The sequence below is a fragment of the Ochotona princeps genome, chromosome 2 (genome assembly GCF_030435755.1).
Source record: "Ochotona princeps isolate mOchPri1 chromosome 2, mOchPri1.hap1, whole genome shotgun sequence".
In the NCBI taxonomy this organism is placed as follows: domain Eukaryota; kingdom Metazoa; phylum Chordata; class Mammalia; order Lagomorpha; family Ochotonidae; genus Ochotona; species Ochotona princeps.
In genome coordinates, this window is record NC_080833.1 from 95,450,067 (window position 1) to 95,521,628 (window position 71,562).

Consider the following 71,562-nt stretch of genomic DNA (forward strand, 5'->3'; position numbering starts at 1 on the left):
ACTGCTGGAGGTGACACCTACCCCTGGGTTACCTCTTCTGGAATTTTCTGTCTGCACGACTTCTAGGGATTTTCCATCTGCTGTTCCTGTTAGGCCTCGCCCTCTGGCTCCCATGGGGAGTGGCCTGTGAGGTCCCATCAGGTGATTCAAGGCGGACAGGACTTGGGGTGTGTGGGGGGTCTCCCTGAGCCCTCTGAAGGCCCCACCCATGGGCATTCCCCAGGGGCCAGTGAAGTTCCACCAGCGTTGGCCGCCCCTTCTCAGGAAGAGAGACGGAACGCACCACAGCAGGCTTCGGGCCCTCAGGAAGAACTGCCAAACTGCCCCAGCGTAGAGGGACAAAAACATTTTGAGTCACACATCCCGTCTCGGAGCCCACCTCTGCCTCCCACTAGCCCTGACAGCTCATCCCAGCTCAGGCTCTGTGACCTCACCAGTGTAAAGGGGCCGCCGTGAGGAGTCAAAGCCATATTGTGCCTGCTACGGAGTATACCTTCAGTCATAGGTTAGCGTTGTGATGGCTTACAGCCACTGTGTGACCATGGACGAGATGCTTGACATCTTTGGAACCTGTTTTCTCTCCTGAAAACTTAGCAGCAGTTAATAATCATCTCTCAGGATGGTTGCCAAGTAGCAGGCAGTCAACTTTGTCTGTCCCAGCACCACCCACCTGGGAAGACAATTTGGAGGCTTCCTCACAGCCAAGCTGGCCCCAACAATTGAGTCAAAACCAAAAGAGGCTGTTCCCACTGCCGGTTCTGGAAAGCACCTACCTGCTGGGCTCTCAGATCACACAGCCCATAAAAGGAAAACCCTGCGTTGGCCATCAGGCAGGAGGAGGGTCTCCCAAGGGACGCCAGGGACGGAGGTGGGCAGCTGCAGCACCCACCGCTCACCACTAGAGGGAGCAACAGGCTTGGAAACCGCGTGGGGCCACACCCTAAATCTCTGCGCGCGTCCCCGGCGCCCGAGTCAGGATTGCGCAGTGCCGAGAGGAGGAGGAGGAGGACGTTTGAGGACTACATATTTACAAGAATCTTTGCTGGGAGTAAAGGCCGAAAATTCACCCTTCCCTGAGCTTCAGCTTGATCCCTTTCTGGCTTCTGAACTGTGGGCGCCGATCCGGGCGGGGAAGGGGATGGCGTGGAGAAAGAGCGAAGAAAGGAAGGCTGTGCCTTGTAGGTCCCCCGCTGTTCTCATCCCATCCCAGCTAGCCCACCAGGGCGAGAAGCCCCGGTCTCGTGGGCAGGCTGGAGTCCAGACAGGAGAGAGAATGGGGACGGGAGCTGCTGCTGGGTTCCAAGAATCCCTCATAACCGCGCTCCCACGTTCTGCTGCCTTGGACAGCCGCAAGCCCCGGTGTTCTAGGCCTCAACTGCGACCACATTTCAGATCACATTTCACCTCGGGCTTTCCTGCAGACAGCTCCCTGCACTGATACTCAGCTCCACCAACCCAGAGAGGCCTGCTGCGGGTCCCATTTTCCTCACCCAGCTAGCCAATGGGGCCCTGACAGCACATCAGTCATTAGGGTGCCCTGTGGAATCAGATCTGAGCATGGAGTCTGTGTTTATCACTTAGGAATCCCATAACCATGGACCTCTTGGGTGCCTTGATTTCCAAATATGTCACATGGTTGTAGTGGCATCTGGCACTCCTTTTAGGAAATAGAACTTAAGAGGCCAAAGAGATGCACTGTGTAAATTACACAGCACCCAGCACATAGTTTAGCTTGAGAAGGATGACTCACTTAGATAATGTACAGTCATGGGCTGCCATGGCTTTGCTGTCCTTTACCAAGGAGGTTCACTGGGGTTCATGGGAGAGCTGACTGCCAAGGAAGACCATGCTCTGGGTAGAATGTGGTCCCCTCAAAACCCATATCCAGCTGGAGCTCAGGCCGTGAGCTGAACTGGAGAGAGCGTCTGTGGAGACTTGAGTTTAGATGAGATCATAAATTAGTGTGGGCTCTAAATCCATTATGACAGGTGTCCTTCCAGGGAAAGGAGAGGACGTATGGATGCAGTGAGACAGAGCAGGACGGCCGTGGAATGCAGTGACAGCCACAGGATGCTGGGAACCCCGGGAGCTGGGCAGAAACCTACGAATCAGCACCCTGCCTGGCCTTAGGGGCCACCGCCACCACCTACAGCCGGCATGCCCTATAAATGCCACTTCAAATCCCAGCTGCTCCACTTCCAATCCAGTTCCCTCACAAAGCATAGCCAAAGATGGCCCAAGTGCTTGGGCCCCTGCCAACGGGATGAGACCCAGTTGGAGTTCAAGGCTCCTGGCTTCAGCCTGGCCAAACCCCATCCCATCCCACAGCAGCCATTTGGGGAGTGAACCAACAGGTGGAAGATCTGTATGTGTGTCCCTCTCCCCATAACTCTTTGAACTAGTAAGTCATTTACAAAAAGAAACTGCCATGACCTTGGGCCTCTGGCGAATGAGGGAGAACACATTTCTGTTATCGGGAGCCACTCCGTGTGTGGCAACCCCAGAGAAGCAATACCGCCCAGCACAGAGCAAGGGCCACACACAGTCTGGCGATCTCACTTCCAGGCCAGTCCTCTTTTCACACCCTAGTTCCCTTCCCCACCCTCTGACACACGCTTCCTCCACTTCCTCCATGAGCTGTTGTCTGCCACATAGTAGGTACTGGATCAATATTTACCCACAAGTCAATAACGTAGAATGTTCTGCTGGCCTACAAAGTTGAGCTATGACTCTAAGCTCCTTCGCCACACCTCTACAGACACCTTTGCACCCATCTCTAAATCCATCTACAGATTGGATAGATTGAAAAGTCACCAAACAGCACCAGAACAGTCTCTCACGGCTGTAGCCTGTGTGAGGTTCACTGGCCTACCTCCAGGGCAGGGCAACTTCAAAGCAGAGCAAATGGAACAACCTTAGGACTCCACATCCTACTAGCCAGGGATGACCTCATTCTTGCTGAGTCCTCTGGCACTTGCTCGGGGCTGGGTGGGAGAGAACCTGAGGGAGCCCAGGCAGCTGCCACCTGCTATAATGAAGTAGGTCGTAGGGCGCTGCTTCCAGCTGGGCAGGCTTGAAAAACATAAGATGCATAGGAAGTCCTTGAGAATGTGTGATACGACAAAAACTATGCAAAGATTTTTTTTCTTTTTTAATATGTTCTTATACCCAAATAAACATCTCCATGAATTCCATTGTCCCACGAGCTACATGACCAGGGTGGTGGCGTGTTAACAGCTACACAGAGGGAGGAGCTGATTCATGAACACAGCTTGGAGTGACTCAGAACCAGCAGAAAACAGCCTGTTCTCCCACATCTGCCTCATTGTCGGGCGGTGAGGCACTTCCTCCTGGCACACCCAGAGGCAGAGCAAAGGGAGGGGGAGGAAAAAGGAGTTTTTTCAAGTTGTGTGGACCTATTCCAGCAAGGAGCACTGTGCTCTTAACCACCTTAGCGTGTGCCAAGCCAGGATTTAGAAAGCACCGCTGATGTCTCTGAGGCTCCCTGGTGCCTCTCAGGTGGCAGCCTTCTGAACACAAAGCATGGCACCTTTCTGTAGCTCTGTTCCCTACGACACTACACATGCGGAGGCAGGGAGCTCGACACTGGCTTGACAGGAAGTCATGCCCATTGTCTCCACCGGTCCTCCATGTAAGGGGGGCGCGGCAGGACACAGAACATAGCATAGGTTTGGGGTTACATATCCTTGTCAGAAGCTCATTAAAAAGAAAATCTCAATCTGAAAGAGTTACAGAGAGACAGAATAAGATCTCGCTCTGCTGGTTCACTCCCCCAAATGGCAGGAACAGCAAGGGTCGGGTCCAGTTGACACCAGCAGCTAGGAACTCTATCAGGGTCTCTCTCCTACATGGCTGCTTTCCCAGGTGGATCTGACCGGAAGTGGAGCCACCTTGACCCAAACTGGCACTCACAAGGGATGTGGGCATCACAGGCAGCAGCTTAACCCACAACACCAGCCCCGGAAGTTCTTCACCATTTACCAGCTCTCAAACCTTACTTGAGACTCTATTTTCCCCTCTGTAAATTGGACACAATGGCTTCTGTCTTACAGAATAGACAGACTTATCCAGTGCTAATGATTAAATTTGAGGAACAGCACTAAGCCTTAGCATGTAATCCTGAGCACCAGCATCCCATGTGGGGTTGCCTTGAGTCGCTGCTGCTCCACTTTCCGATCCAGCTCCCTGCTAATGCACCTGGAAAAGCATCTGAGGAAGATCCAAGCGCTTGGGCCCCGTACCCACGTGGGAGACCCAGAAGAAGCTCCTGGCTGCTGACTTCCTACTGGCCCAGCTCCGGGCATAACAGCCGGTTGGTGAGTGAACAGTGGACAGAAAAATCTAACTCTGCTTTCAAATAAAATTCATCTCTAAAATATACTGCTGTGATGAGCCCAGTGACGTGGCCTAGCGGCTAAAGTCCTAGCCTTGACCGCGCTGGGATCCCATATGGGCGCTGGTTCTAATCCTGGCAGCTCCACTTCCCATCCAGCTCCCTGCTTGTGGCCTGGGAAAGCAGTTGAGGATGGCCCAAAGCTTAGGGACCCTGCACCCATGTGGGAGACCCAGAAGGGGTTCCTGGTTCCTGGCTTCGGATTGGTGCAGTAACCGTTGTGGCTCACTTGGGGAGTGAATCATTGGAAGGAAGATCTTCCTCTCTGTCTCTCCTCCTCTCAGTATATCTGACTTTGTAATAAAAATAAACAAATCTTGGGCCCGGCGGCGTAGCCTAGCGGCTAAAGTCCTCGCCTTGAACGCCCCGGGATCCCATATGGGCGCCGGTTCTAATCCCGGCAGCTCCACTTCCCATCCAGCTCCCTGCTTGTGGCCTGGGAAAGCAGTTGAGGACGGCCCAATGCATTGGGACCCTGCACCCGCGTGGGAGACCCGGAGGAGGTTCCAGGTTCCTGGCTTCGGATCGGCATAGCATCGGCCCGTTGCGGCTCACTTGGGGAGTGAATCATCGGGCGAAAGATCTTCCTCTCTGTGTCTCCTCCTCTGTGTATATAATAAAATGAATAAATCTTTAAAAAAAATAAATCTTTTAAAAAAATAAAATATACTGATGTGAAAGGCACGGCGCAGTGAGGACATGACACACACCCCCACCTCCAGACGCGTTCATCTGTCTGTCTTGTAGGCTGGACGCTGCCCCCAGGCAGCCGGCGTCCGTCTGCAGCATGGTGTCCGCTGGGGGCCACCAGGTCCCCCAGACTCTAGTGTCTGGCATCACCAGTATCTGTGTGGGAAGTACTTGTGACGCGGTGCTGAACATGCGTCGTTACCATTCGTTCATCCAACTGGACCCTCCGTGAGCTCAGGACAAAGCCCACTGTGACCTCAGAGTGATGCCGAGTCCTGCTTAGGGCTTGCTGCCACGGAAGACCTGCGTTCCTCCGTCCACAGGACAGACGGCCTGGCTTCCTCCATGCGGGCCTTTGTTTCAGCTTCACCACAGACGCCCCACAAGGGACCAAGAACACAAAGCGGCTCGTCCCCTGGCAAGCGCGCACGGGGATGCCCGGCACACACCCCCGCCACTGCTGGGTTTCTGTCTGCCGGAAGGCAGGTTAGGTGCTGGTCCCCAGGTCTCCGCCTCAGGGGTCCCAGGGCGGCCGGCACCACACCCGGCTGCATCCGGGGCAGAGGGAGAGCCAGGAAGCCACCTTCCCACCTCCCGGTTCGAAAGCCGACCACACAGCTCTTTATTCAGGAGCACTCTGGATAAAACCCCAATTCATTAGAGCATCCTGAACTTCCCGTGCAGTCAGGGTGAAGAATCTAGTCCTGGTGCTCCCAGCAACCGCACACAAGGTGGGAGAGCAGCCCCAGCCCACCCTGCCGCCCCGACCGGAGAAGGGGCGCTTCCTCCCGGAAGTGACGCCACCGCAATCCCAGCCCGGCTCTCTCCAAACAAAAGGGATCCTGGGGGCTCCCAGGGAGGAGCCTGGAATGACACTGGAGAAGCTCCTCCTCCTGCCGGCGCCGATTGGCTCCGGCACGGCAGGAGCGACGCAGCGATTGGTCCCGGAGAATGCCAGTGGCCCCGCCGGCGGTTGGGGAGGCGGGACCTCAGGGGCTGTGGATGGGGAGCGGGTGGCGGAGGCGGCGGGGCGCGGATCCCGGAGCGCCGCGGGAAGGTAGGAGCCGCCGGGTCGGGGCGTGGTGGTGGCTGGGGTGGGGGGCCGGCGTCTCCGGGGTAGATGCCGGGGTGGGAGCGCCAGGAGCCCCGGCCCCGCCGCCATCCCTGCGGCCCAGCCCCTGAGGGGGCGGCGCCCGTCGCCTCCCCGGCTCGCTGCTCCCGGAGGAGGCGTCTCCTCCTGCCCTGAGGGTCCTGGCTGCCGGGGCCGCCTTCCCAGCTCCTGCGCAAGGCCTGCCCTCGGGACACCCTCGCCCCGGCGCGGGACGCACAGGCTCCCAATTCCTGTAAGGTTTGGGGGCGGAGTGGAATGGGGTGGGGGCGCAGTCCCCATGGTGCGCTACACCTGTCCCTGCTCGCTGGGGTAGGACCCGAGCTGGCGTCCTCCGCAAGGTGCAGACCCATTTTCCAAAAAGGAAGAATAGGGCGAAGGGGAGAAAAAAGGACCGCCAGCTGCATGCTGCTCCCCATCCCCCATCCTCGGACCCCCAGCTCTCCGTCGGGGAGTGCACAGCTTCCTTGTGCCTGGACCACGGTCGCCAGCACCCTCTCTGCCTTTGCTCTCCCTGCCCCGCTTCCCAGGGTGTTCTTAGGTTTAGGCTGCATTTTTTTTTTTTTTTGGGCTCTCCACCCCCATTTCCTTCCCCGCGACTGGATGGAAAAGCAGCCTGTGTGTTTCCCAGCGAGGTGGGCGTGTGAGAATCTCCGCCGTGTTGGCTTTGCGTGGGCAGGAATACAGGGTGTATTGTTTGACAATGAGCAAGCGGCGTGTTTTCACATGGGACAGTACAGATCAGTAGGTGAGGAAAGGGGATTCTCCCCACCTTGGGTGGGCTGCCGCTGCATTGGTCAGGGAGGAGGCAGTTAACCTTGACTGCGCTGCACCACAGGTTGAAACAAAAGGCAGGAAGTGTTGGAAGAAAATTCAGGGTCCGCGGTCCAGGTTTATGATTAATCTGATCCGGTGGTTTGGTTACTCTCGTTAGCCCCTCTTTGATGGTTTCTTCCCCACCACCCCCTCTCCAGGGAAGCAAACACTTATAGGACGTTATTGATTGTTTTATAATTCCATTATCTTCTACCAAAATTTACAATCTCAGCGGTACATTTTGTATCTCTGAGATAAGGGCAAATAAAGGCATGGGACAGGTTAGCTGTTATCACACGTCCCTGTAGCCCTTGTGAAGGGTCTGGCAGGTTGGAGTGCATCTCAGCCGATGCAGCCTCGATGGTTTCTGCCTGACACTGCTGTCATTGCCTCCTCGGGAACCCTCTATGCTTAGCGTTTCTGTCTATTAAAATCTGCCTTATTTTTAGCTCTCCCCCCCCCCTTCCCTCTCCTGCTGTTACATATAGCCAAAGCGCTGAGATGCAAGAAGTTGCTGTCCCAGAGGGTGATGGTGCCTTCATGAAGGGAACAGTGTCTGGGGGGTGAGGTTCCAAGCTTCAGAGCTGAGCTCGCTCTCGGGGGCTCAGGGTTCTGCCACCTGATTGTTTCCAGATCTCCAGGAAGAGAGCACAAAGAAGAGACTGTGTGGAGGGTCTCCCCAGCAAACGCAACTGCCCTGCTGCCGCCGCAGGGGGAAGCAGGGCCCCCTGGCCAGAGCAGCAGAGAAAACCCAGAATAGCAAATCCCAAATAAATGTGAGATGTGTGTATGTATCCTATGACCTGAACAGAGGACAGAAAGCAAGCTGGGGTCAGAGACTGAGGAAACCAAGTCAGTGGCGATTGCCAAGACCTTGACAAAATGGGAGGGAAAAGCTGAGCATTCTCTGATTTGGCACAGTAAGCAAGCCCTGTTTGATACACCTTTGCATCTTGGAAATCTTTCCTCTAACTTTGTCAGCATCTGTTTGGCACGTTCAGTGCAGGAAAACATTGTATGCACATGAAGTCCATGAGGGCAGACAGAGCTTTCTTTTTCCTTTTATTCTTATAGTGCCTGGTGTGTGTGTGTGTGTGTGTGTGTGTGTGTGTGTGTGTGTGTGTGTGTGTGGAGAGAGAGAGAGATAGGTGTGTCCATACGCACACACACACAATGTGACTTAATGCTTAATGAGTGTTTGAGCCAGGAAAAAAGGAAAACTAAGTTTGAAGCTGTCGCCTTTACTGGAAAGATAGTATCCTGATAAAATATGGGACTTCTTGTCAGTATCTGCAGTATGCTTTTTTTGTCTTGGTTGAACATGATTTTTTTTCCCTGAGGTATTACAGAACTCCACTATCATAAGAAAACAGCTGCTGGTTAGGTAGCAGAATTTTGGTGTCATGAAATATGAACCAGACTTAGGCCTAAGCGCTGCCTTTGCATTGTAGGATTTTATTTTTTGGTGGGGATTTTTGTTGAGGGATAGTTTCCGTGTATTTGATTTTGACAAGTTACTGATTTACTTTGGAATTTTTTAAAATGGAGTTTAGTTGATTTTGTGCGCTTCAGTTAACACAAACTACAAACAGCACAGGGCAGAATGGGCCCTTCTGTATAAGCCTCCAGACCAATTCTGAAGAGTGGGCTGACGTCTTGGCCGGTTCGGGGTTGTGGGGCTGCCCATTAAACTGTGCACCTTGAGTTGAATGCTCCCCGTTTGAAGTGGAACAAACTGGAGTTTCTGGGGGGAGGGTGGGGGAAGCTATTGAACTGCTGTTTGCTGAGACAGGAACAGCAGGGGTTTATCTCCAGGAGAAATTTGTCTAGTCTGTGGTGAGTGACCTCTCTGGTGGCTTACCTGCCTGTTTCTAAGCAGGCCATTTCATTGTCCTGAATGTTCGCTGTAGTACTTGAAGTCAAGTCTTCCAAGTTGTGGTTCTCTCTTGTATCAGGTGAGAAGAAGGCTTTTTTTTTTTTTTTAAGTGGTGATCCCATAGAGAGTGATTGTTTACAACACAGACTTCTGAGGCAAACCAGGGTTCAAATCCCAACTCTGCTACCACTGAATGATGTGACCCAGGACAGGAGCAGAGTTTCTGTCTCCAGAGTACATCAGTTACCTCAGCTGTAAGACAGAAAAGTTACTGGGGCCTGTGTGCCAGAAGCACTTACTACTTGATAGGTCTTATTATTATTATTAGCACATGGCATGTGAATGAAAAAATAACGTTAACTATTCTTTAGCTTTTGTTTTAAAATCATGTTTTCGCATGATTTTCCTTATTGCTTGATTTGTTTACATATTTTTCAGTGTATCACTCAGATGCCTAAGTAGAGGGAAGCAAAGTTTGCATATGTTATTATCTTAGAAGTCTGAGCTTTTAGGAGTGTTTTTATCTCTTTGGAAGTATGTGTGTCTAATAATGTTGCTATGCAAGTTTTCTTTTGAACTTTTTAGCCTGAGGACAAAGAAAGGCAAGGGACCCAGCCAGCTGATGACCTCATTCGGAATTACCAGTTGCTGAGCTCCAACCAGCACTGACTTGAGTACCACCATCCTCACTGGCAAGTGGTTCCTAGACAGCTTCTGTCTTCTGTGAGACTTCAGGGACTTTCAATGACAATTTCGATTAAATGTGACTTTTATCTTACTTGTGACTTTCCTCCCCCACACCCTCAAACTTAGAAGTGATTTTAAAACCAACCAAAACTACTGCAAGAAGTTGTTAGAGGAACAACCAAAACTGGGGTGAGAACACACAGATTAGGGGCAGAGAGACTGAGGGAAGGAGAGAGTGAAGATACGGAAGTCAGGTCCTGAAATCAAGGATGCAGTGATGTGGCTGTCCCTCTCAGGTATTTCCAAACTGCATTTCATGGACAAAGCCAAAGCTTTCACTCTAAATACATCCTTTGCTCTTGAATGACACCTTTCTGACTTCTAGCCAAGCATAATTTAAAGAAGACAACCCATCATTGAGAGTGTAATAGGAACTCGATGAGGAGAGCAAGGGACCAGCAGCCAGTTGTGGTGCAGCGGGTGAAGACACTCCTTGTAACAATGTCATCTCAGAGTTTGAGTTCTAGTTTCAGCTATTCTGCTTCCAGTCCAGCTTCCTGCTAATGTGCCTTGGAGGCAGTGGAAGCCGGTCCAAGTGCTTGGGCCCCTGTCACCCACATGGATGGAGTTCCTGTCTCCTGGCTTCCACTTGATCCAGACCTGGCTTTTGCTGCCATTCGAGGAGTGAGCCAGTTGATGAAAGAGTTTGCTCTTTCTCTCTGCCTTTCAGATAACTAAATCTTTTAAAAAAGAAAATGAAAATGGGAGAGAACAGGATGGGGGTTTATTGAAAAGATTCCTGCCCCTGAGTGCTTTAGGGGCATCTGCATAATCCTTAGTGCAAGGTGCTGGGAGGGAGTGTGCTCTGGCTTTGCTCATAGGTGAGAACCAGCGAAGGAAAGCCAAAAGGTCGTAATTATGAGATAAGAACTGCATTATGAAGCAGAAAGGGAGGGAAGATAGCTGAGGGATCAGTTGTAGAAAAAAAAAAAAGAAAGAAAAACACTAACTTTGGAATTACGAGTGGGTGGAAAGAGGATGGCTTGACTTGTGCTAACTGGTCCTTCCTGGTGCTAGAAGAGTAGCAGAGGCAGACTGGTTCTTCACTGTCAGAATGTGAAACTGCTCTGCTTTGGGCTGCCCTAAGGCTTCTCCACTGGTAAGCCCTGGGCACTCACCGCCCTCGCTGGCTCCTCGCACGGTCCCTGTGGGGTCTGACTGCTCCTCAGTCGGTATGTCTCATAGTGCAATCATCATTTCTCTCTAAAATCAGTTCCTTTTCTAACATCCCTGTTTCTGTCAATGGCATCATCATTCTTGTCACCCAGCCTCAAAACCTCAGCGGATCTGCGATTATTTCCCCTCTTTGCTTCCTGAAATAGAACCAGTCACCAAGTTGCTATAAGTTCTCTTTAGCATCCCTTTGTCAGTCTTTTCCATCCTTAATATTATTTTCCCAGGTCAGATGTTTTTATCTCATCCCTATGCTGGTAAGTTTTGCTTCCAACTACTCTGTCTGCTTCCAAATTTTTTGTCAAGTATAGTCTGTACCTTAAGCCTTTACCCTCCTAAAACTACACTTTCCTCATTCACCGAGTTAAAAATGGCTTCTCATTTCCTAAAAGATGAAGTCTAGTTGTGTTGACTGGGATTCAGGAATACTGAACAGCATTCTTCCAGTTACCCTTTGTGGTTTTGTTTGTTTGTTTGTTTTTAAGATGTATTTATTTTTATTTGAAAGACAGAGGTGCAGTTATAGAGAGAAGGAAAAACAGAGAGATTTTCCATCTACTGATTCACTTACCAAGTGCCTGCAATGGCCAGAGCTGAGCTGATCTGAAGCTAGAAGCCATGAGCGTCTCCCTGGTCTCCCGTGTGGGTACAGGGACTCAAGGTTTTGGGCCATCTTCCACTGATTTCCCAGGCAGGGAACTGGTTGGAGAAGTGGAGCAACCAGAACATGAACTGGCACCCATAGGGGATTCCAGTGCCACAGGCAGAGGCCTAGCCTACTGCACCACGGCGCTGGCCCTTCTTCTAGTAACTCATTGGACCAGATATTTATATGTGCTAGATTTCATCAAATTGAATAGGAAGAGAAGTTGTCTAGTAAAAAGCAAAGCCTTGTGGGGCATTAAGACAGATCTGTGTAAGCAATTGAGTTGATGTAGTAAGCAATTGAGTTGATGTAGTAGTAGAGAGTACCTCCTTCTGAGTTGTGAATGTAGATATTTACCCACCCACCATGTATTTAATTTAATGTAAAAAGCTGCATTTCACAGTCATTACAGAATAAGATTGTGACTTGATTAAAAGCAATAAAAAGGCATGCTGCTTAGCACCCATGTCCTAAGAGCACAGAGAGCCCATTCAAGCAGAAGAATGTGCTTGGTTGGCCTGGAAATGGGTTCCAAATGTGCATCCCTCAACTGAGTTTCCAAGGAGCTGGCCATGCTGTCTCTTTCTTGTAGCAGATCAACCTGCCAGCTCAGAGGAAGTAAGCTTGCTTTGATCTGTAAGTTAGACACTGGACAGATAGACAATGCTAAGCCATTGGGAAAAGCCAAACTTAATTGTCCTTGCAGGTGGAACCAAGTGAATGCTCCTCCAGGAAAAGCAGTGAGAGAATAGGCCAGTCACTAACTGACTTAAGCCGTGAAGCCACCTGTTAAGCACACATTAGTATGCTCGTTTTACAGATGAAGAACTAAAGTTCAGTGAGTCAAGCGCAAAGCCATGAGACTCTCAAATCCTGCCCTTTCCACTGTGTAATACACCGCCCCCAGGAGAATCATTGTCCCAGCACTAACCAGTGCTTGGTTTGTTTTGTGTGATATTCAGTGGCTTGCCAAATGTTAAGCTTTAAGAGAAAAAAAAAGTCTGTGATCTACAAAACACTATTGCTGGTTAGATTTTTGTCAGGTTTGGGTGAAGTTCTTTGCAGTTCAGGGAGAGTCAGATTATAGGCCTGGCTCAGGTACAAGGACTTCAGCTGCTTTATGGTTTGTCCTCCAATATCATATTCCATATGGAGTTTCTCCCAGCTTGGAATCGTAATGCAGTCCATGACTTCAGCTTACAATTAGCATTCAAAGGGTTTTTGCATTCCAGGCTGCCTGTAGAATTGTAGCCCATAAATTGCTTGATGGAAATAAATCAGTCTACACGTAACCATTCTATTCTTGTGATGGTTTTATTTTAAAGGAGCAAAAATTAAGGAGGCTAGTAGATAGATGCTATAGGCAGAAATTTGCTTGAAATGTTGTCATTTCATTTAAATTAGGTTAAAGCCAACTACTAAATGCTGTGGAAGTGGTTCAAATTTCCAATAATAGTCTAATCTTAAAAGATGTATGTTTTTGCAAAAAAGGTTTTTATTAATGTTTAAAACTATTATTCATCTTCACTGATACACACTGCAGCAGTTTAGCTGGTGTAGTTCTTCTGGTGTAGTTTTTGCTCACAGAAGAATACTTGAAAGGGTGTAAGCAGATACCCAGGTAGACGGACCTGTTTTAGCGGCTTTGTGCTGATGTCTTTGGTTGAGGGGTAGACATGTCTAATTGTTTATGATCACAAGACTTCCTCCTGCTTTTCTTCCATAAATATACAAATCTGGTTGGCATCATGTAAGCACACACGCACAAAGTATGAGACGCGTGAGCAAAATGACAGAGCAAAACTTTGCTATCTGTCGCAGTAGCCCAGAAAGTAGCTTACACAAGATCTAAGCAGACCTGCATGCTAACCTACTTCTACTGACATTCCTGTAACAGCTCTGGTCTCGGTGCTCATCTGTAAGAGACAGATGCACAAGATTGTTTGAGAGGTCCATTCCCTGTTTGTGAACCACCACCAGATTCCTAAGGCTGATTAAAGTTCTGATGTGAACTGTGGTCACCAAGTAGAAGTGGTTGCCAAGAAAGCCTCTGTAGTCAAGTTCCCTGTGTTCAGATGCCATCTCTGCTGCATACCATCTGGGTGAGGCTTTGAGCCAGTGATTTTGTCTCTGCCTCTGCTTTGCCATCTATTAAATTGGGGGGGGGGGGGTGATGATGAACTGCTTGGTGGATGTAGCTGTCACCTGAAGGTGTCACAAGGATCAGTTGAGTTCACACACGTCAACGACTTAGCACGGTCTGGCACATGCCATTAATATCAGCTCAATATATGTCTTTTTTCATTCACTATTATTACTTGGGTTCTTTAAAAATGATGCTGTGGAATCATGAAATTGTGATTTTGTACAATATCATTATTAACTAAATTCTGTAGTAAGCACATATTCAGAAAACATGGTATTCTAGATTCTGCTACAAACATTGTGTATTTGAATGGAGTACTACTACAGTGCTGAAGTGCTGGCTTTATAAAGAGTTTTAGCTTAATCACAGAGCTGGCCTTTTGAGAACTACACATGTCTGTGCTGACAGTGTTGGTCCCATAGCACGAGTGTCGTTTCTTTGTTAAGTGTGATATTTTAGGATAACTCAAAGCACTTTCCTTTCAGAGGGCCTCTAAAAGTGCTCTAAAGCCATTCTGTTGTAAAGGTTGCCATCTGTAGCATGGCTAGGGAGAAGGCTGATAAAGCAAGACAGTCTGAGAAATAATATACCAGGGCACAATGAACACTAAAAGATGTGTGTGTGTGCAAAACTTTTTAAAGCCCATATATAGTTTCATACCACACATTTTCTGTGAACTTTTTCACAACCGCTCTCATGGTGCTCTGCTGCGGAGGAAAAGACCATTTGGTGTAATGGTCTTTAAAACTAGAAAATAATTAGTGTGTTGGATTAGTTTGCTGGGGCTGCCAAAATAGAGCGTCACAGACCCCAGGTGGCTTTAATTAAGTGCAATTTAGTTTCCATAATTTAAGGATGGGAGTCCAAGACCCAAGGGTCGGCGAGGCTGGTTTCTTCTTGGCTTGGACAGTCTGTCTTCTCCCTGTGTTTTCACATCTTACCTCCCTCTTATCTGTCCATATCCAAAGTTGCCCTTCTTGCTTAAGATACCAGTCATACTGGATTCTGGCCTACTCGAAAGGCCTCATTTAACTTAATTATCCCTTTAAAGCCCTTGTCTCCAAATACAGTCACATTCTGAGGTGGTGGGAGTGAGGGCTTCAGCATGCAGCTTTTAAGGGAGCACAGCTCCGCCTGCTAACATGTTGTTTGCGGATCCAGGTAGTTCAGTAAGAGAGAAGCTTCCCTTGAGATATTGATGATCAGACTTAATACTGCTTAATATAAAAAGCAAACTGAATAAAACGAGATTTTTTTGCCTTGATTTTAGAATTTCTGTAAATAATAAAAGCAAAAATGATCTTCTTTAACAAATGTATGAAAGATCTACTTTCTTGGTTAGGAAATGATTTTCTTAGAGCATGCAGATGTTTTTTTCTTTCCTAGACCGACCCTAAAATGCCAAGAGAGGTGAGGGCTCTTTTGGAATGTGTCACTCTCTTAGCCCAAATGCCTAAATAACCCTTTTGAAAACCAGATATGCCAGATGCTGGGGAACCTTGCAGCTTTTGCGATATCAAGGTAACATGTCAACACTTCCCACCCCTCGCCTAAGAGGTTGCCTTGGATAGGTTTTTAAAAATAGCAGTACATTTTTGTCTGTAGTTAGATTTAGTCTTTATAGATGTGACAGATTTCATTCATTGTTATTTCACGTGTACTAGGTTTTAAAGGAAGTATGACACCCTATGGGGAGCTGTGAAAACACCCTTTTTATAACTTAAGAACAATCATGTTATTTGGTTGTTTTCATTTTATTTGAGGAGTAAGAAGAGAGAGGGGAGAGCTCTCAGCCACCAGGTCACTCTCCACTGCCAGCCATGGCCACGGCAGGGTCAGCACCAAACTGGGAACCACAACTCAGTCCCACCTAAGTTTCCTTCGTGGGTGTCAGGAGCTCTGTTATTTAAACCCTCACCATGGCTTCCTAGGACCCATGTTGGCAGGCAGCTGGAGCCAGGAGCCAGAGGCAGGCATCAAACCCAGGGAGTTCTGATAAGGGATACAGGTGTCTTCATCTCTAGGCCAGACACCCACTCCTAGCTCTTTGAGTTTCAAGGCTTAACTGGTCTCTTATATTCTTGTTTCTTTATATGTACATGAAAGAATATAACTGGAACAAGGTGTTTTATATCTTTATTATATCTGATCATTAATACTAAAAACCTATTGATGGCCTATGAGTCAGTTGTAGTCTAAGTTGCTTAAATTTGGTATCTGAGTATATGATAAAGAAGTCATTTTTATCCAACTTTGCAGGAGTTACATCTCCTAAGTAAAATAACTGACATTTAAAAATATAAGAGCTGATTTTTAAAAACATATAGGTGTAGATTTTTCCTTGTCTTTTCATTTCTTTTCTTTTTTAAAGATATTTCCTTGTCAAGAACTACCTAAAGTTCATCTAAAAATGTTTTCCTTCTGTGTCCCTTATCACTTGAGAAGGAAAAGAGCCTTCAGTCTCACATAAAGATATGTTCACACCCAGATACTAGACAGACAAACATCTCATACTCCACCCTGCCAAACATCTCACACTCCACCCTGCCCTGCCCTCCGTCTCACACAGCTATGGAAGCTGTTCCTGGTGTTTCTTTTCTGTGTCAGCCTGTGTGTGGTGAAAGGGCCACAATGCCTGCTCTCCTGTAGAGGTAACTCCGAGTTGCAGAGTGGAGCTTGGTCACCCAGAGAGGGGCTGGGTGAGAACAGTGGGCAGAGCTGAACCACACTACGACCACCCATGCAGCTGAGGAAGCAGCAGGGAGGGAGGGTGCCCTCTTGGACGGCCGTGACTCCTGGACTGACACATCAGAGTTCATCTAGAGCAGACACATTGACGCTGACTTGGTGGGAACCAGTGAATACACCAAATGGTGCAGGACAAGCTGAGTTAAAATCAGTTTGTGAAAACAGAAGCTTTATACTTAAACCCTTCATGGGCTTATTTCTTCTGGGCATGGAGATTTAGAGAGCTTCAGCTGTTTTAATTGTATATATTTGTATGAGTTTTTTTCCTGAGAAAACTGTAAAGCATAATATAGCTATTGCTGGCTCTATCATGGGTATGATAATGTATCCAGTTTGTCCACAAGTGGTTTTTATTTCAAATTCATAGGCTGCGGCATTCCTTAGACAGAAAGATCTATTTCTAAGCCCGAAGGAAGGTTGAGTCTTGGAGGAAGCAATGCGCTGAACATCTGGTTGAAATGAGCTTGTCTTTCAAAGTCACTTAACGCTTGTTGACAATACAAGCAACAGTTCATTTAGAAAATGAGGGGAATGAGTCTGTAGACTAAAGTGGCATGCCAAAAATCTGGCAGTCATCTTTCTGGTTAATAAATGTAGGATTAGAACTGTCTTTTTCTGAAAATTCTGAGCTGTCTCGTTCTCCCCAACTATTGAGCAGAAACGGCTGGGATAGCTCACTTAGTGGTTTGCCACCATGTTGCTAACTCCATATTGTTGACAGCATAAAACACCCACACTTCTCTCCTAAATTGAGAGAGTCTTAATTAGTTTAATGACTGATTTTTGGTTGACTAAAACAACAAGTATTGCTGGCTTATTTCTTCCTTTGACACTGTCCTTATTTGATTTGTTAGGTTTCAACAAATCAAGTAGATTTTCAGATTTGATTTCTTAAAATGCAAGACAAAAATTACATTTTATCAAAGTAAATGGAAAGCCCATTATTTTTTTTTAAACACTGACTGGGCTTCATACATATAGATATATATGAAACATATAAAAAATTTGGATATAAATTAGCACTTACTGTTTGGAAACAGAAGGGAAAGTAGAGGCTGAACCTGTGTAGTTGCTGTGTAACCTGTGTCAGAGTTGAGATGGAGACCCATTGACTCGTTTGTTTATGGGATTGGCAGGAGGTAAGGAGATTGAAATTTCCCACATGTAAACCTGGCAGTTTGGACATTTCAGTTGTGAGTTTGATATTTTTCTGAGTTGGCTGTACAAATTCGTGGTGAGTCAAGCAAATGCATTAATTCAGGGAGAGAAGAATGGTCATTCTCTTCTAGTGGCATTCAGAAGTTAGTCTGAATGACTGACAGTGCACAGAGGACATTTTAAAGTTAAAAAAAGTTGAAAGGCCCACCTGTCTGAATTGTAATTGTAAAAGGTAAGTCAGATTCCTGGTACTTTTTAAAATATATTATTTAGCTTCAAGAACTGGTGTTTTCTTCCTTTTTGGTATCTGCCTACAGCTCAGGCTTTATCTACCATAATGACAGCTGATATAACAGGAATTAACAAGTTTATCAATATATTTTTTATTTTGCAGCACTGGACACTATTCTACCACGCTGATGGCATTTTAACTATAGTTGTCAATTTTCCCAAATTTTAACTGAAGAAAACCCTAAGAAATTTATACTTGAGGACAAAAGTGTAACTCCACCAATTAACAGGTCAGTATCACCCCATCCCCACCATCCTAAAACAGTTTTACTGTCGTTCGCTTATATTTCAGGCAAAAAATTATAATTCCATATATTGCCGTTAGCTTCAAGTAACTAGGAACTGCTACACTTGAGTGCTAATAAAGATCATTAAAGTATGCAAAAACATTAATGCTCGAGTTACACAGCTGTGGCCCTCCTTTTTCCTTCTGTGTAATACATTTTCTTAATGTTTATTTTTGTTTATTTTCATCTATTTGAAAGAGTAACAAGGAAAGAGAGAGAGCTCTTTCATACATTTGTTCAGTCCCCTACCTAATGCCAGGATCTCAGAACTCCATCTAGTCTTTCATGTGGGTGGCAGGGGTCCAAGCAATTGGTCAGTCCGTGGCCTCCCATTTTGCATTAGCAGGAAACTGAATTGGAAGGGGAGTGACCAGAATTCCAACTGACACCCCACATTAGATGTAGGAATTGTAAATGGCAGCTTAACTTGCAGCACAACACCAACTGCTTCCTTATGTTTATGTTGTAGCCACTTCATGCTGGCACTATGCTAAAGTTGACACAAGTTGGTAAAATGTTCAAGATAATAAAATTTGTATGCAGAAGTGATTTATAGAGATCACAAGTAAGAAATTATTCATGCCAATGACAACTTTTGTTCTTGCCTAAGCTGGATTACTTTATAATTAAAGTGACTCTGAAGATTTAAATCTTCTGTCAGAGGATACAGATATATACACAGTGCTAGCCTTGAGAATATATATCACAACATTGTACATACTTTGATTTAGATACAATTTGGTTTAGTTCTTTATATATTTTACCTCTTCATTTTTACTAACAACTAAACCTTGATTTTTTTTTATTAATCTGGAATGTTAGACTGGAACCAAGAAAGACTTTAGAGACTAACTAATCTTTTATTTTACCTGTTCAAAAATGGTATAATTTCCTCAAGGCTATGTAACTGGTCAGTGACAGAGCTGAGACTAAATTTCTGTGCTCCTCAGTTTCAGCCTATTTTATTTTACTTATCTATACTTCCTATGTATTACAGACACAGTTTGGGGTCTCTAATACATAAAGAATGTTCAAGGTCTGTGCAGATATTGAGAAGAGAGTCCTGTGTGGACACTGTCACTTTTAGCTCTGTTCCTAAGCTCAGTTGATTTACCGTGTGTTGCTGTTATTTATAGAACCCTTTACCACATGCTCATTATCTGCTTTACATAATGGAAGGGGAGAACATTAAATGATAGGATATTTCCTCCACCTTATAATCTCCCTGAGGGAAATAAAAACATGAAACCATGAGGAATGGGGGTCTTATCTAAGAAAACAGTGGATTCACTCCTGGACGTGCCACATTTTTCAGGTACAGTTCCCATCTACAAAAGGGCAGGGGAAGATATTTCTGATGCTGTTGATATGGGCTACTCTGAATGCTACTAATGTCTTTCTTAACATTCTTTGAAAAGTCAAAGAAGATAATAACTATTAGTAATTAAACCAGAGTGGGCTTCTGGTGCAGTAGCTAAGATACCATTTTGTATGCCCACATCCCATGTTCAGGTGCCTGGTTAAACTCCTGGCTCCAGTGCTGATTCCAGCTTCTTAATATACATCCTGGGAAGCAGCAGGCCTCGAGTATTTGGTCTGGATTGAATTCCTGGCTCTTGGCTCCTGCCTCTGTCTGGCCCAACTCAGGCTGTTTATGATGGAAAAGTGAATCTCCCTTTCCTCCCTTTCATTAAATAAGTAAAAACATTTTAATAGAGTTATCCAGTTATTTAGCTGGTATCTTGGATTTGATAAGATAGTCTGCATTTATTAACGCAGTCTTCACAGTAACCTGTGAGTTAGATCCCATCTTTGTCCCTGAGAATTAGAAAACTTGTCCTGTCACACAGCTTAGCACAAAGCCTTGTGCACTTTCCAACAGGCCATCGTCCATTCTATGTAATGTTATTAGCTTGATGGAATTTTTGTTTTATTTGATTTTCTTTTAAAAAAATAATTGTTATTGTCGGAATCAAGATGACAGAATAGAGTAAGCACACATTTAAACAGATGGAGAAACATTAGCTAGTGTGAAGCAGAGAGGGCACATTCCAGGAAATAAGATAGGACAGAACAACAGCAGAAGGATACTGGAGACTGACAGACACAGGAAAGCAGCAAAAACGACAGTGTGGTTGGTGATGCAGTGACCAATACCCAGTGGCATTCAGCAAGTGACAATGTGAAATGCTGCAGCAGCCAGAACTCCACCAGAACAAAATGAAAAGGAACATTCACCAGGAGCTCAGGAGGTGAACCCAGACAAAGAACTGCCCATCCTGCTGATCTGTTTGAATTGACCAGGAACAGAGACAGAGCAGCAGGCCCCAGACAGGCAGTGTGGGAACAAAATGGATTTCACAGCCCAGTCAACCCCCTAGATCTGAATCGAGTGCCATTTTGTTTAAGGAGGCAAAGGCTATGGGGGCAGGACTGCACATGCACTGAGCTGGGAGTTAACTCATTTCTGGATCAGTGAAGTACAGTGTGACATCCTATAGGTTCCACCCAAGATGATAGGTCCAGGTAGCCCTCAGACCTGATGTCCAGAAGATCAAGAACTCTAATAATGGCACATCAGGCACCATTTTGTACAGTGTGGCAAAAGCTGTAAGACTGCAGGGACAACAGTGAGCTGTGCATGCACTGAACTGGGAGTGAACTCACTGAGCTCAGTGCATTGCATTGGTCCCACAGGGAAAATAATACGACTTTGGCATCATATGGGTCGAAATAGGACTAAGTGGCTCTGAGACCTAATGGTCAACAGGTTCTGACAAGATCAGCACCACCAACAATCTAGTTATATAGGATTCCTGGTGTCTCCCTAATCCTGGGAACTGCTTGAACTGGAACTGGGAGAAAGGTTGTACAGACAACAGTACAGCCTCAGCATGGTATCACAGGAGGAACAGACTGGCAAGCCAGGAGCTGGGGCTCCTAAGACCATGGTGGAAATCCAACATAAGAAGCCAGACCTGGAACTCATTGGAGGGAGTAGCACGAGTGACTGCAAACAAAGAACCGTGCACCACTACAATAAGCAAAATAGAATTGTAGACCTGTGGGTGACAAAGCTTAGAAACCTGCCCCCAAGGAGAAGAATCTGGTAACGAGAAGTACAATGACCAAGAGCAAAAGCAGAGACAGAGGCACAATGTATATTACTGAAAACCCTGCTGCAAAGAAGCAAAAGCCTTTGCCAGCCTCAGAGTTAACTGAGGAATACATAGAGAAAATGGGGGATACAGAATTCACAACACTTGTTATAAAGCGTCTTATCAGCAATGAGAAACACGTAAAGCAGAAGTTCAAACAATTTAAGAAATATGTCACACAGGAAATGAATCAAGTGAAAGCTGATATATCAGAAATTAAGAATGCAGTGGAGCAAATTAAAAGTACGGTGGAGTCACCAAAATAGAATGAATGAAGCAGAAGAAAGAATCTCAGAATTGGAAGATATTTCCTATCACCAGGAAACAAATAAAAAGCTGGAAGCAGAGCTGGGTCAAGCTAAAAAAAAAAGTATTCAAGAATTGAGAGACACTATTAAAAGGCCAAATATAAGAGTTACGGGAGTCCCAGAAGGTGCAGAAAGAGAAACTGGGATTAAAAGTGTATTCAATGAAATAATAAGGGAAAACGTCCCTAATCTAGAGAAATAATTGGGAAACAGCATCTAGGAGGGGCACAGAACTCTCAACAGGGTTGTCCAAAAGCAATCTTCACCACAACACATGATAATCATCTCTCTTCAATCCAAGATAAGGAAAAGATCCTTAAATGTGCACGTGAAAAAAATCAGTTGACATATAAAGGCAGTTAAGTACACAGGAGACCTCTCAGAGGAAACTACAGAACGGAGTGACATATTCCAGGTTCTAAAAGCTAAAAATCGTCAACCCAGGATAATGTACTCAGCAAAGTTTTCGTTTAAAAATGAAATAAAATTCTTCCATAGTAAAGAAAAGTTAAAGGAATATGCCTCTTCCAACTACGCCGTACAAATGAACTTAAAGATGTTCTCTTGACAGAGAAAAGGAATAGTGGCCACCAAAACCAGACAAATCTGAAGAACATTCCAGTAAAATAACAAAAGAAGAGTAAATCAATGAACAACCCATTCCTAAAATGACAAAACCAAATTATCACCCATTCATATTAACCCTGAATGTAAGGGGCTTAAATGCATCAATCAAACATTATAGATTAGAAGACTGGATTAAAAAACAAAACCCATCTATTTGTTGCCAACGGGAGACACATATCACCAGCAAAGATCAGCAGAAACTATAGATCATGGATTTTGATTTTTTTTGTTTCACTTCTTCAAAAACTCTTTCTCATTAAATTTTTCAGTGACTCATAGATCATACAGTAGCATCATTTTCTTCAAGAAGGTTCTTGATTTTCTTTTTAATTTCAGCGACACATTAGTCATTCAGTAGCATGTTATTTAACTTCATGGCATTGCTAATTTCTTTTTTCTTCCTGTTATTGATTTTTTTTTGTGGCTTTTTAGTTAAGGGGATGTATAGTAACTATGTAATGGAGACTGTTATATCCAGATGTGAACATACAATGCAATATGTGTCTCTGTTTCCAGATCAAAGATGGAACTGTTAACTATATCTTGACAATAGAATGCTGGACTCTCTGCCATTGTCCATACCTGCAATGATGGACATATGATTGCTTATAAAGAACCATGCTACAGTAATAATATAGGGAAACTCAATGGGAGGGAAGGGAATTGGGGAGGGGATAGGGAAATCTCAAGGCCTTTGGGCCTGTATCATAATGTGATAATAAGAAGTAAATAATAATAATAATAATAATTGTTATGAGGCACTCCTCAAATACCAAAGTGAGAATCACTTGCTAGTTAAGAGACTTCACTAGTCAGAAAGTTAACAGTTAAAACTGATGTCACACTGAGGCTATTTTACTGTATGATAAAAAATCTAGTGTGTCACGTCCTGAAACAGTGAAAGTAGTGAAGCGTACATTCTGTTCATGTTCTCTTTATGTAAAGGCAGTGGCTCTGGAAGAATCAGAAAGCCTTTGTGTGCCTCCACAACTTGGTAAGGAGTAGTTCCAGAAGGTGTGTAAATTTGTCATGTTGTCACTCACTTTCAGGGGAACTATGTGAGAATGGCAATGTGGAAGTAGAAAGTGGGTGAGGGGAAATACCAGTTGCACTACTTTGCAGATGGTGAAATGTGTCTGCCCACACACTGATCTGAAGGCCCTGAGATTTATTGCAGGTATGAGTGTGTGTGTGTGGCCTACGAGAGATTAATCTATAGAAAAGAGTGAGTTTGTGTCAATTTGCCAGTTAGCAGTTATTTCAAAAGATGGTTGGTAGAAATGCAAACTTAATTAAGTTGAATTCAGTTTGTAATTGCCTTGCCAATGAAGATGTTTAAACAAAAGTATTTTAAGAAGTTTTTTGTAAGAATAGACTTGTATGTTATTGTATTCAAGTCTGTTTTACTATGCAGAATACAAATATTGTGATTGCTGCTGTGAAAATAGACAGTTAAAAAGAAAATTTTCTCCTTTGTTCCCACCAATCTTCATCTCAGACAGCATTTCCAATTTCATTTCAACCAATTAAAGTGGGATGTCAGAATGTTTTGTACACTGCTTTGGAATTTCCTTGTCTGAAATTGGGAGACCTTTTCATGATCTCACAATTTTTCAGTTAAATGGCTGGTATTCATTGTAACACTATTACATGAACTTCTGGTGAACGAAATGCATGACCAGTTCTTTCAGAGACCTTGAGTGTTCATTAGTAAATGTGCCCAAATAAAGACAACCAAGGTTGTGCTTTGTGAGTGGTGAGGAGGTCAGTAACCCAACTGAGTTTTATTTTCTCTTACTGTTCAGTTTATGATGAACCATAGAAAGTTACTATGTTATAGCTCTTCCTACAGTAATCCAGACTGCAATCATTGCTCTTGCTAGTCTCCTTTTTTTCCTTTGGTTTTATCAGATCAACCCTGTCTTCTGTAGATTATCTGATGATTGTCTTTGTTTCAGGCTGACAGAATGAATCTGGAAAAACTCAGCAAGCCTGAACTCCTGACACTATTCAGTATTCTTGAAGGAGAGCTTGAAGCAAGGGACCTTGTGATAGAAGCTTTAAAGGTATGTCCCCATTTCATGAGTGATCATTTGCTCTACTAAGGTGTTGTAGTAGCCCCCACTGTAGGGGAAGGGGACACCTAGTGATGTTTCCTGGAGCCAGCCACCCCTGTGCTGTAACTCGGGGACCCTGGTGAAGCCTTTCTACCCGTACAATACTTCCTGTTCTCTCTTTGTGAAGTCTAGACCTGAAACCCCATTCTTTCAGTTTAGCAAGCCTCAGCGGTTTTTTATGTTGGCTCCTGTCAGAGCTTCCCGAAAACTCTAAGATAAATGCACCCATGTTTACCCAATCAGGATACAATGCCTGACAGATCAAGGACCCCAAGAAAGTATCCGTGGAATCTCCAGACACCAGATTAAGAACTCTTCCTTTTGTTGAAGTGTTTGATGTTCGTTAGAGTGCAGGGGTGGGGGACATTGGTTGTGTGTCGAGGCAAAAGTGGGGAGGAAGAATATGAAAACTCTAAGGTCTGAGTGAAGGGATACAGGAGTGTGTAAATCTTTTCTAGTGTCATGAATCCTTTCTGCTTAGACAAGTGATTCTCCCAGTCTGCCCTGAGAGCATATTTGGGTAAGAAAGAAAAGACTTTAAGGGTAACTGTGTGTATGATGGGAATATGATCTTCCCAAAGGGAAAGGAGAGCTGAGCAAAGAAGTGAGACGTAAGTGTGCCGGAAAGAGTCGCTCCTGCAAGGTGCAACTAAGTAAACCCAGTAGATCTTAAAGTTCATTTAATGAAAGGTTTCTGAAGTGCTTTTCACACTGCAAAATTTTCCTAGCTCCTTATTGAATAGAAGGGACACATATATTCATAGGAAGTCATTTTGTTGAAGATTCTTTTGTAGCAACAAAGAACATTTTCTCACTGTTATTCTTGGGGACCTTAGGAAATCGTTAAGGTAGTCAATAATTGAGTCCATAAAAAAGCTGTATCTTTTATATATATTTTTTTTATTTTGAATTTTTGAATTATGTGGTACGATTTCGTATACACTGGGATTCCCCCCGCAGACTCCCACCCCCTGACAGATTTTTCCCCATTTTACTACAATGGTATACTCCTTCATAAGGAATCATAATTCCATCAGTCTAAAAGCTGTATCTTTAGTTTTCTTCTTTTTTTTATTTTTCCATTTCCACACTGATTTAGGTTATGTCCGTTCATTTAGTTGTATCTCTGTAATCTTTTATTGGATTACTCTGAGATGATAATTGTAATCAAAATAAAATTTCAATTTATTGAAACTATTTATAGTAAAACATTGTGTTTTTTAAAGCCAACTGGAAAAAGCTGACATTTTTATCTGATATGTCTTGGGGTAACTACTGCTTTTTTTGTTTTCTCTGGCTGTGTTTTCGTGCATAGTAAGTACTGTCCAGTGGTTCTGATCTTCCAGAGTCTGTGAGGCAGTTCCTTTCTAACATGGAAACATAGAAGCTGCCTTATGGCTTTCTTGGGGACCACACATGGATGGCCTTGACAGGTGTCTAGTTGTATATATGCCAGTTCTCTGCTCAGTTTTGCTCATCATGCCTCATACATAACTGTTCTTCATCCAGTTACTCAGCCTGTCTAGAACATAACCTTGTCTTCATTGAGAATACATTATTTTTTTTGTAAGAATTCTTTTTTTTTCAAGATTTACTTACTTTTATTGGAAAGTCAGATATACAGAGAGGAAAAGACACAGAGGAAGATCCTCCATCCTCCAGTTCACTCCCCAAATGACTGCAACAACCGGAGTTGAGCCAGTCCAAAGCCAGAAGCCAGGAACTTTTTCCAAATCTCCCACACGGGTGCAGGGTCCCAAGGCTTTGAGCCGTCCTCGACTGCTTTCCCAGGCCACAAGCAGGGAGCTGGATGGGAAGTGGGGCTGCTGGGACACGAACCAACACACATGTGGAATCCCAGCGCACATATGGAATCCCAGGGAGTGCAAGACAAGGACTTTAGCCACTAGGCTGCTACACCGGGCCCAAGGATACATTGTTAATACACATTTATACAAAACACTTTCTAATTTGCATAACATTGCAAATTCTATGGCGGGGTAGGATTCACTTATTTTTATCCTGTCAGCATTATGTTACATACTGCATATCTAACAAGCACTTAGTGGTTGCTTGCTGTTTGATGGATGTCTCTGATGTGTTCTGAGCAATGCCTAGGTTTTTGATGATCTGCCTGTCAACGTGTATAAAAGTAAACAGCAACTGGTTTTTAGCCACTTTCATGTGCCTTTCCTCTGTCACTCTTAGAGGTTTCTTTATCCTTGCTTGTAAATTCATGAAAATCCTATTCAATTTCTCATAATCCAGTTCCATTAGTATTACCAGTAGGCTTGACCTTAACTCAGGATACCCTTCCATTACTTAGTCCGTCTTTATTTGAATTGGGTATAGATTGAGCTGTGCCTAAGCTTCACCCTCTAGTGCCTGTTGTAGTTCTCATTTTTTTTATCCTACTTCCCATCTGCCTCAGTGCCTTCATGGTTGGCATGGGGAGGGAAAATGGCTGCTTGTATAGAAAAGTGAGAGGATGACATTGCTGTCTCTTTTATGGTTCTATCAGGATGATCGCCACTTTTCAGCCATAGAAATTGTATGGACCAAGAGCACCCAGTCATTCCATGATCAGCACTCAGCATAATCCCTGTCAGACCGATATTCAATAAGTGTTTATGGAACAGATGAAATGGCTGCCGTTGCACGTGTTGCTCTAAACCACTGACTTCAGAGCGGGACTTGTGCAGCCTGATCTTACCTGCTGTGTGACATGCCGCCTCCTGGTTTTCGTGTTGGCAGGTGCTGCAGAGATGTTTATTGCACGTGTTTTCCTGAGATCTGCTTTTTTCTGCATGAATCCAATTCTAGTGAGTGTAGTCAGCTTCTAACCAGCTGAAGGAGCAGCTTGAGATGTGAAGAGCTGTAATTAAGGGAGCATTTTGATGGAAGATGCCATTCTGAAGCAGGCACAAGTGTTACATAGTTTGCATACAGTCTGCAGATAATAGAGGTAAACTGATGCTTACACTCTGCAGTTTTGGTGAAATGAATAGCGACACCCAAAGTGACACACCTTTAATCTGTCCCCGATGAAATTGGTGGCAGCTGCATTTGAGGACAGCAACTGCCATATTGGATTCCTTAAGCTAAGGTGATCTGGAGGACTACTTTTTTGCTTGGTTGGTTGGTTCTGAAACATATCAAGACTTTACTGAATCACATAGCTTTTGCTTAGCAACAGACACCTGTTGAACTGTTTGGTCTAATGTGGAAACTTTTTTTCCCTTTTTTCCTTTTAGTATTCATTTGTTAAGTCATGCTTTTAGAGAAGGTTTTGGGCTTTGTTTGATCTATCAATGACTGGTTTTCTCTTTCTGTTTTGTTTTCATTTTAAAAAGCTTTTCTTGTTCTTTTTCTCTTTACTGTCAAAATAGATTTCCTGGATATAAAATCTGTTCTTCAGTTTGTATCTGAACAAAACCATGTGGTTCGTTGCCTCTTTTCAATGAGTAATAGGTCACACAAAGAAGGTTAGATTTCTTTAGTGACATACTATAAAGTCCCCCTAGTTTGTAAGTGGATCCTGCCTATTAAGTTAGAATTGTGAAGAAAAAGAAAGTTTGATTCATCTTTCCAGAATTTCTGCCAAGAACAGATTTGCAGCTGTACCCTTGTAAGGTTCTCATAGTCATGTTCTCTTTTTACTCCAAAGCCACCTCTGCTGCAGCCAAGGGATGTTTGGCACAGACCCAGGGAAGCCAGTAGGAAATAATCAAATATTATTTCTGTTGTTTTTGAAGTCTGTTTGTCACAGAGACCATTTATATTGTGTTTGGTCACCATTAAACTTGATATGGCATGTTTTTCTGTTTTAGAAGGATCATGTCAGAGAAAAGGTCTTTATAAAAGTGTGTCCCTTCAGCTACTTTCTGAATGAGAGTATGATAAAAATCCCCTCTTTAGTGAAAGCAAATTACATTGTTGGTGACTATGTGGGAGCAGCCAGAGAAGAGGGGGAGAACCACACAGTTCGGTGAGAGAGCCAGGAGAGTCTAGGGAATGGTTTGTGACCACCCCAGAAGAGAATGAGGGAACCTTAATCAACAGCCATTTTAAAATTCTGGGAATAGATTTTCCTGCTAATAAAACTGAGGTTAAAGTTTTCTTTTGAATCTTTCACACTGGGTATTTTATAGCTGCATGTCTTAGACACTTTAGAATCTGTCATACAATTATGGCATCAATTTTTTAAAAAGATTTGTTTATTTATAAGGCAGAGTGACAGAAAAAAGAGGCAGGAAGAAATTACCCATCCACTAGTTCCCTTTCCAACTGGCCATAACAATTGGGACTGAGCCAGACCGGAGCCAGGAGCTTCCTCTAGGTCTCCCACATGGGTGCAAAGCCCCAAACACCTGGACCCATGTTCCACTGCTTTCCCGGGTCCATCAGCAGTGAGCTGAATGAAAAGTGGAGCAGGTGGAACTCAAACTGGCACTCCAGTATGGGACGCTGGATGATGGCATTGCAAGCAGTGACTTAACATTGTATCACAGTACCAGCCCTGTGTGATCGTTTTATATAAAAGCATTCTTAAATTGCTCATACAATAACAAATGATAAATAATTACAACTTGCATGTAAAATTAGCTTAAAGAGTCTTGAATTCCTTTCCACGTATGCCTCAATCATAGAACAGGTAAAACTCTTTTGAAGCCTAGGATAGAACTATAGTTTTGGGCCAAAGACCATTGCAAAACTTCCTAAGGAAGAAAATTTGCAGGCAGAAATGTTATAGACATGACCAAGTAGAAATATATTTGGAGCACTAGATAATGTAATATGTCACCCCATAGGTTTAACTAGTGAGGATGTTTTTCAGCAATCGGGGTTGCTTAATGTATGGTGCCACAACACAGTGTGGCACAGTGTGTTTTTAATAAGTGAGGTGATTGGTATTTTTTATTCCTGTTCTTTATTAAATAAAGTCCATACATGAAACGCTATATTTTCAGGAAAAAGCCATAAAGATAATTACAAAACTATTTATAAGAACATTCAGTTATAAGGACAGAAGCTCTGCACTTAATTGTGGTAGATTTCAGACAAATCAATTTACCCTGTAAGCTTTATCTGCAAAATGTTTTGTCTATTATCAGAGCTAAATGAGAAGCAAATACTAATTGAGGTACTTGCTCACATTTACTGTTCGTTATTGCTATTAGAACACAAGTTTTAAAGTCCATTCATCTAGAGATAGAAGATGGGTGTTCTTACTTTCCCATTAAGTGTTAGTTGTTACTAGTGATACTTTTATGCCTTTAGGGAATTGGTGGTTTTGAATTGCTCAAGCCTCACCCCCATAACCAAAAGCATGTATTTATTTTCATACAGCTGAAGGGTTACAGGTGTACACTGGGGAATGGGCAGATATTACATTAATAATTCTATCTGTCTCTCTGAGATTTGTTTATTTGAAAGGCAGAGGTATAGAGAAAGGAGACTGAGAGACACAGGTCTTCCATGTGCTGATTCATTCTCCAAATCGCTACAACTGTCTGGGCTGGGTCAGATCGAAACCACAAGCCAGGAGTTTCATCTAAGCTCCCTATGTGGTTGCAGGGGCCAGATGCATGGGCCATCTTCTGCCATTTTTCCAGGTGCGTTAGCAGAAGCTGGATGGGAAGTGGAACAGCTGAACCTTGGAGCAGTACCCAAAGGGCAGCACCTCAGCTGGTGCATTTTCGTGCTGTACCACCACACTGGCTCCAGTCCCCTCTAGTAGAACCATGAAAACAGACAGTGTAGCCATACCGGGGAAGTCTTTTTTGCAGAATTGGGTTTTGGGCTCTTTTTTTTTTTTTTTTTTTCTTTTTTTTTTTTTTTGTCGGTTTAATTGTTTATTCCTCTGTTGCTAGATTTGGCATATTGTTAACTTTTTGGTTTTTAAAAGCATCTTCATCAAGTATGATTGATATGCAGTAAACTGCCTGTTTGATTTATATAAATCGATAGGTTTGGGTATACAAATTCCTCTGTGAAACCATTGTTTCAGTTAAGGCAAAAAGTGTATTCATTGCTCTGGAGTGTGCCTTGTGCACCTCTGTAACCCATGCTGCCTTTCTCCAGGCCCTGCTCCCTGCTGCCAGACAGTTGACCTGTTCTCAGGCACTGGAGATTAGCTCACATCTCACAGAATTTTGTTATTTTATTTTTGCCTGAATTTTTCATTCAGCATAATTGATACTCATCATGTTGTATGTATTGATGGCTCATTTCTTTTTAGTATTTAACAGTTCCTCTGTTGACAGACATTGACTTACGCTCTTCTTCATTTTAGTCTATTACAAATAAAGCTGCCATGAACACTCATAAATAAGATTTTTTTATGAACACTCTTATTTCTTTGGGATAAATATCTAGGAATGGAATTACTCTTTTATAGTAGGTGTGTTTTCCAACATGCTTGTACCATTCCAGTTATTCTATGTCTTTATCAACATTTGGTATGACCAGTCTTTTTAATTTTTAATAGTTGTATAATAACTCACTGTGATTTTAATTTGCATTTCCCTACTGACTAATTATGGTGATATCTTTTTATGTATTTATTTGCCATTTGTATTTTTTTCTTTGGCGAAATATCTGTTGGAATTTTCTGCTCACATTTTTTTAATTGAATTGTTTGTCATCTCATTATTGAGTTCTAGACGCAAGTTTATCAGATAAGTGCCCTGCAAATGTTTTCTCCCAATATGGTGTGGCTTATTTCATTCTATTGTTATTATTATTATTATTATTTCATTCTCTTCTAACTAGTCTTTTTACAGTTAAGATGGTTAACTGTTATATTAACTGTACAGTCAGTTATTTGTATACTCCAAAAATCATTGTTTGTCTTTCAACCATTAAAAAAAACCTTACTATGTGAGATAATGCATATATTAATTAGATTTGACCATTCCATGATATATATCTATTTGAAGGCATCATTTGTTGTATCTCATTGATTTTAGAATCAACTTATCCGTTCCTCTAAAATTCCTGTATGGATTTAGGTTGGAATTGCGTTGAATGTGTAGATCACATTGAGGAGAATGACATCAGTCTTCCTTATTCGTGACCGTGGTGTAACTCGGCATTTATGTCTTCTTTAATATCTGTCAGCAGAGCTTTTAGTTTTCAGTGTACAAATCTTTGCACATCTTCTGCCAGAATTATCCCCAAGTTCCTGATTCCAGCTTCCTGGCTGGGGCGACCCAGGTGGCTGTGGCAGACCTGAACTGAGCCCCCGCTCCTGGCTTTGACTCCAGGCTCTGCCCTGGCGTGTTCAGCTACATAAGCTCTCTCTCTCCTCTCTCTGATAAATTTTTTAAGGACAGGAAAACTATGAATTTAGGGGAAAATAAACACTTATTTTATGCATACTCTAATATGAAGATACTAGAGGGGGTTTTTTTGTTTGTTTTTTTGTTTTTGTAATTCCAAATAGTATGTTAGGTAAACCGTGCTCAGCTAAGTGAACAAAAAGATCTGACCATAAAAAGGTAAAATACATACTCCTCTATGGACCGCACCAGGAAGGTGAAGAGAATCCCACATTTCATACATTTTTAACTCTATTTTAAAATCTGTTTTTGAAAGAGCTACTCATTTATTTAAAAGGCAGAGCTGCAGATAAAGGGAGAAGGAAGGACAGAGCACGCTCTCTCATATGCTGTTTCACACCCCTGAATGGCTACCATGGTTGGTGCCTGGGCCAGGAACTCCATCTCCACCTCCCACAAGGGTGACAGTCTTCCACGGTTTTCCCAGATACTTTAACAAGGAGCTGGAGCAGGAGTGGAACAACTGGGACTCAAAGCAGCACTCCAATATGGGATGTGTCGCAGGCAGCGGCTTGACTTTATGCCACAATGCCGGCCCTGGCACTAAATTTAAAAACACTATGTATGTTCTTAGACCTATGCAATGGAGTTTATGTGCAAGGATATTTGTTACACATTATTCACAGAAACAATGCTAGGAGCAGCCTTAGTGTCTATTAGTACAGATCTGTTAAAGTAAATTGTGAAATGATTATGGAATAAAATGTTAAAGAGAATGAGAATAGATCTTTATGTATAACACAGAACAGTCTCCCACAGGTAAGTGGAAGAAATAAGTTATAGAACAGTTTGCATAGGGGAGAAAAACAGATGAAGTTGGCACTGGCGAAGCCAGAAATACATCTCACAAAGGCCCTTCCTTCCTTCCTCTTGGCATGGTTCCTTTGAGAGTGGTATGCCCTGGAGGGAGCATGAGCTTAGCGAAAGAAAAGTCTCCAGGTCAGCAGTGGCCACTCCACCAGAAAAGAGCCCAAAGAAGCAGGTGCTGCTCTTCATATAGACAGACAGACAGACAGGCATGTATATATACGGTACTTCTTAAATTGAGGCTTTATGAACGGAAGACTGCATTCTTAAGTGATTAAGCGTCTTTTTTCTATTGAGAAAAGCATTGAACCCCATATGTAACAACTAGTTCATAAAAATAGTTCTTTGGTATCACCTATTTGCTGTCTAACTTTTTGTCACATCTTAACCATCGTGAACATTTTCAAAATTAGCGTTTTGGGGTTTTGAAAGTGAAGGTGCCAGATGAAAAATCACATTTCTTGTTTAACTGACTTCTTCCTGGGGACTTTTAAGTGGAGGGGAGTTACACCTTTTGGGGGAAAAAAGGTGGGCAACTCAGCTTATAAAATGAGAACGCACAGTTCTCCAGCAGCCGGAGATTTTAGAAAAGATTTACAGCCGCATTTATTCAGCCTGAAACTAAAACAAATAAAAAAGGGAAGCAGCTTATTCCTGTTACTTTGAGTTCCGCTTATTCTGTCTCCCTTGTATATGTTGGCCCTGTGATTTGGAGTTAATCAGAGGATATTTCTAGATTCCCCTGGAAAGAGAAGCAAAAGAAAACATAGACCTTGCATTTAAAACTAAAACTGTGATCCCTACTTAATGTTTCAGTTCAGCTAGTTACAAGAATATTTTGGAAGAAAGGAGGAAACCCTCTTGTGTTGCTTACTGAAAATCTTTATAGAAAGAAAGCGTTTTTTTAGATTGAATTGGGAATTTCATTACATGAGAGGTTATTTCTTTAGAAACCATGCTGTAATAGTATTCTGTTCTTTGAAGCTATTCTAATATGTGCACAAGGCTGTTCATCACTGGGGCAGCGCTGTTTGTTACCCAGTAGGTAAAGCCACCTGCAGTGCCGGCATCCTGTATGGGCACTGATTTGAGTCGAAGCTACTCCACTTCCAATCCAGCTACCTTGTAAAGGTCTGGGAAAGCAGCAGAAGGCCCACATTTGGGCCCTCCCACCCACATGGGAGACCCAGATGCAACTCCTGGCCCTTGGCTTTGGCCTGGCTCAATCCCGGCCTTTGAAGCCATTTGGGGAGTGAATCAGCAGATGAAAGAAAACTGCCAATAAACTAAATGTCTATCAATAAAGTCTGGTTAAAGAAACATCATTGATATGTAATATTATCTGTCTTTAATGAAAAGAAAAGCTATATATTGACTCAGAAAGCACTCTAAGACCATAAATGAAAGCAAAATGGTTTTACAGGGTATTCATATATAATCACACACATATATATGCTTAGAAATGGCGCAGACGCGTACCCAAATCACTAAGACCTTTTAGAGAGGAAAGAGCATTGGTTTATGGTCAGAAAGGACTTCAGTACTTTATAGTTAAGATTTTTATAAGAAAATATTCACTTAGTAATGATGAAGCTAAAGTTATTGTGAGAGATATGGTATTAAGCTAGGAGCTGGGGAAAAGCTTTACTGTCATATAAGAAGTTTATACTTTTCATATAAATCTGTATTTTTTAAATTTATTTGAAAGGCAGAGATATGTATCTGCCATGTTCTGATCGCACTTCCCAAATGCCCACACAGCCAGGATCGGGCCAGGTTAAGGCAACAGGCCCAAACTCAATCCAGGTTTCCCACATGAATGGCAGAAACCTCAGCATTTGGGCTGTCACCTGCTGCCTCCAGGTGCATATTAGCATGAAGCTATAATAGGAGCGGGAGCCAGTACCCGAACCCAGACATTCCAGTGTCAGCACCCTAACTTCAGTGCAAAATGTCCACCTCAGATCTCTGTTAATTTTAGAATATACTTAGTGAGTGTAGCGTAAAGTACCAGGAGAAGGCATGGACTTACTGCTTCCGTATCCTGAAATTTTTTTTCCCGAAAGAACAAATTTTTACTTCTCAAATTCTGCTTTTGTATGGACTATTTAAAATGTTATTCTTCTGAAGCAGATTCCTTTACAGACTAATAAAGCAGACAACATAAGCATGATCAACTACATTATCAAAATTTCAAGTGATTTTGGTGTTACCACAGAAAACCTACAACCTTTGAAGTATTGTTCCACCTGAAGTTTTGTATGTGTGGTTCTTAATATTCCATCGCTTCCCAGAAGTGGGAACTCGAGCTGCACTTGGCGAGTTCTGAGATATGCATTGCTCAAAAAATACTCAGTTTAATCTAGTACCTAGAGCGCTCCGCTTGCCTGTCTGTCGCCTGGACCACCCACCCTTGAGTCCTGATCCGAACCACAGCAATTAAAGGTCTATTTAGTGTGAAAAAAAAAATCTAGTACCTAACATACAGTTTGCTTATCAAAAAACTGAATTTGTTGGTAGAAATGAGTACTGGGGTTGTGTTGCTATTATTAAACTTTGAAGACTCTTACTGATTGGAAAGTTCTGGAGTTCTAATAAGACCTTCTTTCCCTGTATTACCCTATTCCAGGAGTAGCATTCATCCCTGTACTCTTAATCCCACCATTTCCCTACTTCCTGCTGACTCTGCCTTCTGCTGTTGCAGTTGTTTCCTGTTGTCCTGGACTTAAAGCCTATTTGGACTTGTCTGTATACTGTTTTCAAAAAATCTCAATCCTGCCTTTCTTCTGAACCGCCACTCTATCCTGCTCCTTCTCAAATGTCATTTGTACTGCTGCCTCTGGTTTCTCATTACTCATTTGCTTATGGGTCTGCATTCAACTGAAATTCAAATGTTTGACATTGTAAGTAACCTGTTAAGACTAGTCATCATTGGATTAGGTAACTTTTTCTTCAGCCTGTAACAGTGTTGACCATCCTACTTTTTAAACTTCTTTCTCCTTGGTTTCTGTGACACCCTTGTCTTGTCCTTGTCAGGCTACTTTTAAAACAGTTCCTGTATCCTCAGTTTCTGGGATCCATCGCTTCATCCGCATAAGCAGTTATCCTAAAATAGCCTATTAGGCAGTTTTGTATCTGTACCTAGCATAATGTAGTGTGTGATGTAGCAGAACAGGATCGCATAAAATAGATACTCCTTCAAGAGCTTATTCTCAGCACAGCCTCCTCTTCACCTGTTCAGTCTCCTTCTTCTTCTTTTTTAAGGTTTATTTGTTTTTATTTGAAAGGCAGATTTGCAGAGATGGAGAGATCTTCCGTCTGCTGGTTCACTCCCCAAATGGCCAAGAGCCTGTTCCAGGTCTCCCATGTGGTTACAGGGACCCAAGGACTTGAGCTTTTCTCTGATGCTGTCCTGGCCCATCAGCAGGGAGCTGGACCAGAAGTGGAGCAGCCAGGACCTGAACTGAAGCCCATATGGGATGCTGGCCCCTTCCTGTCGTGATTTCATCAGTTCCACGGATTTCAACAGATAGTTAACTCCAAGATTTGATTTTTCTCCTGTCACTACAACCATATACCCCAGTGCCTTTTTGACATTTTTACCCCAATACCCCATGTCACAATCTCAGCATCCTTCCCTAACGACCTTTGTCCTGTGTCCTCTGTTTGATTGACAGCTTCACCAACCATCCACTCACCTGAGCTCAATACGTCAGATTGTCCTTTTCCTTTTGTTACTCCACATATTTCCAAAACCTCTTGTCTCTGCTTCCAGAATACCTTTTTGAATGTGGTTCCCTCTCTGTCCTCTTACATTTTTTTTACTATTAATTTTATTTTATTGGAACATCAGATATACAGAGAGAAGAGAAAGAGAGGAAGATCTTCCATCTGCTGATTCACTCCCCAAGTCCTGCAATGCCCAGAGCTGAGCCAATCCAAAGCCAGGAGCCTGGAGCCTCTTTTGGGTCTCCCACACAGGTGCAGGGTCCCAAGGCCTTAGACCATCTTCCATTGCTTTCCTAGGCCACAAGAAGGGAGCTGGATGGGAAGGGGGACTGCCGGGATTAGAACCAGTGCCCATATGGGATCCTGCCACATGCAAGGCAAGGGCTTTAGCCACTCGGCTACCTCACCAGGCCCCTCTAATACATTTTGACTTTAGCTCCTAACTGCTTTTCCACTCATCAGTAGATCTAGCTTCCTAGTACTCTGGTTTGTTGTTGTTTTTTTAAGATGTATTTATTTTTATTGGAAGGGCAGATCAGATTTATGAAGAGAAAGAGAAACGGAGAAATATACTTCATCTGCTGGTTTACTCCCCAAGTGGCCGCAACGGCCGGTGCTGAGCTGATCCAAAGCCAGGAGCCAGGAACTTTTTCCATGTCTCCCATGCGGGTACAGGGTTGTAAGGCTTTGGGCCGTCCTCGACTGCTTTCCCAGGGGGCTGGATGGGAAGTAGGCACCTCTCCTTTCACAATGTGCTTACTTGTATTCTGTCTGTGGGTTTTATTTGTTTTCATCTGGAACTTTTTTGTTTATTTCTGGCTTTCACTAAATCCTCATCATCCCCTTTTTGTTTTCCAAATGGATAACTCTAAGTGCTTTTCTCTTAATATCTCCCTTTCAAACTCTTCTCAGTCTTGGGTCCTTCCTCTCTTCCATCAGGCGGGCGTAGGTCTGTTCTGCATCCCAGATCGGAGTCATTTGAGGACAGTGCTGAAACAAAGCCTCAGATGCCCTAGAAGAAAGCCAGTTCTGTTAAGGGGCTGGGATTAAAATGGGAAAAGGATCTTAATTATCCCATTGGTATCTGGTGACATTTAACGTTTCCCAGTGACAGTGAGCTTTTTGGCTCAGTGATTAATGAGCTGTGTGGGACCCCTAAGTCCTGCTCAGATCTGCCTGCATTTGAGTCTCAGCTCTGCTTCTGTGTCAGTGCCCCGCTATTGTGCATCCTAAGAGGAAGCAGGTGACACCTCAAGTATTTAGGTTCCTGCCACTGGGTCTTTATTACCCTCCACCCATTTTGGTCTCTAGAGAAAATGTTCTTTCCCTAATTTGAACCCTGCTCTATCTGCATTGCCATTGGTTGAAATGAATACATGAGGCTGCAGTGACCAGAGATTGCCCTCCCATCCCTTGACCTGTGACATGGGCCTGTTCTGGCTCAGAATGTGTCATAGGTAGTACTCTGTTCTGTCTTAGTTTGATTACACTGCCCTCACTTCTGTTAGCCTACCTTGGCAGCTTGCTCCCTGCATCGTGTGGCACGAGTCCCCTTGTTCATGTTACCCCATCTCTGCTCTCTCCCCACCTTTCCCTTTCCTATTCCTTAAAAAACTTGTCAGAGTGACCACTTTGTCGTTCTCAGCCCGCCTAGGAATCTCTTCCCGGGGTCTTCACTTGGGCCACGTGTGCCTTATCACGTGTCCGTGTGGTATCTGTCTGTCTGTAATTTAAGGACCTTGCTTCAAACCAGTTCCAGAGTTAAACTCATCCCAAAGCTTTATGGCTTCACATTCACCCTTCAGAGAAGCCCCTCCTGGAGGGGGAAAAAAAGCTACCTTCCACTTCTGTCATAGTGAAGTCTTTTTGAATACTTTAGCACTGAAGCTAGTTTCTGCACTGGCAATAACAGGGCATGAAAGAGGCTGAGAACATGATGAAGTTTTCCAAGCTCCCTGGGATGCCTTAAACTCTCCTGCGCAGCTACGGGCTCTGGCTGCGTCCCGTCATGCAGTGCTTACACACAAGCCTGGGGATGTGTCCCATCCCCACGGTTTCCTGTGATTCATGAATTTGCTGATAGTCCCATTTATCTGCCAGAACCCACCAACTTCCAGGGCTGGCCCTTTCCTTCCTATTCCTGATGAACCTAAAGTCTGAGCCTTAGAAAGTCCTGAGCAAACACATTCTACTTGGTACTCCTGTAAACATGAATGATTCTGTTTAGGACACATTGGTAAAGCAGAGGCAGCTTGTTCATTTGCTGCTATTAAGGTTTTAAGCACCTTGACGGCCAGGAGCTACTTCTTACGTAGTCAAGTCTATATTCCCACACCGTCTCCTCACTCAACATACATTGTACCCTGTAACCATTCGTTTTCAGTAAAAGCACCTGAAGATCATCCAGATGCCTGGGAAATTTTCACAGACTTCTTTAATGATATACTGGCAGCATGGGGTGTTTTGTGTTTTTTAATGTTTTGTGTAACTTATGTCAGGCTAAACCTCTGCTGCTTTATAGATTTATAACATTTGTAACTTTAAAATAAAATTAATCGGGTCCTACATAGTAGCCTATTGGCTAAAGTCCTCACCTTACACATGCCAGGATCCTAGATGGACGCCAGTTAGTGTCCCCTTGGTCCCACTTCCCATCCAGCTGCCTGCTTGTGGCCTGGGAAAGCAGTCAAGGATGGCCCACAGCCTTGGGACCCTGCACCCGTGTGGCTCCTGGCTTCAGATTGGCTCAGCTCTAACCATTGCCACCACTTAGGGAGTGAATCATTGGACAGAAGATCTTCCTGTCTGTCTCCTCCTCAGTATATCTGACTTTCCAATAAAAATAAAATAAAATAAATCATTTAAGTAATTCTGATTATCTATCGCTTTGATTAGAATTTAGAAATTTACTACGTGTATTTCTTTAAAAAGTAGATTTAAGAGTCAGATTTCTTGGGGCCTTCATTCTGTTCTAGTGTTTTTCAAAGTTTGTTGACAGTAACATGTAATACAAAGTAGACTTTACATTGTGATCAGGGGGCCGTCACAGCGCACACACACATACGCCCACTTACCTTCTGACTTTGGTTTGTAAGCTGCTAATGAAGATGGGTTGTACTGCAGTGCACTCCTGCCGAGCCCAGGGCACTGGCTGCTGATGGATCAGTCATTCAGCCAAACTATTCAGTACTTGACTGTGTGCCATTTATTGCTCATCTCCCTACTTAATTACCTTCCTACCCTTGGGTAAGTCTGATGTTAATCATCAGTTCCTCTGTCGAATGGAGAGGAGAGTGTGGTGTGCTCGCAGAGGAGTGTCCGTAGGATTGTCTGTGGCAGTAAAACACTCAGCACTGCTGGGCAGGCCTTAGCACCACTGTTGTTCCATGTCACCATCCTTCACATCAGGAACATCTGTTTCAGAAGTGCTGTATTCTTGTATGCACAGACTTCAAACTTTCTATACCAGAATAAACTTACTGTCTCATTTCCTATGAACTTTTTGAAGTACCCTTATACAAAGCATATGCCACAGGCAATTTAATTTTCCCCTTAACTTTCATTATATAAGAATACTTCATTAAGTTTATAGCAAAATGCATATTATTTAGAAAGTAAGCACAGACTACAAACCTTTTTACACAAACTTGTCCCCCAATTTCCATATTCCACAAAGTTGTTTGAAGTACCCATATTTACATGTCTCGCTGGAGCTATAATTTATATGTAAGGACATGCACACATCTTGTTAACAGTTAGTGAGTTTTGACAAGTGTATACGTTCGTGCAGCCCTCACCCCTGACATCTCTTCATACCATTGTTGCCTGAGCCCCTTCCCAGTCACTCACCCCTCCACCCATGGGGGCAACTGCTGTTCTAATCTTTTCACTCTAGTTTAGTCCTTTCTGTTCCACACTTTACCTCAATATAGTCACACAGAATATATGCCTTCTCGTTGTTGTGGAATACACTTGTGTTCAGTTTAGCAGTGCCTCCATATGTGTGTATTACTGATACATTTTTTTATCACTGATTAGTATTCCAGTGTTTGACTATATGACATTCTGTTTTCCTGTTGATTGATAATTTGATTATTTCCATTCTGGCCCACTCTGAATAGATCTGCTTTGGATAGCTGTGTAATTATGTGCTCATTTCCTTTGGGTTTATACTTAGAAGTTGTTTACTGCTAGGTGTCTGTCTGTAAGAAATTTGGGGATTCATTTCTAAAGTGATTGTTCCACTTGATATTCTTACTAGCATTTTGTGTTTTAGTTTTTCTGTATCCTTTGTGATATTTGATGTTGATGGTATTTTGACTGTACTAACGGCTGTACTGTAGTGTTTCATTGTTCTGATTTATACCTTTTTGTTAAATAGTGAGTTGAATACTTTTTGCATGTGCTTTTGGCCATTCATATTTTTTTGTTCGATTTTGATTGATCTCTGTTTATATGGTATCTGGTAAGCATAGCTGTCATATTTTAAGAGATGTATAGCCCTATAAAAGAGAGATCAGAATATTGTGCATTATTATAAGTTACACTTTTTTTACTTGGAACAAATGTACTTCTCCAGTGTGGATGTTGATAATGGGAGAACGGGCCTTGGAAAATCTGTGCATCCTGCTCGGCTTCATTATAGGCTTAAAACTGTGCTAATACAGTATTTCAGGAGATAAATTTTACAATCCTTAATTTATGCTCAAAACATTTTTGCATTTATCATTCACTAGTTTGTTTAGTACTTGAGTTGCTATGCTCATTTTCTTCCCCACATCAGAAAGGTATTCGTGTGAACCCATTCCAGAATGTGCATATAGTGCGTTTCAGTCAAGTGCATAGACTGGAAAAAAAAAATGAAACAGAAGAGAAAAAGAATATTTTGCCTGCATTCCATTAGAGTTCTTCCTAGGATTTGGGGAGTGTGAGCCCTAGAGCAGCTCAGTTATGGGACGTACAGTCTGTGGCTGTTTGTGCTAAACCTAGCCATTTTGGATCCTGAATAGAATTTATTACACTTAGTCAAATGTAAAATGCAATCATCTGCCCTTATTATGTGCATAATCACTTTTATAAATGAGTGTGGTTGCAAATAGACCCCAAATGAGATATTTGAAGCTCATTCTGTTTCAAAGCCAGTTAAAACAGTCTTTCAATCATGAAAATGTTCACTCTTTTCTTTAATCTCATGTTGGATTTTGCACCAATTTCCAGAAAGCAAAGTTTGATTCAAATGGGATTCAAATCTTTTGTCATTATCATCAGTAGAATCAAGTTCTCTCTCAACAACTGAAAGAATTTCGAGACTCAAGGGGTACTTTTATGCCGTTATCATCTTTCTCCAGAAGGGCTGCTTTATTCCAGTTGCTGAAGCAGCTATTTATAGTGAGCAAGCAGAAATTGACAGCTTGTACTTGAAAGTGGTTGCTTTCAGTGTGGTGTTGGTAGCATTAGCATAAACCATCTTGGAATATGTATGCTTTTGACTTTATAACCCTCAACATAAATATATTCAAATATTTTAAAAGCTCACAGCATTAATATTATTGATTGCTCTCTAAAGTATCACTTCAGAATTATCTTGTAAGTAGCAAAGGTGCATTGTAATCCAGTTACTGAATAGAAACCCCCAAATTAATGGGCCTTAATTGTTCACCTTTTGATTTGGAATCACTTTTTATATTAACAATGATCAAAGAAAAAGAGATCTATTTCCTACTTCAGACTAGAACACACAGCCACGCTCTTAGAAAGGGGCTAAGAGGTGATTACTTCACATTTTTTAAAGTTTCTAATAACACAGTTGAAACTTTTGGAAAGCAGCTCTAGCAAACTCCAAGTGATTTTATTTTAAGCTTTTAGTAAGAAAAATAAATGAGTACAGATGCCTAGTGTGTTTTGTCTGCTGTGATAATGCTCCCTATCATTAAATCTGTCTAAGCAGCCAGTTCTTTTCCTTTTGTCTGAACTTAAACAGCATCGAGTTCTACAGTGTAGACATCTCGGTTTATAGAGTACACGGGCATTCAAGTAAAATAAGGAAATTGCAATAAACTGATTAATTTTAGGGTTTTTTTTAGACTTTTTAAAATAATTTTTATTGGAAAGTCAGATATACAGAGAGAAAGATCTTCCCTCTGGTGATTCATTCCCCAAGTGGCTGCAGTGGCTGGAGCTGAGCTGATCCGAAACCAGGAGCCAATAGCCTCTTCTGGGTCTCTCTCCCGTGTGGGTACAGGGTCCCAAGGCTTTGGGTCATCCTCCACTGCTTTCCCAGGCCACAAGCAGGGAGCTGGATGGGAAGTGGGGCTGCCAAGTTAGAACCAGCGCCCATCTAGGATCCTGGCATGTGCAAGGCAAGAACTTTAAGCCACTAGGCTACCATGCGGGGCCCAATTTTAGTTTAGTTTTTTGTTTTGTTTTTTTAAGATGTATTTGTTTTTATTGGAAAGTCAGATTTACAGCAAGAAGGAGAGACAGAGATTTGCCGTGCACTGGTTCACTCCCCATGTAGCCGCAATAGCTGGAACTAAGTCTATTCAAAGCCAGAAGTTTCTTCCAGGTCTCTCCCATGGGCGCAGGGTTCCAAGGCTTTGGGCTATCCTTCACTCCTTTCCTAGGCCACAAGCAGAAAGCTGGAAGGGAAGTGGAGCAGCTGGGGTACAGCACTCATATGGGATCCTGGCACATGCAAAGCAAGGACTTCAGCCACTAGGCTACTGTGCCAGGCCCTTAATTTTATTACTGAACTTCCCAAAAGACTCAAATTCAAAATCAGTTAAAATTTCTTATTAATTATCTGAAATATAATTACAGTATTAAAACTCAGCCTTTACACTTTTGAGTTTAGGTATTTGGTCTTTAAATTGACCAAGGGTATAAATGATAGTGGTGTCACAGCTAGTCGCTCACAGTATGGCAGCCAACCTCCAGGTCTACCCCAGTGACTTCCCACCCCAACCCTGGATACACCCTTATATAGCCCTCCTCCCACACTCACCACAGTTAGCTTTGTAACCAGGAAAGTGTCTCAGAAGCAGTGGTATGTTTACTTGCTGGAAGGCCCTGGGCTGGGGTGGGGTAGCTTGTGTTGTAATGAGATATCTACATCCCTTATCTGAGTGCCAGTTTGAGTCCCAGCTGTTCAGTGTCTAATCCAGCTCCCTGCTAGTGCACTTAGAAAGGTAACGGATGATGGCTGAAGTACATGGGAGGTCCAGGTGGAGTTTCTGGCTTTGGCCTGGCCCAACGCAGTTGTTGATGACTTTGGGGAAGTGAGCAAATGGATGGAAGATGTCTCTGTCTCTCTGCCTTTCAAGTAAGCAGGTTAATTAAGCAAATAGTTTAAAACAAAAAAACTGGGACTTTCATCTTAAGGGTCTCTCTTTCTCCCCTTCTCCCTCCCCTCCACCCCTACCCTCTACCTTCCTCCTCTCCTCCTCCAGTCTTCTTTATTTGCTGTGTGGGAAGCTGGCCTTTGCAGGGAGCCAAGACCTTTGCCAGTAGCTACGTGAGAAAGACCTGGAGGTTGGCTGCCATACTGTGAGTCCCCATAGCTTCCCCTGACGTAGCCCAGCCAGCAGTGTGATTACAGCCTAATGAGACCCAGAGCCAGAAACGCGCCCAGGCCCCTCCTAGATATCTGACCCTCCAAACTGTGGCATTAAAAAGTGGGTATTATTTGAGCTGCTAGATAAGTATGGGAATACATAACCAATATACATTTCTATTAAAGCTGTTTTCATTCTTCAGATGTTAACCTCTGATTTTGGTGTTTGTTGTTATTTGCGCTGTTAAACCTGTCAATCCACAGCTTGCCTGAGTCATTAGTTGTTGAAAACTATTGCATTCCATCTCCCATTTGCCACATTACTTGTTGAAGTGCAGACTTAGAGGTACCTCTTCCTGTATTTGACCTGATACTCGGATGTCAATGCTTAGAAGAATGGCTGTGTGACAGGAGCCTTTTTTAGATTAGTCCACAAATCCTTTTCAATTCAGGCGAAGCCATGCATTTCCCTGCGAGTGCTCAGGGAATCAGTGTGAAGTACTCCCAGAGAAGACTGACAGTCTAGTACTAGGCGGAAGGCGCACCAGAGAAGCTTCTTATCTGTCCCTCGTAATGCTGCGACACTTATGAATAACACAAGATAATCACAGTGTGGGCTTTTAAAAGTCGTATTTCACTTAGTTAACAGTAAATTCAACCTGAGAAGCAGCCCAGACCCTGCTCCCACTCCCCCAGCCTACTTTCCTCAGAGTGTTCAAATGTATGTTTTCCAATTTTTATGCCTTATTAAAACAATTTCTGTATCAGTAATAATTTCCTTTGCCATTCAGAAATGGTCATCAAGGATAATAAATGAAAGTATTTCAGTTACTTAATGAAGTTTTTTTTCCCCTCTTGCTTCCTTAAGTAACTCTCTAAACATAGATTTGTCTTAGAACATTAGTGCTTACATGTGGCCTGGAAAAGCAGTCAAGGACGGCCCAGAGCCTTGGGACCTTGCACCCACATGGGAGACCCGGAAGAGGTTCCTGGTTCCCGGCTTCAGACTGGCGCAGCACCAGCCATTGCGGTCACTTGGGGAGTGAATCAACAGATGGAAGATCTTCCTTTCTGTCTCTTCTCCTCTTGTAAATCTGACTATCCAATAAAAATAAAATGAATCTTTAAATAAGGAAAAAAAAAAGAACATTAGTGGCTACAACCAATTATTTTCAGGGACTCCTGTGTGTTCCTCATGTTTGCATGCACAGTGATTTCATCGCTCGGGTCCCAGATTCGTGCCACCAGGCCAGAGGCTGCAGGTGACTCATATTTCCAGCCGAGGAGGACGCACTTGGTCTCCTGTAATACGAAGTCGCTCCATTCGGTGAATTCAGCTCTGCAGGAATCAAATTTAGCACCCTTATCCTTGCCGTTCTTCGTGAAAAGCAGTAGTTTTCTTATGGAGAAAAGAGCCGCAAGAAGACCAGAAGCAAGACCTTGGACTTGAGGATTCTCAAAATGCACTTTGCTCAGTCCCTCAGGATCATTGCCAGAGGGAGAGGGATTTGGCCCCTTGTGGATGCTGTGTCAGCCTACTCCTTCCCAGAGCCAGGTGGGGACGCTGCAGCTCCAGGACACAGCTGAGCAGGACAGTCCGCTCCCGCCCCCCCGGCCAACCCTGGAGCATGCATGCCCCCCTTGATGCCCCTGGAAATGCAGCCAGAAAAGAAGACAGATGTTCGCAGAGAAAGAAAACATTGGTCATTGATGACTCACTCAGTCCCACTGTTGTTTTAAAAAATGTAGCCAGCTTTTTGTTTTGCTTTCTTCATGATTTAAAATCATTGCCAAAATGATTGGCTCAGGAACTGATCTTTTTCTCATCTGAAACAGATTGAGGTTATTTTTGAAATTGCAGTAATAGATTTTTTTTATTTGGAGCTGAAAAAAAATGGGCCTGTCTTGTCTCTCAACTCCCCCTGCTACACACACCACACACTATCTCTTTCTCTCTCCCTTTCTCTCTCTCTCTGCCATATACTGTAGGAGAGAGGAACACACACTTTAACTCACACACACCCGTAGTAAGGTTAGAGAGATGGCTGTCAAAGAAACAGGTCTCTTCATATTTCCAATATACACATATCATCCAGATACCCAGTGATGTAACCTAAGATGGTTGTTGTCAAGCCAGAGGCGAAAGTCAGAGCCGCTGCTCCTGCTTTCAACATCTGCCCCGATACCAACACACATTTGCAGAAGTCCAAGCAGTTCCTGGAGCCTAACCTTGGACAGTCAGTAGAAGAAGAAGGCAGCAGATTTTCAACATTGAAACATACCTCTGCGTAAACTCCATGTCTGCTTTATGTTGCTGAATGTTTTTAAGTTGAAGCATGCCGTGAGATTGTACCTTTCTCTTTTCATATGGGCTCCTCTTTGTGTTTTTCAGTGAAAAAAAAAAAAAGCACAACTTCCAGTGAAATCCATCAGTTATTTACATAAACAGATTCAACTTGAAAGCTTAAAATTGCGTCTTTGTTTTTCAAAAAGTTTTCCCCAGCCCTTTGGTAACACTGTTTTCGCTTATACAAAATGTCTGGAAGCTTTTTTATGTCTGTAGTAGCCATTAGTGTCACTCTGCTTGTCTGCATGTAGTAGATGATGTTCGTGCGAAGTTGTCCTTCAGGCTCCTAGCAGAGTTTTAAAATGTGTGAAGCCCATCCATCTTCTGCTCTTGACACCTCTGAGCAGGCTCAAACGCCTTGTCCGCATCCAATTCTCATTTTCTCACCCCAAGGCCTGCCAAGTCCTATTGCCAACAGAAAGGAGGGTGAGAGGCAGCAACTGGAGAGACACAGGAGAGGGTGGGATCTGGCAAGAGACGGGAGGGTTTTGTCTGTATAGCTCTGGTCGTAGTGCTTCCGCCCTCACAGGCCAATCAGAGTGAAGTTTCCTGGGTACAAATTATAATTGGGGGCCCCGGCGGCATGGCCTAGCGGCTAAAGTCCTCACCTTGAAAGCCCCGGGATCCCATACGGGCACCGGTTCTAATCCCGGCAGCTCCACTTCCCATCCAGCTCCCTGCTTGTGGCCTGGGAAAGCAGTTGAGGATGGCCCAATGCATTGGGACCCTGCACCCGCGTGGGAGACCCGGAGGAGGTTCTGGGTTCCCGGCATCGGATCGGCGCGCTTCGGCCCGTTGCGGCTCACTTGGGGAGTGAATCATCGGACGGAAGATCTTCCTCTCTGTCTCTCCTCCTCTGTGTATATCTGGCTGTAATAAAATGAATAAATCTTTAAAAAAAATTATAATTGGTCCTGGGTTATAATGATCACAGCCTTGACATGCCGTTGGGCACCTTAACAGGTCTCTAAGTATGTGGACTCAGAAAAGTATCATGCTTAACATATTTTAGAAATGCAAATGTCATAATATAGAAAGAAAAGATGTATGTGCTCGCAGTAGAAGCAGACCTAAGCAGAGGCAGTGAGCATAGTGGCCGAGGATACCGACTTGGGAGCCAGGCTGCCTGGGGTTAAATCCCTGTTCTGACAGCTTGCTACGTGAGTAACCTGGACCATTACTTAACTTCTCTGTAATGCTTTTCTAATCCTCAAATGACTTTGAATTCTAAATCATCATTAGCTCTCTTCGTTTCATGCCACCTTTCTAATGTTGCTTGTGTATTTACAGGGTTTGATCTGATTGGTAGTCAGCAGGTTACATTTTTACACAGACCACTCCCTTGAATGTTTACCTGCTTGCTGCATAAGAAATTCCCTCCTCAGTCATTTTAAAAAAAACACATTTACTGTTTTCCCTCTCACAGGCCCAACACAGAGACACTTTCATTGAAGAACGTTATGGAAAATATAACATCAGCGATCCTTTAATGGCTCTGCAGAGAGATTTTGAAACACTGAAGGAGAAGAATGATGGGGAGAAGCAGCCCGTCTGCACAAACCCACTGTCCATCCTCAAGATGGTGATAAAGCAGTGCAAGAACATGCAGGAGCGCATGTTGTCCCAGCTGGCTGCTGCCGAGAGCAGACACCGAAAGGTAGGGCCACCCCGGGGGTGGGGCAAGGCTGACACCCGCCGGCCGCTGCCAGCTTCCTCTTTCTGGGTATGAAAAAGACTCTGGGCTTATGTAGGAGCTAGAAGATACAAAACACAAGTCATTGCAAGTGTTAAATGGAGGGAGTGTGCCAGACACATTCTTTAAGATGACTTTTCTTCTTGATATGTCACTCCAGTGCACCTAATATATTTTCTCAGCCCCTTGATCTTCCAAACTGGGGCTTGGCCAAACTTGTAGCTGAACAGAATGTTCTCTGTTTGCTTACTTAAGTGATAAATAGAAAGATTCACAGGTATTTGGGGAATGCTGTATCCCAGAGAAAGAAAGAATTTACCTGAATATAAACACACAAGCCAAATAGATTATTTTCATTTATTCCTGATTTGGGGTTTCATTGCATTTTACTACTCATGAAGTCATAACAGTCCCTAGGGTTGTTTACCTGAAAACTGTTCTACTGCATTGGGAAGCCGTGTGTGTGTGTTTCCATGTCTGAGGAAAGTAAACTTGTGTTCCCCCCTGCCTGGACTTAATGGAATTCTAGTGCTTATGATGGTATTTCCTAGCTTGTCATTTAGAGCTCAGGTTTGACCTGCGAAAGAGGCTTGGCTGGAATCTGCCCTTTTCAAAACCATTAGTTTAAATATATCAGCGCATTTCATTAAGAAACATTTGGAAACTTGAGTTAGCAGCTGCAAAATATGGTGGGCTGTAGTTTACTTTTGTGGTTACCTACATTGGAGCCACCTGCTGAAGTCACAACAATTTGTCCGTGACTCTTCCTGTCAGAGGCCAAAGGAAAGGCTGTTAACCATGGATGGCCTTTAGACATTCCACAGTCATGAACTGTCAAAGGACTATGCATTTTTCAGTGGCTTTAATCAGATTCTCAATTTTTCCCAAGGACCCAAAGAAAGTTTATGCTGCAATTTAAAAGAGATCAACACATTAGAGTTGTTGTCTAAATTTTGTGACCTTTTCTACAATCCTCTAAGAAAATCCGCACAATATCCTTATTCTGTCGGCAGGCTTTATTTCCACTTTATGTAAGAGATAACTGAGTTATGCGCAGGGGGCTGGCTAGTTGTCAGGGCGGTGGAACATGCAGTATTGGGAAGATTTGTAGCACTAGGCGATTTGGGAGAGGAAGTTAAAAATAATTCACAATTCCTTGACACCATATTTTAATGTGAAACATTCCTAGTGTTAAATTCTTGAGCAAGGACTGGTCTGCTCTTTTCATAAGTGTTCTATCAAAATAGGTTACCAACTTCACTAGATGTCAGATAGCACCTACAGGCATAACTATGTTGCCCATGGTTCCATTTTTCTCCAAGGGAATCCCCAGTTTAGAACTTTTGCTTTCATTCAGGTACTAACCCTTTTGACTCAGAATTGTTCTGAGTTTAATTTTTTTTTTTCATTTTTTATTTGAGTGGCAGAGAGAGAGAAAAAAATAGAGAGCTCTTCCGTCAGCTGTTTTATAAATGCCATAGCTGGTCCAGGCCAAAGCCAGGAGTCTAGAACTCCATCTGGGTTTCCTGCATGAATGGCAGGGACCCAGGTACTCACACAAGCATCTAATGCTTCCCAGGGTACGGACTGGCAGGAGGCTGGACTGGGTGCAGAGGAGCCAAGACCCAGCCCAGGGACTCCGATAGGGGATCATGCATTAGAAGATGTGTACCAATGCCCACCCCAGAACAATTTTGATTTGAACAGTTACTCTCTGCTTGTAATTAAAAACAAAACAAAACAAAAAAAACCAGAACTCCCTAATCTGTTGCTTCCCTCTCTCCATCTTTTCCAAAATGCTTTCCTCTCCACCCCTTGCCACCTTTCCCAAAGAAACCAAATCTCCCTTTTTCATCCCATTCTCTTTTGAGTCTCTAGGCTGTAGGTCCCTGGGAGCTAACACTGGACAAGTATGTGCAGGAAGCATGGGCAGAGGACAGACAACTTCTTTCTTTTTTTTTTTTTTTTTTTAAGATTTATTTATTTTTATTGGAAAGGCAGATATACAGAGAGGAGGAGAGACAGAGAGGAAGATCTTCCGTCCGATGATTCACTCCCCAAGTGAGCCGCAACGGGTCGGTGCGTGCCGATCCGAAGCCAGGAACCCAGAACCTCTTCCGGGTCTCCCACGTGGGTGCAGGGTCCCAAGGCTTTGGGCCATCCTCGACTGCTTTCCCAGGCCACAAGCAGGGAGCTGGATGGGAAGTGGAGCTGCCGGGATTAGAACCGGTGCCCATATGGGATCCCGGGGCTTTCAAGGCGAGGACTTTAGCCGCTAGGCCACGCCGCCGGGCCCCATCCCATTCTCTTTTGAGTCCCTAGGCTGTAGGTCCCTGGGAGTTAACACTGGACAAGTATGTGCAGGAAGCATGGGCAGAGGACAGACAACTTCTTTCTTTTTTTTTTTTTTTTTTTGAAGATTTATTTATTTTTATTGGAAAGGCAGATATACAGAGAGAAGGAGAGATAGAGAGGAAGATCTTCCGTCCGATGGCTCACTCCCCAAGTGGCCACAATGGCTGGAGCTGAGCTAATCTGAAGCCAGAAGCAGGGAGCTGGATGGGAAGTGGAGCTGCCAGGATTAGAACTGGCGCCCATATGGGATCCCAGGCGTGCAAGGTGAAGACTTTAACTGCTACGCTATCACGCCAGGACCCAGACGACTTCTAAAATAGATCTTGAATAGTTCCCCAGTTTTCCTTCTGACTTTTTACCTTTCCACCACAGCACCTACCGATTCTAAGTTCCATTTCCCTGAGGTTCAGCATAGTAAATTGGCTCAAACTACAGGAGTCACCGTTTCTCCAGTCTTGTTCCTCCTTCAAGTGTTATCAGCATTTCTCATTTGCTAACATCTTGTTCTTTTTATATGTCTTCCCATTACATCTCTGTAATTTTAAGCGAGAAGAGTGTTGTGGCACAGTAGTAAGTACTACTTGGGATGCCCACAACCCATAACCCTTATCACCGTGCCTGATTCCAGGCCAGGCTACTCCGCTTCTGTTCTGACTTCCTGGTAACACCCCTGGGAGGCAGCAGATGACGGCCCAAATGCATGGGAATCCTCGCTTCTGACTTGGGCCCGGCCCAGCCTTGGCCACTGGGGACATTAGTGAGTGAAGTAGCACATGGAAGATTTCTCTGTCTCTGTCTGCCTCTGTCTCTGTTACTCTGCCTTTCAAAGAAATATATACATTTTTAAAATCTTAAAAAATAATTAGAGATAGCTCACCACCTTCATCCAAAAGTCAGCTTATTAAATTGAGAAATTAGACCTTTTTTTTAACCAGAAGTACACCAAAAAATTTTATGTTTAAATTATTATAAAGCGGAAGGACTGTATTAGGGTGGGCATCAGTGTTCTGCCCTGGAGGTCTGAGCCAAGCCAGCCTGCAGTACGGGCAGAAGCTGCCATTCAGGGTATCCTGCAGCCATCAGTAGGGTTATGGGGAAAGCAGCCCTTTAAATTAGTATTCTCTTTAAAATTGGATTTAGGCCTTTGGCCCCAGGTTAAGTAAAATAGGGGTAGACAGGTTAAGTTGAAGACCTCATGAAAAGTCTCCACTTAAAATCCTAGTAATCAAGCCATTTTATGTGTAAGACAAAGACTCATTTCACCTTTTATCTAGCATACATTAAGAATGCATATTACTAATTGAGCGAGACACAGTTAGGATGTCGCATATTTTAAATGCTTAATTTTGGAGTCTTTTGGTGCCTCCAGGGATTTAAGCGTTCTGTGGCCCCATCTTACTCTGTCACCTGACCCTCATTCACACCACACTGCCTGCAGTTTCCTAGGCTTTCTGTCTCTGAAACTCTCAACCTCTACAGCTTACTGATTGCTTACTCTTTTCTCTGTTTACACACCATTGTATACATGCCGAAAGTAAGTATCTTCCTGTTTTCTAGCACATAGTTTCCATATCTTACTCTGCCAGAAAGTGTAATCTTTCGTGGCCCTTAGCTGACTTTCACTTGTTTAGTTCATCTCTGGCACTGTATTAGGCACTTAATTAGGCATTTGTATTGGTTGTACTGTACATGTGACCCTTTCCTACTTGGAAATAAATTCAAGGTGATCCTAGACCTTGAAGAGGAACGGCAGAGGCACGCACAGGATACAGCTGAAGGAGACGATGTCACCTACATGCTGGAAAAGGAGAGAGAAAGGCTGACTCAACAGGTAAGCAGGGTGGAGGAATCCTGACCGCATCCGCCCGGAGTAGCCTTCCTCCAGGATTCTGCAGGATGTAAATGGTCCTGCCCAGAGGAAGGCCCCTGTGGTCAAGTCTGAAAACTATTGGTTAGGCCACATGAACAGGTTTCTAACTGTGAGTGTCAGCATCTGCAGGATACAACAGCTTTCAGGAGTCTTCATCACCTCTAGAGTGCTGAGCAAATCCAGGCTCTCCTAATAACTTCTGGGACAGAGATCCTCCTGTGGTACCTCGCTCCCCAAGACCCACTTTAAGGAGCACTTAGAGCTGCAGCCCCCCAGTTCATGGGCACATGTACACACGTGCCAGAAGTGGAGGTCTCAACGCACTGCAGTGCACAGTGAGGCCTTCTGTTTCTTCCTCTCAGGTCTGACCATGGCTCACTAAACTAGTCTCTTCACACATGGAATAATCTCAGAGATGAAAAATGGGTGACAAAAAACTCCTTCCCTCTCATCCTTCTCTGTCCCTAAATAGGGAAAACAACTGAAACAACCTACATTTGTATAAAAATTAAGATTCAGCCTAACTGATTTTCTTATTTTTAAGGCTAGAGAAAATTACTGCTGAAACTGTAAAACTTGTGGCTTTTGCAGCATGCATCACAAAATCTGGTTTGTGTAACTTTTCTGACGTCTCGATTGGTTCTAGTGCTGGGTACTCTCACAAGCCTAAAGCACAATGTTGCATCATACTCCCAGTGAGAACCCCAAGACAACAGAAGAACTAAAAGTGCCTACTGAGTTACTGGAGAACAGCCAGAGGGTGCTCCCTGGAAGCACCTGCTCTGGCGCCAGGACTTCCATGGTAGTCTTGTGTATCAGATAACTGCCAGCCAGGTCACTGCACCTGATCCCAGATTCACAGTCTCTCTGTTTCCTTGCTCTAATTAGAGTGGTTGTGTTTTTCTATAGCTGGAATTTGAAAAGTCCCAAGTAAAAAAATTTGAGAAAGAGCAGAAGAAGCTGTCTAGTCAGCTGGAAGAGGAACGCTCGCGCCACAAGCAGCTGTCATCCATGCTGGTGCTCGAGTGCAAGAAAGCCAGCAGCAAGGCCGCCGAGGAGGGCCAGAAGGCCGGAGAGCTGAGCCTGAAGCTGGAGAAGGAGAAGAGCCGGGTGAGCAAGCTGGAGGAAGAGCTGGCAGCCGAGCGGAAGCGGGGCCTGCAGACCGAGGCACAGGTGGAAAAGCAGTTGTCCGAGTTTGACATCGAGAGGGAACAGCTGAGAGCAAAACTGAACCGAGAGGAAAACCGGACCAAAACTCTGAAAGAAGAGATGGAAAGTTTGAAGAAGGTAGTGAAGGACCTGGAAGCCTCCCACCAGCTCCAAGGCCCACAAGGGCAGCTGAAGAAACCAGCAACCACGTCCCAAGGCACGGCAACGGAGCCGCCCATGTTAGTGTCTGTGTTTTGCCAAACAGAGAGTTTTCCAGTGGAAAAAACCCACGGGAGCAACTTAGCCAAGGTGACAAGCCCTGGGCTGCCTGGTCCTTCCAGTCCTGCTTACTCTTATGTCAAAGCCAACGGCCACTGTGACCCGGAAGCACAGACAGCCAGGGAGCCGAGCACAGGCAGTGGTGCTGAAAACCAAGTGCCTCTGTGCGAGAAGTCCGCAGCATTGGCCCAGGAGAAACCAGTGGAGAATGGCGGGTGTCCAGTGGGAACCGAGACCGTGGTGCCAGCAGCCACTCACCTCCCTTCCAGTGGGAGCTCCCTGTCTCCCAGTAGCACCGCCTCCTCCTCTCTCACATCCTCACCCTGCTCCTCACCAGTGCTCAGCAAACGCCTGCTGGGCTCGTCAGCCAGCAGCCCCGGCTATCAGTCCTCCTACCAAGTAGGGATCAACCAGCGCTTCCACGCAGCTCGACACAAATTTCAGTCCCAAGCCGATCAGGACCAACAAGCCAGTGGGCTCCAGAGCCCTCCATCCAGGGATCTGTCCCCCACCCTCCTGGACAACTTGGCCGCCAAGCAGCTGGCCCGAAACACAGTCACTCAGGTGCTCTCACGATTCACCAGCCAACAAGGGCCCATCAAGCCTGTCTCTCCCAACAGCTCTCCCTTTGGCACAGACTACCGTAACCTGGCCAGCACTTCCAGTCCCCGAGGCGACAGCAGCCACTCGCCTACTCCAGGGAAAGTGTCCAGTCCTCTGAGCCCCCTGTCTCCGGGAATCAAGTCCCCCACCATCCCCAGGGCTGAGAGAGGGAACCCTCCACCCATCCCACCCAAAAAGCCTGGCCTCACCCCTACTGCATCTGCTACTCCCCCACTGACCAAAACTCATCCGCAGGCCTCCTCTCTGGCCACCACAGAAGACCTCGCCAGCAGCTGCGCTGCCAACACCATGGTGGCCAACGGCAAGGACGTTGATATACTTTTGCCCACCAGCAGCTAGTCCCCGAGGGCAAGTCTCCACATTTGACATTCCATCCTGCTTCATCCGGAAGCTCCAAGTCAGACCATTGAGTCAGAGTGTGTATGTTATTTATTTTGATAGTGGCTGAAACCATCTGTATAATGCGTTTAGTGGGTTGTACCTTTTTGTATTTTTCTTTTTTAAGTAGAAACCTAGGCGTTTCAATTTTTATGGCTCCCATCTTTGTACTGAAGCTAGAAGGGCACTCAGACGTCTCAAGCTCAGCAGTTGCTGTCACGTTGTTATGGAGAAAGCTGATCGACTGGCAGGTGGTGATGTGCTGGCTGTTTGGGGACCAGCATCTCTCAACCCTCATTCTTGAATTATGCAGAAGCGATTTGTGCAGATTTTTATTCCAAATGAACATGTTCTAAAAGTGCCTGAAATAAGCCTGCCATGTGAATGTGATTTCTGCGGCAAAAACACAAAACGGATCACTGAATTGCAGAGAATGAGATCCTCTGTGAATTCTGAATGTTAAGCACCAACACTACTTTTAATCCTCTTGTCCTGTGTTTAATACAAGCTTCATGTTCTGCAGTCAGGCTGTCTCCGCAGAACAGGAGCCCTGGAGGTAGGGTGGCCTCGAGGGATTGCTGAGCTGGCAGAGCCCTGGAGCAGCCCTCCTGAGCTCCAAGCCGCTAGGGTGCTGCTTCTCTTGTCCCGTTGAAACATTCAGTCATTTCCAGTGTCCTTCATACATTCTAGAATAGAATGAAATCACCATTCAAGCATCTACTGTTGTGTAAGGAACTTCTGAGTCCGATGATATTACTTGAATAGGAAATAGTTACTTTGTATAAAAGTTTTACAGCAAAGTAGAATCTTTATGCTGTAATCAAAAAGCAATAACTTAAGATTCAGTCTTTGTAATATTATAAGTCAGAATTCTACACATGTTAACCAAATTGTTATGTTTATTCTCCTAAGCTGCCAGCACTTGTCTATATCTGTGGAACCAAATTAACTTTTGCTTAATGGAAATATTCATGTATCTGTATAGACAAATACCCCTTTACACACACTTGAATACATTAATGTTAGTGTGATTTTATGTTTGAAGTTTGCAATATACCATAAAGGACAAGTGGAATGGCACATTAAGATTACCTACCAAAGCAATGACATGTGGCTGGGATGGTGCGGAAATTCCAAACGTAGACCAGCCTGCATACAAAGGCAGAAGCAAGGCTTCATATCACAAAACCAGCTACATCAGCAGGCAACGCAGGTCACTCCCTCAGTGCCACAGAACAGCTGGAGCGGTGGGAGCTGTAGCAAACCGCAGCGCCCAAGCCCTTTTGGGAGCCCCCACTTCAGCTCCAGCTGCTTCCTGTGCTGCAGGACTTCTAGACCCAGGAGTGCCAGCTCTTCGAAGTCTTGTGAAATCCAAGTTTTCACGAGAAGCATTCTCATTTTTCAATATTAAGAACTGATTGAGGAAATGTTTAAACACAGCTAGTTAAGTAAACATTCCTGCAGCTGGATTGAGCCGCGAAGCTGCCAAGTTGTAGCCCCCTTCATTTCCAGAATTTCTCTCCTCTCATTACCATCATATCACATTTGCGTGGCCAGAAGGCTGGGGGCCTCTGGAGTGTGTGAACTGGGGTGCTGACACGGATGCAGACTGAAGCGATCACCTGCTCTTTCCAGCCAGCCTCTCCGTAAAGCGGCTGGGACCTGGTGTGCTGCAGGCCAAGGCTTGGGTGTCCTCCCGTACATTCTGCCAGCCAACATCCATCCCAGCAGCACCCACCCTGCCATAATTCAACTCTGTTTCATGTTAATCCAGTGCAAGTGGGCAGAGGGAGAGACAGGTGATGGAAATCGATGACTAAATGATGGTAGAGTAGTATACTATTACTGACCCCACAGCCTAGGATTTGATTAAAGCAAATATATTTAAAATACCCAGGATACCTACCAAAATGACGTAGGGAGGTGTCTGAAAGCACCCAAAGCAATCATGCATTGAGCCTGATCCCCAGGCACAACCAAAATAAGCGATGTTGATGAAGTGGTTAGCCTGAACAGGAGGGGGCTTCATTGCCCCGTTAGTACCTCTCTCGCTTTATGTGGTAATCTTTAAAGTTGCATGTGCTCTTCCTTTGTTTCTGGGTTAGATTTTATATATATATATATATATATATACATATATATATATATATATAAAATGAGAAAGAAAAAATAAGAACGTTTATTTCTTAGGAAGTACACTGAACAATGTATTTCTTTTACAGTGTAACTTGGGGGTGGGAATATGCAAGAGAGATGTGTATTTTTGCTAGTTGCCTATCTTCTGATATGAACAAGCACAATCCTGCAATGGATCCAATAATCCAGTTAGATATAGGTTAGTATTTAAGTTTGCTGTAGATTGTGTATGTGTGCGTGTGTGTGCTAGGAAAAACTCCCAGGATTTGCAGCTTTGATATTAACCCATGATGAGAAAGCTGTGTATGATAATGATGTACAACATGTAACACAGGCATTAACTGTTAGTCATTAATATTTGTAAAGCCAAATGTACCATGCAGAAATCTTCAATTTTTTATAGCAAACTACATTAAAACAAGTTAAATCATCCCTGTCTGGGGGAGAAGAGTCTTGTTTATACAAAACTGAGATTATTGTGCAATTTGGGCATATTTTCCTGAGGAAGGAATGGGTGGGTGGTTTAGTGGGAGCACTTGATCATGGCATTGAAGCACCAAGTGAAGTCTATGGACCCATCCAGAGTAAACCCCTCCCCTCCCCACCCTGCTTAACTGGAGCATTGGTTTTCCTGAGAGCTGGAAAAACCCTTTCCAGGATTCCAATCTAATTTTAAAGCCATTTGGGGGTTCTGGACATTTTGAGAAGCTGAAAGAAGCCAGAAGATTCCATCCTCAGAGAAAAGAATATGTCTATGTGCTTCCCAGGCTGCAGGGGCCCTGGCGCTGCCCGGGACTGCAGGGACCCTGGCTTAGAGTGTCCGATCAGGCCCCGCCCTCTCATTGCACATTAGCTCATGTCCCCAGCTTCTGGCGAGTGCTGCTGCATGGCTGTCTGCAGACACAGCTGTGAGCAGACAACAGCACTTGGAAAAATCCTTCGATGTACAAAAGATGGCCAAACAGTGTGGTGGCTTACACATCTTAGATTTCAAGCATCCAAAACAGTTAATGATCATTTCAACAAACACTGGCCGTTTGCGTTTTCCCATAACAGCCTCAACTGTCAGTGGCCCTGCCTTGTCAGTGTGTTTGTGTGGGTTTTACAAAGATGACTGTTGCTCAGTACTTGCAACAGAATTCCAACTGTCTCGAACTGCTGGCTTCAGAGAGGGATGCATTTTCCCAATGATGAGTCAGAGGGCATCATGACTTGTTCCACAGCAGTCATTTCTAACTTAACTGCTACTGCGCCAGTTGAGAGAACTTGAGAGCCTGTCCATCCGTTTGCATGTCAGTGGCCAGCTCATTGCTAGAAGCAAAATGAGGACAGAGACGGGGGTAGCCATTTTCAAACCACTGAATACAACCTGGGAAACCTGCCAGAAATAAAGATTCCTGGGGATTCAGGACCCACCGTTTTAGAGAATCAGTGCTTCACCTGTTTGTTATTTGCCTCTGTCCCAAAGAAACCTGAGCTCCTAAAACTCATGTACAACAAGGTCAACAACACACAGAGGCGAGAGCGCCTCCTTGGGCTCCCAGCTCCCGGGCGAATGGCTTCACCTGTACACGATCTTCCCAGTCCCCACCTGGCTGCTGTCAGCTCCCAGCAGCCAGTGCACTGAGGAGGTGGTGGAGGACTAGAGAGATTTACACAAGGGCCCTTAGCAAGTGACAGCGGGACTTAAACCAGTCGAAAGACAATGCTACAACAAACATCAAGATCTTAGCCAGCTTTATGTGCAAGTCTAGAATTCCATGAAAGCAGAGTGAGTGTTCAGATGGGCGGAGCCCGATGAGCAGGTTTTCAGGCTGAAGACAACAGCCACACCAGAGAGCAGGCTGGTTGCTTCCGTGTGGGGACTGAGAGAACAATCGAGAAATGGCTGATTGGTTAAGCCCGGGCTTCTGTTTTGGTAAGGGTGAAAACAGAGGGTCCTCCATGATTCTGCTGGGTAAAGCTGGTCTAGTTGGGAGATGTTGAGCTGTCTCCTGCCCACCCTGAGTGTCAGATACAGGTCATTTCATTGGGTTCGGTTTTTTGGTTACTTTGGTCTGTGTGGCCCTGGTGCAGGAGGCTCAGTGAGCGACTCAGAAGTCCAAGGTGGGGCTCGAGGTGAGTCTGAAGCTAGAGCAAGTCCCAGAAGCCCTGCTGCACACAGCACAGCCCCGCCCGCAGTGAAGACTTGGATGAAAGAGCTTGCAGACTCGCCTAAGCCTTGAGACCTCAGTCCTCTGACAGAAGCAAAAACATCTTAATGAATTCTCCTCCACCCCTCCCCCAAGGGTCTGGAGATGAGTCAGAAAGCCAGGGAGCTATTAAGACAAGAGGCAAGTTCAAACCCATTCCTTGCCCTCAGGGTACTCTTAGTCTAGCTAGGGAAGCAATACCTCAAACAGTTACAGGGCCGGGATTCCACAGGAAAGCCACCGGGAGGGACTGGCCAGCCCCTTCTTGGTGGCTCTGAGGGGACAGGGCTGTTGGTGGGCAGGAAAAAGGCTGGCTAGAAAGGAGCTGAGGTCTTCACCGCAGAGTGGTGCTTTCCTGGACCTGCATGACTCTAGAGTGAGGTCAGAGATGGTGGCATCAGGAGTCCTCAAGAACTGGGGACCCTTGTGAGGACTGACAGACACCGGGCCGTCTGCTGGGGCTGGTAGAAGGAGCCCCCAGACACAACTGTGCAGGTTGACCTAGGACCCAGCCACCAAAATGCCACATTCCCCATCAGCTTCCTCTCATCCCCCGAGCCCTTGGGCACAACCTCTCAGACCCTGTAAGCAGGCAAGGAAGTGAGAACTGAGCGCTGAAAGCTATCGCCCAAGTCTTCAGGACACACTTGCAAGTGACTTCCTCCCTTGGGGGCTCTAGGAGCAGCTTCTGGCTGTAGAGTCAGTGTTTTCGTTGGACCACTGGGCACTGTCCCCACACCGGACCCTGCTTAGCCCTGAGGAATTCCCAGGCAGTGTGTCAGCATGAGCCACATCATCTGCAGGAGTCCTTACTGCACCAAGAATCCTGCTTCCCAGCACAGGCACTTAGTGGTGCCAGCAAGTGCTGGGGCTGCTGCCGGCCACCATACAGGAGCTGCCTACTTGGCAGCCAGTGTCAGTGCGGACACTTGCCCATCCTGCCCAGCTCCCGCTCAGTGTATATGTCCCCCTTGTCCCAAATCGAAAGACTTCTTACGTTCATCCCAACTTCAAGACCTCTGGTCGACTTGGCAGCGGCCTTGGATCCAGACCCTGTGCCTGGCAGCTTCCCCTTTGCTTCCCCCTTCGCCTGAGGTATGGATCCCCGCAACAATGCCAGCCCAGCCTCCTGTCTGTCCCCGGTGCCCACCCCCGAGTCCACACTGTTCTCGGCTAAGGCCCCTGACAGAAGGAGGACACACTCTGTCCCTCTCCGAGGCCTGAGCTTTCAGCCAGGCTCGCTGCGCACGGGACTTACTAGCGCACTCACCACATGAGGTCATTGAAGCTTGCTGGACACAGGAAGCTCCCCTCCAAGCAGTCCTGGCAGTCTAGGTACCTCTCCGCTCTGGTTTTCAAGTCCCTACTTCTGCCACTGGAAACCCCGAAGCCTCAGGACAGCAGCGACACATTGGTAGTTTCCAACACTTGTTTGGGGCACACATGTGGACTCAGCTGTGAAGCCACAGCTTGGAGCAGCTGTGTATCCTTGTCACCACACATCAGAATGTGTGGGTCAGGTCACCTGCTCCCATGCCTGCACCCCTGCACGACCTGCTGGGAGGCAGCAGAAGACAGCCCGTGTACAAGGGTGCCTGTCCCACACAGCGGATACCTGGGTGGAATTCCCAGCTCTTTGCCTTGGCCTGGCCCAGCCCAGGCTGCTATGGGGCATCTGGAGAGGAATTCAATATATACTCTGCCTATCAAGCGAAATGAAAACAAATCTTGTAAAAACAAAACACTCTTTGGCTGCCAACCTTGTCCCTAAGGGAGGGTCCCCAGTGGCTAAAGCCAGTCTGACTGCCTCATCCGGCCCTAGCTTGGATCTTCACCCTGCTGCCCCATGTGCCTGCCACACCTGTCTCCACAAAATCCTTGGCCTTATGTCCCCAAACAGGTTTGCTGCAGTGAGGGTGGCAATGGGACCCCATTGGCTAGATCCTCCCTCAGCTCACCTTGCTCCACCCCGCGGAGCCCACAAGCCCCCTGTTTGCTGGTGAGCTCATCACTTGCCACACCTGGGGGTGCAGGAGAGGCCTCCCCATCTACCTCCTCCCCCTACCACCACTCTCCAGCCGCCACTGCGCCCCCTCCCGGGTCTGCTTGTGCATCAGAGCAGATCGCTGAGAAGATCCTGGTCCAGGGGCAGCTTTGAGTGGTGGGGTGGTTTGGGGGTGGCGCCCACCGCACATACAGGCCTCTTCTTCCTGTTTGCCCTCCTCCCCCTCCCAGCCGCGGGGAGCCAGTGCCGCCACCGCAGGCACACACAAGGCCCCATTCAGAGCCCAGTTCCCTTCTGCCCGCGCCCCCATCTTGGCATGGCTCTCGCCTTGCTCTCTATGTGGGCCTTATTCTCCCCATGGGAAAGCTCTGCTCCCTGCCCTCACTTCCCCCCAACCCCACCCCTCCCCACACACCCACATTCCTCTCCTGCTGGCCCTCTGGGAGCTGGCAGGCCCAGCTGGCTTGGCAGGCGGGACCGGGCACAGAACACTGGGAGTCGTGTCCCACAGGTGTTTGCTGCTGTTGGGTCTGCGCAGGCGCTGGGCCATGCTGTGGGCACACACCACACACAGAGCACAGTGTGGAGTCTGCTTCACACAGCTTACTAAGGGCTGAAATTTATTGTACTCACAGAGGTAACACTTTACCCGGGTGCCCCGGCAGGTGTCTCAAATGGGTGGGCAAGTGAAGGAACCTCTGCTGGCCCCGACCTGGGCATCACAGGGTGGACCTCCCCCTTGGGGAGGGGAGACCCCTGGCACAGAAGCACTCCCTGCGTGGCAAGGCGCTGCGGGTTGGCAGGGGCAGCTTCACCCGTGGGTGTTGTGATTCCCGGGCCGGCGCCCCCCCATCCCCTTCCCAGGACAGCAGCTGGCCAGGCCGGCGCCTCCCGCGGGCAGCCCCGCCCGGCTGCGGCACGCCGACCCGCGGGCGCCCCCTGCTGTCCGCGGCGCGGCCACCACCTCAGCCGTCAGGCAAGGTCAGGTCCGCGGCCCGCGAGCCGCAGGTGGATCGGAGACCCGCAGCACGGCAGCCTTCTCTCGTGGAAGAGGTCAGAGGAGCGTGCTTTGCACATGCTTCTGGTGAACGTTCCGAGAGCAAATCCAAAACTTAAACCCCGGCGGGCAGGCGTTTGGCAGAGCTGTTGGGACACAGAGACCATCGCCCCATAGCTGAGTCCCTGCTGCTCCACTTCTTGCTGGTGTGGACGCTGGAGAAACAGCAGGGATGGGCCTGATGGGCATGTGAGAACTGGATCGACCTGCCCGTTCCTGGCTTCATCCGGGTTCCGGGCCATTGCTGGCATTGGGGGGAGTGAGCCAGCAAGCGGATCTCTGCCTCGCTTTCACCCTCTCCTGTTTGTGCCTGTTGTCTATCCTACACACACACACACACACACACACACACACCTTCTCAGGTTAAATAAAATTTTAAGGAAAAGCCCCCTCAATAAGCGAAAGCTGTTAGTGCACTTCAGGCAGCACTGAGAGCATTGGACGTGCGGTGGATGCTTCCTAAATGTTATAATCAGCCTGGAAAAGCTCTGGCACCCTTGGTTGATTCATTCACCCATTTAATTCAGCTTCTGAACCGTCTTGCTTTTCCTATGCTGTTGATGCTGTAAGTCAGCAGGAGGCAGTGGGAGGAAAAGCAGGAGAGCGTGATGGTTGGAATGCATGCGGAGAGCTGGGGCAGAGGAACAAGCTAAGTCAGCACCCTGGTGCGGGGGAAGAGGGACTGTAGATGCTGGTGGGAGAGGCAGGCATGAAACACAAGGTCACGTGGAACCAGCTGTGGCTGCACTGGTAACCCCAGCGAGGTCGGGAAGGATCGCAGGGAGGTGACATCAGTGCTGGTCTTCAAGGAGGGGCAGATGCTCCCAGGCAAGGAGGGGTGTCCTACAAGGCTACGATCTGCCAACAAGCCTGAAGGGGCTGGTGGCCTGGGAACTGTGTGAGGAAGCACACGGCTGCCTGGGAAGGAGCCCACTCGGCGCTGAGCCGCAGTGAGCCGGCCTGGCGGGGAACAGAGACGTCTGCACTAGGAAGCCAAGGAGATTCGAAGGTCTTGAGTGGGCATTTTGGCACATCAGGTTAATCTGCCGCTTATGATTGCCTATGGCAGTGCCCCATATGGCACCAGTTCCAAGTCCTGGCTATGCCACTTCTGACCAGTCTCCTGCCGATACACGCGGGAAAGCAGCGGAAGTTGGCCCAAGTGCTTGAGCCCACAGGGAAGGCCTGCATGGAGTTCCAGGCTCCTAGTTGCAGTCTGGCCCAACCCTGGTTGTTGCAGCCTTCTGGGGAATGGATCAGCAGATGGAAAATTTGTTTTCTCCCTCTCTTGCTGTAACTCCCCAAAAAACTTTTTTTAAAAGGGAAAGTTTCGAGCTTTTAATTGATCGGGATGATACTCTGCTGGCTCTGCCTTCAGACCAGAGAGGGTATACCTAAGAAGCCGTTGAACTTGACTGGACAATAAGATGCTGGACTCTGTGTTTGGTATATGCTTGCAATGGGGGAATCTCAACTGAACTTGAACTGTGGTTATGCAACAAGGTGGAGGAATCCACCATGGTGGGAGGGTTTGGGGAGGGGTGGGGAGAACCCAAGTACCTATGAAACTGTGTCACATAATACAATGTAATTAATGAATTAAAAATTTAAAAAAGAGAGAAAAAATAAAAAAGGGAAAGTTTCAAGGTGCATCACCAGTGAGGTCCCGTCCAAATCCTATAGTGCCCAAACAATGTGGTCATATGGCCTTATAAAATTTGTAAATATACTGTTTTTTAAGAAGGCTTTACATAGAGAAGTAGAGAATTAGAGGGAGAGCTCTTCCACCCATTAGTTCACCCCCCCAGATGGTTGCAATGGCCAGTGCTGGACCAGGAAGAAGCCAAGAGCTTCATTCAAGTCTTCCACATGAGCACAGGGGCCCAAACACTCAGTGCTTTCCCCGGGCCATTAGCAGGGAGCTGGATCTGAAGTGAAGCAACCAGGTCATGGACTAGCCCTATATGGGATGCTGGCCACCCAGGCAGCAGCTTTATGCTATGCTGCAGCGTCTCATCTGTGATGAGTAGTCTAGGAGGGGTGGCTACATGCATTTTTGGAATTCAGCTATGGGTAAATTGAGGAGCTGGGATTTAGCATAGCAATTAAGATGTCAGGTTGGGATATCTATATCCCATATCAGAGTGCAGGGTTCAAGCCCAAGCTCCACCTCCATTGCCGGCTTGCTGCTAAGCAAGCCCATGGAGGCAGCATGGGGTGGCTCACCTACTTCAGTCCCTGACACCCATGTAGGAGACCCAGAATGAGTTCCAGGGTTCCTGGCTTTGGTCTGGCCCAGGCCTGGCTGCTATAGGCTCTTGGAGAGTGAACCAGCAGGTGGTTAGAGTCTCTTTACCTTGTAAATCAGCAAATTAATGAAAGATAAGTTGAATGGAGGGGGGATCTTTTTTTTTTCTTGCCTTTCATTATAGCCTGGGAGACTATCTTTTGAGCAGTGTGAGTCATGTCATTTGCAATCACTTGCATGGGTGCTCAAGCTTGTGCTAGCCTTGTCACTTTAGGAGTAGCTTCCAGAAGTGCTCCTAGCAGCACTATACTCCCTCAGCTGATGGACTGATACAAAGATTGTATTTTATGAATACGACCTCTGGCACTGGCGCTAACAGTGAAGTGGGGAAGTGGGGAAGAAAGAAGGGTTTCAAAATGAAGAGTAACAACTTGTGTCTAGAAGGTTGTTCCAGCTTCCTGTGCAATTCAGCCCATGTAGGATGGCTTCCAAGAAAAAGGCTGGGAGAAGGCTACAACACCTGTGGGCCTCATGTGAGCTAGATCAGAGAAAAGCCAGGCTGGGCTGACTGTTCCTACTGGTGCAAGCATAAATCAGAGAGGGCAAGGGTTGGTTGGGCTTTGCCGCAGCATCAGCTGGCAGAGACTGGCACTGGGGGCTAATTCTGTCAAGTTAAACTGCAGAATCACCTGGAGAGTGCATGATCCGGGAGTGGGAGTGGCCCAGTAGGGAAATAGTGGGCACTTCCCTCTTGGGCTACCACTCCCACTGGAGAGCATGAAAACCAGGCCTGGGGCAGAAGTGACTAGACAGAGAGTGGTACCTGCCAGCATGTGTGTGGGCTGGATAGTAGGGCTGGTTAGGCTGAACTAGGCTTCAATGTCCAGTAACATAAATAAGAGCTGAATGGGAAGTGGGACAGATTGAACAAGTCTGCGGTACATACTGGCAAACATGGGAACCAAGACAGGGGGCGGGCTGGTGGAGGTTATGGGGAGTTGCCCCGACTAGGCTACAGCTCCCTCTGGTTTGCATGAGGGCCGAGTGTGAAGCAGACAGAATTAGGCTTGACTGCAACACCCATTGTTCCGTGTGGAAGAAAGGTCTGGAAACAGAACTGACCCAGCAATTGCAGCCACAAGCATATGCATAAGCTGATTGGGGCGACAGACTGTGCCAAACCCTGCACTGGCAAGTACACACATGAATCAGGTCTGGGATCACTCCGAAGAAGTTTCTTTGGGGATCCCTCCAACTGAACTGCTGATCTCAGAACCCCAACCATGAAGAGGCTATGTCAGCCTGTGGATTCTGAAGAGATTTCATCAAGCTTGGAATGGCGAGACTGGCAGCAATTCAGAACTGATGAACTATCAAAACTACTTGAGCAGGACCCTTGGAGCATGCACCCCATTGGGGACCTGGGATGGGTGGGAGGCTGGGTGGGGCTTTTCCCTTTATCTCTCCCCTTACCCCGGATACAGAAAAATATATATATTAATGTGAAAACAATGGTCTTACCCACTTCCCTGTAACCCTTGACCCTTTGTGCCCTAATCAACTACATAAAGATTATCAAAATAAAAGAATTTTTTAAAATAAATTAGGAAGGGTGTCTCTCTCTCTCTCCTCTTTCGAGAGGCCCCCCACCTCCTGGCTTCCTTTCCAGAGGTGCTTCCCCTTCCTCTCCCTTCCCTGCTCACCTGGTCCCTTCACAAATAAACTTTTCTGCTTGCAACAGACAAATAAATAAATGAAGAAAGAAAGAAAGAAAGAAAGAAAGAAAGAAAGAAAGAAAGAAAGAAAGAAAGAAAGAAAGAAAGAAAGAAAGAAAGAAAAAAAGAAAGAAAAGAAAAGAAAGAAAGAAAAAAAGAACATGGAATATGTAAAAGTGTCTGGAATAAAGAAAACATTGTATGGTAATAACAGAAGATTTTACACTGCGCAAGAATGATTGTTCAACTTGAAGAAATAGAAATAAACACATCCAGGGGGCTGGGGACAGAACTGACCAGGCAACTGCAACCACCAGTGTGTGTGTAGACTGATGTGGCAGACAGAGTTAGTCGGACCCTGCACTGGCTGGCACACACAGGAGGCAGGCCTTGGGTCACCTCTGGAGAGGTTTCTTTGCCACCACCCCCCAACTGGACTGCTGGACTTAAAACACCAAACACATGGGAAATCATAGGAAGTACGGTCTGTCAGAACTGGGCCTCCTTGGTTGCTGGAGTCTTTGCAGTGGGCAGCATGCCCAGATGCACATGGGGGACACAACAGCTCACTTAGGCCTACAGAGGACGTCTACTACCATGGAGGGTAGAACTCTCCCAGCCATGCGTTGACAGCAAGCAACTGGGCAAATGGAGACTCTAAGGTGGACTCTGTCAGCCAATGGACCTTGGAAGGACTTCCTCAACCTTGGAGCAATGAGATCAACAGCATCTCAGAATGATCAAAACCACTGAAACAGTCCCCTCAGAACGTGCCCACATGGGGGAATCTTAGGATGACATCAAGTGGCAGTCCTCCATCCCCAAGTACTGATGTACTCTCATCTACCCCCAAATACAGGAAGAAAAAAAATGGAAACAATTGGCTCATTTACTTTTCTGCATTCCTCAAGTGTGGGGAGCGGGGTGCTGAAGCCGCTCCCCAGAATAGGAAAGCGGTGGCTGGCCCAGGGCCAAGAGGTGGAGTTGGTCTCTCGCCAGCAGGTAAACAGGAAGCCACAGGGATAGGCTAATGCCCTGGCTGTGATTATTGGCCTATCACGTAGCACGAAGTGGACCCACGGGGAGAAGTGATTGGTAAAGAACCATATAAAAGTAGCCGGTAAAAGCTAGGCAGCCACAACAGACGGCCAGACTGCCAGTGGACGGACGACAGACGGGACGAGGGAGAAGGACGGGCAGGAAGAAGGGTGGTGGAGAGAGAGCTGGAAAAGAGGGATACAGACAGAAGCAGTAAAAGCAGCACGGAGAGACGAGGACAAGAACGGAGAAATGCAGCAGAAAGTACGGGAAGAAATATGGGAAGAAGGGTGGCGGAAAGAGGGCTGGAGAAGCGGGGAGGAAACCTTAGACCAATGGGGACAGGAGCAGCGGAGATAAGGATTTAAACGCAGCAGCTTTGGACAGTGAGGGGTCCGGTTGCAGTTCCGGCTTTTCCCAGACCCTCAAGAGCGTGCCTCATCGTTTTAGTGTCGCTGCTGGGCGGCGACACTCAAGCCTCCCTACCCTCATCAGTGGTCCACGTGGGCATGCATCCTTCTCAATGATGTAAACATCATCAAAAAATTAAATATATTTAAAAAGAAATGAAAAACATTCATAATGAAATATATAAAATGGGGCTCGTGTTGTAGCACAGCACGTTAAGCCACTGCCTGCAATGCCAGCATCCCATATGAATGCCAATTTGAGTCCCTGCCTCAGCACGTCTGGTCCAGCTCCCCGCTAACGGCTCCATGCCAGGTCCATGCTCCCAGCTCCCATGCCAGCTCCATGGCTGACCCAGACAAAACTCCTGCTCAGCCTGGCCCATCCCCAGCTGCCATAGCAATGCAAGGAATGAACCAGCAGATGGAAGATTTCCATCTCTCCCTTTCTCTTTGTAATTCTGCCTTTCAAATAAATGAATATATCTTTTTTAAAAAGGAAACAGAAAATAAAAGGTTTTTAAATGAATAATCTAGCATGAATCTTTAGGAAAGGTTCGTGTGTTTTATTATGATTTTAATTTAAATAGCTGAGGGAAAACATTTCAGCAAGTAACAGCTAAGAGCTTCCAAATGTGATGAAGATGACTAATCCAGATATGAAGTCAACAATCCAAGTATAAAAAAGGAGGAATTAAAATTAAAATATTATGATAAAAATTGTTTAAAATCAGGAATAAAGAGAATGCCTTTAAAACAGAGGAGGGAAATTTACACTCAGGTGAACAAGGGTAAGAACCCTGCAGTGTGGTGTAGCCAGTAAATCTGCCTGATGTAGAACCAGCACTCCATATGCATACTGGTTCGAGTCCCAGCTGCTTCACATCCAATCCAGCTCACTGCTGATGTGTCCGAGAAAGCAGTGGAAGATGGCTCGGACCCCCACACCTACGTGGGAGATTCAGAAGAAGCTCCTGGCTTTGGCTTTGGCCTCTCCCAGCCCCAGACATTACAGTCTTTTAGGGAGTGAACCAATGAATGGAGGATCACTCTCTGTCTCTTCCCCTCTGTCTCTGAAACTCTGCCTTTCAGGTAAATTAAATATATCTTAGCCAACAAAACAAAACAAACAAACCGAAGTAACTACAGTCCTGGAGAGAACGGAACACCCCCTCCACAGGCCCAAGGAAAGCAGCTGTAAATCAGGTTGTCTACCCAGATGAAAGCCTTCTCCTTCTCACAAGCCAGGGCAGAACGAAAACATTCCTTCAGCACGCACAGTGAAATGAATCTATGCAAAGCAGACCTGCAATACAAGGACCATTAAAGGGACGACTGAAGGCAGAGTGCCAGAGAAGTGCATCTCGCCAAGGAAAGACCCACAGTCCACGGGCAAGCACGAAAGACTGCACTGTTCTCTCTCTCTCCTCCCCCTCCCTTCCTCCCTCCCTTTTTCTTTTCTTTTTCTTTCTTTTTTTCTCTTCTTTCCTTCTGTATTTTTCTCTCTCTTTCCTTCTCTTTTTTTCTTTTTTCTTCTTTATAATGTTTAAAATTCAGCATAATATATTGTGGGATCATATGTTGAAAAAATTATGACAGGGCCCGGAGCAGTAGCCTAGCAGCTAAAGTCCTCATCTTGAATGTGCTGCGTTCCCATTTGGGCGCCAGTTCTAATCCTGCCATCCCTGTTCCCCCATCAAGCTCCCTGCTTGTGGCCTGGGAAAGCAGTCGAGGACGGCCCAAAGCTTTGGAACCCTGCTCGCATGTGGGAGACGCAGAAGAGGCTCCTGGCTCCTGGCTTCAGATTGGCTCAGCTGCAGTCGTTGTGGCCACTTTGGGAGTGAATCAGTGGATGAAAGATCTTCTTCTCTGTCTCTCCTCCTCTCTGTGTACCTGACTTTCCAATAAAAATAAAGTCTTTTTAAAAAAAGTATGACAATAATAGCACAAGAACTGGAAGAGGAAAAATAGAAGTGTACTATTGTAACATTAAAAAAAAAAAAAGATTAGTTATTTAAAAGGTAGAATTATTGAGACAGAGAAAGAGAGCTCTCCAGTCACGACTGGACCAGGCCAAAGCCAGGAGCCCCACCCCGGTGATGCCCTTGGGTACAGGCGCCCAAGCACTTGAAACATCTTTTTCCCAGGCACATGAACAGGGAGCTGGATCAGAAGTGGAGAAACTGGGTCTTAAATGAGTGCCCATAAGCTGCAGTGACCAGCTTAACCTACCATACCACAATGCAGACCCATGTAAAATTCTTACGTGTGAATCAGTACTAACATCACATGAAAATAAGTCATGATAAGTTTAAGATATACATTAAAAACCTTAAAGCAACCTGCAAGGGAAAACAAAAAAAAAAAATACTAAAAGTTAACCATCCAGCAAGATAAAAGCAGAATCGTACAATATTCTTAAAACAAATAGAAAGAGGGAAAGGGCAAAAAAAAAAATGAGCAAGATGGTTTATTTAAAGTCAAACATTAATCAAGTACAAATAGCAAACTGAAGGCAGAAAATTTCAGAGTGTAATTAAGGAGTAACACTGAAATATAGTCTCTCTTATAAGACATCCACTTTAAGTACAAAGACTTGGGGACTGTTTTGGCCTAGAGGTTAGGCGTGGAGGCTGCCTCCCGACTCAGAGTGCTAGGTTCAAGCCCCAGCTCTGCTTCCAGTCTCAGCTTTGTGTTGATGCTCCCCGTGCAGGTGGCCCGTGACGGCTCAGGTGGTTCAGTCCCTGGCACCCACATGACTGAGCTAGACTGAGATCCCAGCACCCAGCTCCAGCCTGGCTGAGGCTTAGCCATTGCTGGCATTTAGGCAGTGAGTGAGCAAATGGGAGATCTCTCTCTATCTCTTTCTCTTTCTGCTTTTCTCTCTTTCTCGCTCTCTTTGCCTCTCAGATAGAACCACTGAATAGTCCACCCAAATTCATTGAATGTCTTGATAAATGTAAATGGATTTTTAAGAATTTGTACATTTGTTTCAAACTGTTTATTTATTCAAAAGGCAGATTAAAGGAGAATGAGAGACAGAAATCTTCTCTCCAGTGGTACTCTCCCTGAACGTCCGCCTCAGCCAGGAGGCAGGAAGCCCAGTCAGGTCTCCCAGGTGAGAGCAGGGCTCCAAGTCTGCAGGCCATTACCTCCACTTTGCAGGCAGAAACAGAACAGCTGAGGCTTGAACTGGTACTCCAGTATGGGACGTCACTGTCAAGGGTGGTGTCTTGACCCACCATGTCACACGCCAGATCCTTGTTTACATATTTGAAGGGCAGAGTGACAGAAAAAGAGAAACAGAGCAAGTTGCCATCTCTTGCATCCGCTGATCCTGTCCCCAAGTGCCCAGGACTCCATCTGAGTCTCCCACGTGCTCGTCAGAGGTTCAAGTCCAGGTGCATCAGCAAGAAGCTGGCTTAGAGCAGCTGGACGCAAACCAGCCCTCCCGGATGGGATGCTGGTATCCCAGCTTCACCCACTGCGCCACCATGCCTGCCCCAGGGATGTCCTTGAAGCACAAAGAAATTAAACTGGAAATAAGTAACAGAAAGGTCTCTGGAAAAATCACCAAAAATCTGGAAAACAATACATTCTAAATAATGGTCAAAGAACAAAAGCAAAGAAGAATTTGGAAAAATCATTTTAACTGAATGAAAAGGAAAACATGACATGAATATTTGTGGGGCATACTTAAAGCAGTACCTGAGGGAATTCATAATACTCAATACCCATATTAACTAATCACGAAGATAGGAGAGGCAAGCCTCTGTCCTAGCAGTTAGGATGCACGTTCCCATATCGAGTACTTGGTTTGGAGTCATGATTCCAGCTGCTTGTTAATGTTGGTCCTGGGAGGCAGCAGGTGATGGCTCGAGTAATTGGGCACCATATCACCTTGTGGGAGGTCCACCTTGAGTTCTCAACTTCCAGTTTTGGCCTGACTCTGACTCAGCCTTTTCAGGCATTTGGAAAGTAAACCAGCGGGTGGGAATGTACGGTTTCTTTCTCTCTCTCTTTTTTTCTCTCTCTCCCTCTCTCCCTCTCTCTCTGCTTCTCAAATTAATTAGAAAAGAAAAAAAATGGCTTCAAATCAGTGGAAAAATTGCAAGTCAGGGTGACGTCACAAAGTGGATGGACTAATGAGGTCCATTAGTCATTGTACTAGCAAAAAAAAAAAAAGCCAACAAAAATCACAAAAAGTAAACAACTACATACCAATTAGAATAGCTCTGGGAAAGTGCTGTTGTGCAACGCAAGATCTACGGCTGCTTACAGGAGCACACAACCAAATGTGGCCACATGAAGAAGTGTCACAAGTGTCC

The 71,562-nt window shown here is 45.3% G+C and overlaps 1 protein-coding gene across 3 annotated transcripts; it reads left to right on the forward strand.

Annotated features, from left to right (window-relative positions):
- The first annotated feature begins 5,378 nt into the window (after positions 1-5,378).
- CTTNBP2NL (CTTNBP2 N-terminal like) lies at positions 5,379-55,054 on the forward strand. 3 transcript variants are annotated; one of them, XM_058660054.1, is made up of 6 exons: positions 5,379-5,590; positions 17,917-18,043; positions 24,152-24,259; positions 47,515-47,745; positions 51,860-51,967; positions 52,916-55,054. In XM_058660054.1, exons 3-6 carry the CDS (start codon positions 24,161-24,163, stop codon positions 54,395-54,397), a joined length of 1,920 nt encoding a protein of 639 aa, XP_058516037.1. In that variant the 5' UTR covers positions 5,379-5,590; positions 17,917-18,043; positions 24,152-24,160; the 3' UTR covers positions 54,398-55,054. The 3 variants fall into 3 exon arrangements, with proteins under 3 accessions (XP_058516037.1, XP_058516035.1, XP_058516036.1); XM_058660052.1 differs by lacking the exon at positions 5,379-5,590 and adding an exon at positions 6,021-6,161; XM_058660053.1 differs by lacking the exon at positions 5,379-5,590 and adding an exon at positions 6,206-6,447.
- Positions 55,055-71,562: the final 16,508 nt, after the last annotated feature.

Bases quoted from the DNA above. Each gene is read 5' to 3' on its own strand.
- CTTNBP2NL (XM_058660054.1), top strand. From the start codon at position 24,161: ATGAATCTGGAAAAACTCAGCAAGCCTGAACTCCTGACACTATTCAGT. The intron at 47,746-51,859 runs GTAGGGCCACCC...AATAAATTCAAG, and splicing joins CCGAGAGCAGACACCGAAAG to GTGATCCTAGACCTTGAAGA. The intron at 51,968-52,915 runs GTAAGCAGGGTG...GTTTTTCTATAG, and splicing joins GAGAAAGGCTGACTCAACAG to CTGGAATTTGAAAAGTCCCA.